The following is a 71,307-nucleotide window of genomic DNA, read 5'->3' on the forward strand; positions in this document are numbered from 1 at the left end:
AGGAATGTAGCAAGACAGACTTAAAAGTAAATATGGCCTTTGCTGCCTTTTTTTTTTTTTTTTTTTTTTTTGCAGTATCAGGGATGGAACCTAGGGCCATTGTACCTCTGAGCTACACCCCCAGCCCTACTTTTTATTTTTTATTTGGAAATGGGGTGTCACTGAGTTGCAAAGGGCCTAAGTAGCTGAAGCTGTCCGTGAATGCTATCCTCAGGTCTCCGCCTCCCGAATTACAAGCGTGCACCACCACGCCCGGCTGCTGCTTTTCCTAATCTCAGCCTCTTCGTTATGTTCCTTTCTATTCTTTTGTCTAAACTACTAAATGCAAAAAGAAACTACCATCATTTTTTTTTTACAGTGCACAGCTAACTGCTGAGTCCCTTCCAGGAAAGAAACAAAACCAAACAATTTGGCTTGTGTATTCGAATAACATTGTGGAAATTGTTATGACTGTTGTTGGATCATTTTGGAAGCAGCAGCAATTGAAGGGAAGAATATTTTAGAGAATCGCTTTGGAAAATGCTTTTCAAAAAAAATTAAATAAGAGCATTTAACCCTTGTTTTCATCATTTCTCTGGTTGAAGTGGGATCTCCAGTTTATTTTCTTGGTTGCTTAGCTATCCGGGAACAGAAAAGTAGAATAGGCATTTCAGGAAAATAAATATGATTTGTTTCCAAAAGGCAAGATGCCAGGCATGTGCTCAGTCTGTGGCTACTGAAGTTTTCAAATCGCACTTGGCAGCTATTTCTTAGGCTGTTTCTTTGCTTAACTCTTTCTCAGACATAGTGCCTTTAAAGTGTCTTGTAGTACTGGGCGTGATGGCGCACACTTGTAATCCTAGTACTTGGGAGGCTGAGGCATGAGGATCCGGGTTCGTGAACAGCCTCAGCTACTTAGTGAGGCCCTCAGCAACTTAGTGAAACCCTGTTTCAAAATAAAGAATAAGCCGGGCGTGGTGGTGCATGCTTGTAATCCCCGCATTTGGGAGGCTAAGACAGGAGGATCGCACAGGTTTGAAGCCAGCCTCAGCTACTTAGTGAGGCTCTCAGCAACTTAGTGAGACCCTGCTTCCAAATAAAATACAAAATAGGTCTGGGAGTATAGCCCGGAGGTAGAAAGCCTCTGGGTTCCACCCCCAGTACCACCAAAAAAAAAAAAAAAGAATAAATAATCATAATGTGTGGTGTAGCTTGGAAGTAGACTATCCCTGGGTTCAATCCCCAGCCCCACAATCAATCAATCAAGTGTCTTGTAGTGGCCAACGTTTCTCCAATTTAGCATGCACACAGTGCATACTCAATACTCTTAGGTCCGTCTGGGTAGTGCCTGAGCTTCTGCATTTCTCACAAGTTCTTGGGTCATTTAGATCTTGCTTGTCCAAGGACCATACTTTGAATAGCAAGCTTACCGACTTCAGAAGTCCACTGCTAAAGGTAATGCCTGCTAACTCCTGCCTGAGCCAGCAAAGGACAGAATGAGCCCAGAGGTGGTGGTGCACACCTGTAATCACAGTACTTAAGAGGCTGGGACAGGAGGATCACAGATTCACCACCAGCCTTAGCAACTTAGTGAGAGCTCATTTCAAAATAAAAAAATAAAATAGGGCTGGAGCTGGAGCTCAGAGGTAGAATGGCGTTGGGTTCAATCCCCAGTACAACAGCAAAAAGACAAAGTGATGCCAGGCATGGTCGCGCAGACTTGTAATCCCAACGCTAGGGAGGCTGAGACAGGAGGATCACACAGGTTCGAGGCCAACCTCAGCTACAGTGAGGCTCTCAGCAACTTAGCAAGACCCTGCTTCCAGAATAAATTATAAAATAGGGCTGGAGTGTAGCCCAGAGGTAGAAAGCTCCTGGGTTCCACCCCCCAGTACCACCAAAAAAAAAAAAAAAAAAAAAGACAAAATGATGAGATATGGGCATGAATTGAGTAGGTTTCACATTTATAATTTATTTGTGTATCTTATCCACTTCTAAAAGTAGGTAACAACAGGATTAAATCACTTATAACACTTTATATTCATTCTCCTAAACTTGGTTTCTCTTTTATAACAGGGAAATCAGACTGAGGTAGAGTCTTTCTTTTTTTTTTTTTTTTTAGCACTACTGTTTGCATAGCAGCCACAGCCCTTCCCCTAAACAATCCATCTGGTAAGAACATTGTCAGGAAGCACCATTCCCCCACCAAGGGCGCACTCCTGCGGCTGCCGGGTCCCTGCAGCCCTTCCTTCTCCAGGAGGACAATGCCTGAGGCCTTGCTGCTGCTGCCAACAGGAAATGCCGATGAGCAGCGAGGCCCACAGCACAGCGGGACAAGTGCTCAGGTCCTCTTGTTAGTTTTTCTTTCTGGAAGATTCCAAACCATGGCCAAAAAACATGATCCTTATCTCCTGGGCAGCTGTGAGACCTCTGAGGAGCCTGGTAAAGGATCCAATCAAGTCCTGAGGGCTGACCATGTGCAGACCCCTGTGGAAGGTTCTGCGAGAATCTGGGAGAGGTCCTACCCGGAGGGAGATGGTTAGAATACATATAATCCTACTGTCCTGCACAAGATGGAGTCCTGATTCCTGCATGGCAGAAGCTGTCTCTCCCCCTCAACTCCTACCCACACTGCAGTCCCTTTGGCCTTTCTCTGTAGAACACCCTCTTCCTGCCTTCAGGGCGGTGCATGACCCTCTGATGAAAGCATGAGCTGGGCTGTCCAAGCTCCTCCACTTGGAGTCTTTGTTACCTAGGCTGAGTCAGTGTCCTGCAGCTTGGAGGAGAAAATGAAGAGTTTGTTTTTTAACAAGTTCAATTAGACATGTCAGTGGAAATGTCCAGTAGGCGGATGCATATGAGAGTCTAAAGTTTGGGAGACTGAAGCCAGGCATGGTGGTGCACATCTGTAATCCTAGGAGAAAGGAGGATTGCGGGTTCAAGGACAGGGCAGCCTCATAAAATAGTGAGACTTTTCTCAATCTAGCAAGACCCTGTTTCAAAATTAAAAGAGGGCTGGGGATATAGCTCAAAGGTAGAAAGCTCCTGGATTCAATCCCTAGTGTCATACACACAAAAAAGAGTTTGGGATTCCTCTAATATGCCCAAACTAGGGAACACAGAGGATACCAGTGGGACTCCAGATAATGGAGGGGGAATCTCAGCAAAGTTTGACTGAAAAGATAGGAGAGGAGGAAGGCTGATCTTGATTAATGAGGGTCTACATCCAAATATGTGTAAAATTATGAATATGACATGGTTACCCTGAACAACCATTGGTGGGAGGGGGGAAGGGAAAATGGGGGCGGGGGGAGAGGGCACCAAATATAGTTTAAATGTATACCATTTATGTTCAATAAAAATTTTGTTTAAATAAAAAAAATTACGTGAAAAAAAAGAGTTTGGGAAGTTGATAACCTAAAAGAAACAAATAAATTATGGAAAAATACATCCTGCCAAGGTTGAATCAGGAAGGAAGAGAAAGCCTGAACAAACCAATAACAAAGAGATTAAGCCAGGCATGGTGGCACACACTTGTAATCCTAGCATTTAGTAGGCTGAAACGGGAGGATAGTGGTTTGTGGACAACCTCAGCTACTTAGTGAGACCCTTTGCAACTCAGTGAGACCCTGTTTCAAAATAAAGAATAAAAAAATAGGGCTGAGGATATAGCTCAGAGGTAGAATGCCCCTGAGTTCCATCCCCAGTACCCCCCTCAAAAAAAACAGGACCAGATGGCTTCACAGCTGAATTCTACCAAACTTAAGAGAAGAATTAACATCAGTAGTTCTTAAACTCTTCCAAAAAATAGAACTGGCAAGCATACATTCTACATTTTATGAGGCCAGCATCGCCTAGATTCTTAAGACAAAGACAAGAAAAGAGCCCAGTGATGCTGATGAACACGCATACAGAAATCCTGAATAAAACACGAGCAAATCAAATGCAACAGCACATCAAAAAGACTATACATTATGACTAATTGGGATTTATCGCTGGCACGGCAAAGCTGGTATAATATATGCAGATCAATCGATCTGCCACATCACACTAACAGCCTGAAAGACAAAAACCACATCCTCATATCAGTTGACACAAAAAGCATTGAAAAAAGTTCAATATCCCTTTCTTGATCACAACTCTTAAAAATTTAGGTATCGCTGGGCGTGGAGGTGCACACTTGTAATCCCACCATTTGGGAAGTTGAAACAGGAGGACCTCAGCTACTTAGTGAGGCCCTTTGCAACTCAGTGAGACCCTGTTTCCAAATAAGAATAAAAAAATAGGGCTGGAGGTGTAGCTCGGAGGCAGAATGCCCCTGGGTTCCATCCCCAGTACCACACACACACACACACACACACACACACACACACACACACACAAAGAAGTTTAGGTATGAAGGAAAGTTCCTAAACAAAATAAAGGGAATTTATGAGAACTCCACCGCAAACATCATAATCAGTGGGAAGGAAACTGAGCGCTTCCTCAAAGATCTGGTGCAAGAGTGGTCACACAAGAGTGGTCACGCTCAACACTTCTGGTTCCACAGCACTAAAAGTACTCTCGAGAGCAGACAGACCGGAAGAAGGAGTTAAAGGCATCCAAATCACAAAGGAAGAGGATTGTTTCTATTCACAGATGACAGGATCCTAGATGTAAAAAACACCAGAATTTTGACCAGTGAACTGTTAGTTCTAATAAGTGACTTCAGTAAAGTTGCAGGACATAAAATCAGTATACAAAAGTCTATGGCAAGCCTGGCATAGTGGCACACACTTATCCCAGCATTTGGGAGGCTGAGACAGGAGGATCTGGTTCACAGACAGCCTCAGTTACTTAATGAGGTCCTTTGCAACTCAGCAAGACCCTGTTTCAAAATAAAGAATAAAAAATAGGGCTGAGAAGCCTGGTGTAGTGACGCACGCTTGTAATCCCAGCATTCGGGAGGCTGAGACCAGAGGATCACGGTTCTTGGACAGCTTCAGCTACTTAGTGAGTCCCTCTGCAACTCAGTGAGACCCGGTTTCAAATTGAAGAATAAAAATTAGGGCAGGGGTTGTAGCTCGGAGGTCGAATGCCCCTGGACTCCATCCCCAGACCCACAAAAAAAAAAAAAAAAAAAAAAAAAAAAAAAAAAAAGGGTTGAGGCGTAGCTCAGAGGTAGGAATGCTCTGGGGTTCCATCCCTAGTAATGAAAAAAAAAAAAGTCTATGGCATATCTATATTCAAATGATGGCTTAGACAAATAAAATCAAGAAAAATCTAAAAAAAAGAAAAATCTCACAACATTAAAAATAAAAAATACTTAGAAACAAGTTTAACTAAGGAAGTGAAACACTTAGGTACTAAAACTAGAAATAATATTAATGAACAAAATTGAAAAAAACACAAATAAATAAAAAGATAGTTCGTGTGCATGGATAGAAACAATATTGGGAAAATGCCCATAGTACCTAAAGCAATATACAGATTAAATGTAATTGCTATCAAAATCTCAATAGAGCTGGGCATGGCGACATACACTTGTAATTCCAGTACTTGGGAGGCTGAAACAGGAGGATCACAGGTTCGTGGCCAGCCTCAGCAATTTAGTAAGGCCCTCTACAGCTTAGTGAGACCCTGTGACCCTGTCTCAAAATAAAGAATAAAAAATAGGACTAGGCATGTAGCTCAGAGGTAGAATGTTCCTGGGCTCAATTCCCAGTACTGCAAAAAAAGAAAAAAAAAAAAAGTAACCCAATGGCATTCTTGTTTTTTCTTTATTTTTTTAGTGGTGCATTGTAATCATACACCATGATGAAGTTCAGAGTGGGGCATACATGCACACAGCATGTAGTGAGTTCTCCCCTAGGTCCTACCCCACTTCTCCCCTCTCCCCACCTCTCCTCTGTATTGAGCCAGAAAAGATCCTGCAATTTGTGTGTGTGTGTGTGTGTGTGTGTGTGTGTGTGTGTGTGTGTGTTACTGGGGATCGAACCCATAGGGCTTCGACCTCTGCGTTACACCCCCAGCCTTTTTTATACTTTTTTTGTTTTGAAACGGGGTCTCTCTAGGTTGCTGAGAGTCTCACTAAGTTGGCTAAGGTTGTTCTCAAACCTGCAGTCCTCCTGTCTCAGCCTCCCAAGTACTGGAATTACAGGTGCCTTACACATTTCTGTTGTTTCAAACCACTATAGGTGTGGTAATTTGTGGAAACTGGTTACAGGAACCACAGGAAGCTAACCCATGCTGACTCCAAGGACATATGCCAGAGAGGACCCATGGGTCAGCTCTGTTGACAGCTGTCAGAGTGCTTCCGATACTGACAATCTCCACTACCCTGGCCCAACTGCTTAGGCAGGGACTCAGGAGAGGACTTAAACCCTTAAAATAGTGGTTAGATTTAGTCTGGGCTCTTTTTGTCCATGGAATCCAGAGGGACCTATACAGTGTGGGAGACTGAGAAGTTGTGTGTGGGTATACACACATGTTCGTGTTTCTCAAGGATGAGGTTTTCTTTAGATTCTCAAAGGGAGAACAGAAAATGTCTCAAAAAGAATTCTTAGCTGGGCGTGGTGGCGCACGCTTGTAATCCCACCAGTTGGGAGACTGAGACAGGAGGATCGAGGTTAATGGATAACCTCAGCTACTTAGTGAGGCCCTCCGCTACTTAATGAAACCTGTTTCAAAATAAAGAATAAAAACTGGGCATGGTGACACACGCTTGTAATCCCTGCTCTTGGGAGGCGGAGACAGGAGGATCGCGCAGGTTCAAAGCCAGCAGCGCTGGCTTAAGAGACCCTTTTTCCAAATAAAAACATTTCAAAAAATAGGTCTGGGAGTGTAGCCCGGAGGTAGAAGGGCTTCCAGGAACCCCAGTACCATAAAAAAAAAGATTTAAAAAAAATAGGGCTTTTCGGGCGTGCTGGCGCATGCTTGTAATCCCCGCGCTTGGGAGGCAGAGACAGGAGGATCGCGCAGGTTCGAAGCCAGCCGCGCGCGCTGGTTTAGGAGACCCTGTTTCCAAATAAAAATGTAAAAATAGGTCTGGGAGTGTAGCCCGGAGGTAGAAGGGCTTCCAGGAACCCCAGTACCACCAAAAAAAAAAAAAAAAAAATTCTTAGATTCTCAAAGGGAGAACAGAAATTGTCACCTGGTCTAAAGTGGGTGGGGCAAAATGAAGCAGTTTTAAAACTCAGCTCAGCCTCTGAGGACTTACACAGAGCCTGAGAGGGAGGGACGCTATAATAGTGAGTCAAACAACTAGTGTTGTCTTCAAGTCTATAAAACTGAGAGCATAAGGACATCCTGCATTTGGGGCTTGGAGAGATGGTGACATGGAAAGGATTCCCGTGCTAGAGAAATAGGAAGAAGAGGCCAGGTGTGGTGGCGCACGCTTGTAATCCCAGTACCTGGGAGGCTGAGACAGGATCACAGATTCACAGCCAGCCTCAGCTACTTAGTGAGGCCCTTAGAAATTTAGTGAGACCCTGTTTCAAAATAAAGAATAAAAAATGGTGAGGCTGTAGCTTGGAGGTAGAATGCCCCTGAGTTCAATCCCTAGTACCACACACACACACAAAAAAGAATGAACGAACAAATGAAAGAAAGAAGAAAAGTGAAGTAGAATATCTTTTGGGAATAGTTAGTAGACCACATCATCAGAGGAGCTGAGGATGTAGGAAATCACAGGTCAGTAACTGAGAGAAATAAGAAAGAAATGACTATTGATACACTTAGACACTTAGAGGGCATATGCAAATCCCTTGAGGAGCCAGGGGCAGAGATTTGAGTGGTGTAGGCAGCTGCTCTGCTGGGAAGACACTGTAGGCACTTATTATTACAGACTATGAGAAACTTGGGTTATATTTTTTTCTTTTTCATTTAATCCCTTAGTCATGCCTTTTTTGGCACTCATTTTTATCATTTCATCTTAATCATGATATTATTTTATTTTGGGCCTGACTTGGTTAATAATTTATTTCCCTTGTTTAATGTCTCTCTGCTCCTGGGCTGTAAGCTCTTTTTCAGCAGTAGGACCCCAGCTCCTAGCAGGATGCTTCCCTCAGTTCATTCAGGCTGCTATAACAAAACAGGCCGGGTGGCTTAGAAACAACGTACATTTATTTCTCACAGTCCTGGAGCCTGGGAAGACCAAAATCAAGACACTAGCAGGACTGGTGTCTGCTAAGGGCTTTCTGAGTCATAAATGGTGACTTCTTGCCATGTCCACACCTAATCACCTGCTAAAGGCGCCACCTCTTTTTTGTTGTTGTTGTGTTGTTGTTGTTGTTGTTGTTGTTTGTTTTTTTCCGTACTGGGGTTCCATGGGCATTCTACCTCTGAGATACACCCCTAGCCCTATTTTTTTATTCTTTATTTTGAAACAGGGTCTCATTAAATTGCAGAGAGCCTCATTAAATAGCTGAAGCTGGCTGCAAACCGTGATCCTCTCTGCCACCATGCCCGGCAGGCGCCACCTCTTTGCACATCAAATTGGTGATTAGGTCTCAACATATGAATATTGAAAGGATCATAACAATGCCTGAAACACTATATGGTATTTCGTTTCTCTTGTGCGAGGCCATAACTTTTAAAAATAAGTGAACTGAAGCCGGGCATGATGGCACACGCTTGTAATCCCAACATTCGGGAGGCTGAGACCGAAGGATGTCAGTTCGCATACAGCCTCAGCTACTTAGTGAGGCCCCCTGCAACTTAGTGAGACCCTGTTTAAGAATAAAGAATAAAAAATAGGGCAGAGGGTGAAGCTCGGAGGTCAAATGCTCCTGGGTTCCATCCCCAAACCCGCTAAGAAAAAAAAAAAAAGAGTGAACTGGTAAAATAGTGTAGCCACTTTGGAAAATATTCTGATAGCTCCTCAAAATATAAAAAATAAGATTATCGCATGAACCAGAAAATTCTACTCCTAGGAATATAAGAGTAGAATTTTGTGCCTCTTGACACAAAAAAAACTTGCCCATACAAAAACTTACACACAAATATTCATAGCAACATTATTCATAATAGCCATAAAAGTGAAAATAACCCAAATGTCCATCAACTGATGAATGAATGATAAAATGTGGTATATCCCTGCAACCTGTTATTATTCAGCAATAAAAAAGAAGGATGTATAGGTTGGGGATGTAGTTCAGTGACAGTGCTTTTCTAGCATGAACAGGGTCCTGGGTTCGATCTTAAGCAACACACATGCGCGCGCGCACACACACACACACACACACACACATACACACACACACACACACACAGAGCAATGAAGCGCTAATACATGCTACAATGCAGATGAACCTCAGAAACATTATGCTAAGGGAAGGAATTCAGTCACAAACAGGTCACACATTGGATGCTTGCATTCGTATGGAATGTCCAGAACAGGCAGTAGCGATAGGAGTGTTGGAGAGAAATGGAGAGTCACTACTAAGGGGGGCTTGAGGGGAGAGTAAGGAAGATCTCTACAAAGTTGGCGGTATCTGAGCCACAGCTCGATAAAGCTGTTAAGTTTAAAAAATGAAATGATAGTCATGTTCTGCTTTAAGCAAATTTACTAAAATCAATAAGGAAAATTTAAAACGACAGGGTTTGTTTTGAAGCAGCGCCGCCGGTCCCCAGGCTGCGGAGGGAGGGCGGCGAGGCGGTCGGGGCAGGCTCCCGCGGCGGGCGGCCCCTGGGTGGTCGGGTCGGGGGAGGGGGGCGCGGGGCGTTGCTGGGCTCGTGGCGGCCTTCCTGCGGGTGTGCCCCCGCCTTCTAACGATGGGCGGGGGCGCTCAGCCGGCCGGGCCCCACGCGCTTCTCGGGAGGCGAGCTGGGGCGCGGGGTGCGGGGTGCAGAGCGCGGGGTGCGGGGCGCGGGGCGCGGGGTGCAGAGCGCGGGGTGCGGGACGCGGGACGCGGGGCGTGGGGCGCGGGGTGCGGGGTGCAGAGCGCCGGCCGCCGCCTTTGTGCGCCGCGGCGCGGGCCGCTCCGGCCGCTGGGGGGCGCTGCGCCGCCGACCCCACAATAGCCGCGGAGGTGGGAGCCGCGGCCGGCGGTCCCGGAAACTTTTCGGGTGTCGCGGCCCCGCGTGGCGGGGCCATGGGGGAGGCGCCCAGCCCCGCGCCCGCGCCCTGGGACTGGGGCTACCTGGACCGCTGCTTCGCCCGCCACCGCGTCTGCATCTCCTTCGGCCTGTGGACCTGCGCCGCCTCCTGCTGGGTCGCCTTCCACGCGCTGTAAGGGGCCCGGGGCTGCGTGGGGGCTGGCGCTACGCCGCTGCGGGTTTCTCTGGGAAAGCTGGAGGAAGGGGCGGAAAGGGCTGGCTGGGTGGGTGGGTGAGTGGAGAAGGCAGCGCAAGTCCTCGATCAAATCTAACATTTCTCTGTGGACCGAAGTCGGATACTTCTTTCCGGGCTCCACGCGCCGGGAGGCTGGGTGGCGCGGTGCGTGGGGCCCCAGCCGGGTTCTATTGTCAGCTGTTTTGACTCGAGGTGTGAACTGAGCAAGTTACAAAGCCTTTGTTCCTCACTTGAATGAGACTAAAGCCTCCAAGGATGAGTAGGAGACTAAATGAAGCAGTCCTGGGGAAATCTCTTAGGAAGCCGCTCTTAAGCATGCTCTAAACGTGCTGTAGCTCTGCCCCCGACCCTGGGGACCTCCGCAAATCCATGGATGTTTCTGGCCTCAATTTACCCAAGCCCTCTTAGCTGGCAGCAGAGTGCTGAGGACCGACTGTAGCCGCAGCTTTTGTGTCTGTCTAGCAACTGCAGCTGTCTGACCAGGCGGTCACTGTAACCGGTAACCTGGCTTCTAAAGATGAAACACTCTGTCCCAAGCACAGAAATCCAGAGACAGTGCCCAGGGTGGTACCCAGGGTGCTAGTATTCCCTGGCAGGGGAGAGTGGACCAGCAACCCTCAGGGGAGAGTGAAACCAGCTCACCCTGTGAGACCCACAGATTGCCCTTGGGCATTTTATAGTGCTGCAGAGATTCTACAGCCAGAATAGGAAGCCACTGTGGGCCCAGGGCTGCATCTGTTCACTCAGCCCGTCCCTGCCACAGCCCATGAGGATGTGGGCACTGTTACCACACTCACAGCTGATTAAATTTGGGTACTGAAAGGTTAAATAGCGTGCCCGAGTGAACCAGAAGAATGGCAACCCCAGAACCTGTTACAAAGCTGCAGACTCGCCAGCCCACATCTGTGATCTTAGTGACTCTGAAGGCTGGGGCAGGAAGATCACAAGTTCAGAGCCAGCCTAGAAAAATTAGCAGTCCCTGTCTCAAAATAAAACAAAGGGACTGGGGATGTAGCTCAGTGGTAGAGTGCCCCTGGGTTCATCCCTAGTGGGTGTTTGTGTTTGTTGGGGGGGGGGCTTGTAAAGATTGAACTCTGGATCAGGGGATGGAAACTAATGAGGCAGTGTGGGTATTATCCCACCCTCTGGGATATCCAAGCCTTTTTTTTTTTTTTTTTTTTTTCCAGTACTAGGGATGGAACCCAGGGGCATTCTACCTCCGGGCTATACCCCCAGCCTTATTTTTTTATTCTTTATTTTGAAACAGGGTCTCACTGAGTTGCAAAGGGCCCCACTATGTAGCTGAGGCTGACCTCAAACCACGATCCTCCTGTCTCAGCCTCCTAAATGCTAGGATTACAAGTGTACACCATGCCCGGCTGCCCCAGCCCTTTTTAAATTTTTGTTTTAAAACAAGATCTCACTAAATTGTCCAGACTGGCCTCAAACCTATGATCCTCCTGTCTCAGCCTCCAGAGTAGCTGATTTTTACAGGCATATACCACCTTGCCCAGAGACTACCTTTTAAATTTAGGCAATTAGCTCTATAGTTAGCAGCAGTGCTTAGGTTCTTTTTTTTCAGGGGCATTCTACCTCTGAGCTACAGTCCCAGCCTGTCTCCGCCTCCCAAATGTTGGGATTACAAGCATGCGCCACCACGCCCAGCAACTTGGGTTATTTTATACTCCTTTTATTTCTCTTTCAGAACATGAAAAGCAAGAGCCATCTTGTTAGGGTAGAGAGGTGGGTTGTTAGACTGAGTTGGCCTGATTTGGAGGAGGACAGTCACCCCCTTCCTTAGAGAGCGATGATGTCCCTATGTGATTGGGTTCTGACTCCTGGCCTGGGCTCCTTAACCAGAGGCTTGGGGCTCTTCTGAGTGTCCTTGTCTGTAAACTGGGTTCAGAAATGCCTGCTACGTACCTGGGAAAGAAAGTTCTTCAGAGGGCTGCAAGGTCACAGTTGCCCTTTTTAGAGATCTGCTTCGGCCTGTCCCCAAGCACAGCTCTTATGTTTTGCCCTCTCCCTCGTCACCCCAGGCTTCTCTACCTGAGATGTACAAAGAAGTCTGGACAGGACCAGTCGGCACTGTGCGCTGCGTGCTGCCTGCTGACCAGCCTGTGTGACACCGTGGGGGCGATTCTGGCCAGACAGCTCACGATCCAGGTACGTGGGTCCTACACAGGCCTGGCTTCCCCTCCTCTGCTGCAGCCATAATGGCTTCTGTCTTGCTTCTTCCACATGCAAGACACAGTTTCCCTCAGGGCCTGTACCCTTCTGTTCCTTTTCCCCCCTTCAAAATCCCTTGTACGCCATAGCCACATGGCTCACCTCCTTCAAGTGTTCACTCAAAGCCACCCTCAAAATAAGGCCTTCCCTGTGTAGAATGGTAGCTTACTTCTCCCACCAGGACTCCAGAGCCCCTCAGCCCACTCTGATTTTTTTCTGCAGCTTCCCCTCACTACAACACTTATTTATTGCTTATTGTATGTTAACCCCACCAGAATGTCAGCTCCCCATAGCAAGGACTTATTCACTGCTCTATCCCACCACTCCAAACAGCTCACAGCTGATGCTCCGTCAATAATCATTGTAGTTACTGTTTTAAGTTCTGAGTCCAGCCCCAGCTCTTTCAAGGGCAGCTAAGTCCTTTTCCAGGTGCCGATATGGGTTTAAGAGGAAGTGAGAAGCAGTTTCTAGTTTCCCCAAAGTCTACACTTTCAATCAAACCTGGGCAGAAGGGTCCTCTTCCTAAACATCTCCCAAGGAAAACTTGTATTTCCTTGGTCCCTCTACTGTAGGGACCTTATGGGGCTGGTCCTGGCCTTGTGTCCACCCAGCTAGATGTGAAGGAGGACAGCCTAGTGGTCAGGACACAGTTTGGAAGAGCTGAGCAGTGTTCTCTTAGAAGCACACCCCCTTTGATTTTGGGTGCTCATTCCCTTCAACTAACTGGATAGAATGAGGCTGCACTCAAGTCCAGTGATAATAGCTAGTGTTTATTAAATACTTAACTACACCCTTGACACTGAGTACACGTATTAACCCACTTAATTCTCAAACTTTCTTGTGCATGGCTCTCATGAACCTTCTTTTATAGATGTGAAAACGGAGGAATAGAAAGGCCAAATAGTAAGCCGGGCGTGGTGGTGCACGCTTGTAATCCCAGCATTCAGGAGGCTGAGACCAGGGGATCGTGGTTCGTGGACAGCCTCAGCTACTTAGTAAGGCTCTCTGAAACTCAGTGAGATCCGGTTTCAAAATAAAAAGAATAAAAAAATAGGGCAGGGGTTGTATCTCAGAGGTCAAATGCCCCTGGGTCCCATCCCCAGACCTGAAGAAAGAAAGAAAGAAAGAAAGAAAGAAAGAAAGAAAGAAAGGCCAAATAGTTTCTCTAAAGTGGCTGTCTAGTAAGTAGAGCCAGGATTCATACTCTACACAAGCACTCTTAACCAGTAACTGTACTGTCCCAGTCTCTGGTGCCTTTGTAAGTTGTTTACTCTCTCCAGGCACTGGTCTAAGCACTTGCCATGAATTCTTTCAAGAAATCTGTTTGACAGTTTTTGAGGGAGGCACTGTTGTTACGCTTTTTATACAGATGGGGAAACTGAGGCCCAGTGAGGTTCAGTGGTTGGGCCGCAGTTACATAGCAAAGTCTTCCTATGCAGTGGAAAGAAATCAAAGGGCCAGGTTCTGGCCCCATCCCTACCCAGGGGCATCTGTGTCATTTGAGCATCCTGTGTCCTTAGCCTTCAAATGGACCTGCCTAGGGACTGATGGGAGGTATTGCTGCACTAATAATATAGATGGCGGCGCTCACCAGAGTAACCCATGTGGGTTACACCCCGAGGGGATCCCGGGATGAGAGCCACCATATTTGCTGGAGAAAGATGCTTAAACACCAGGATTCTGTTTCCATTTACTCCAGGTTTTCACTGGCGCCTACCTGGCAACTGTCGACTTAGTGAACTTTATGTTCATCCTCTTCCCAATCTTTGGGTCTACATTCAAGTCTCATTCGGGTGAGTGCATGACCATCCATCCCTATCTTCGCTCATCGGTTGGTTCATCAGCAAGCTGAGGGCTGATGCCTTTCTGCACCCTGAGCTGAGGCCCTGGCAGGCACAGACCCTAGAGACGGCACCTCAGAGCTGTGCACACCATGGGCAGCCAGAGGGAGGGAACTGGCTGCAGGTGCTAGGGAAGCATACCGGAACTAGGAGCACAGGCAGGGGCATTGCAGGCGAGCGGAACAGTGTGGCCAAGGCCTGGAAGGGGAATGGTGCATGGCTTGGGGGATGAACAGTGTGCGGATCCAGGGTGGCCAAGCAAAGCCCCCAAACTTCTGGAAGTGGATGCCAGAAATAGGCGTGGAGCACCACTGGCAGAGCAGGGGCTAGAAGGGACGGACATGGAAGAGCAGCCAGAGTCTGTGGGTCTGAGGGTCCGGAGAAGGGGCAGCAGTACCTTCAGCCCTCGTGCAGAAGAGGGGTTGCCTGCATGGGCCTGGCATGCCGCCCTGTATCACCAGGAGACAGTGTTCTGAGAGGTGCTCTGAGGACTGTGTCTCAGATTTCAAGGAAACTTTTGAAGATCCCTTTCCCAATTGGGTTGCCTCGGCACAGACACATCCTCTCATCAGTACATTCACCATGGATTAAGGAACCGACCAGGGCCTGGCACCTGTCCTTGGGGCATGTAGTCTAGGACAGGTGCTTCTGTCTGCACATAGATACTTATGGTAAAAGATAAGGTCTGCAAAGACTAACCCAGTGGTAGAGTGTTTGCCTAACATGCAGGAAGCCCTGGGTTCCAGCACCACAAAATTAATAATAATAATAATAATAATAATAATAATAATAAATTGTCTTTCTTGCTTGAGAAAGGAGACCAGCACCAATTGCAATTGCTGGGAGCATTGGGAGTAGGGTAAGGCTTCCCAAGAGGTGGCACAACTCCGAAGACCTTGAAGGGTGGGTGGACCTGGCTGTAGCACCCGTGGGAACCTGTTCTAGCCTCAGGGGTGGCATCAACACCTGCTCTTCCCATGCAGCTGTCAGGCTACTTCTGGATACCAGGAGCCAGATGGGATTTTGGTGTCTCTTGCAGGTCGGGGCTCCCGAGAAAGGCGGAGGAGGCGGCAGCTCACAGCCACCATATTTGCCCTGGCCCTGCCGCTGAGCCTGGGCCCAGCCTGGATGTTCTGGGCTGCTGTCTCGAAGGCTTCAAGCCCGGTCCGAGGCCCACAGCGGAGGCTGCTGGGAAGCCTACTGCGGGTGAGGCTGGGCTGCCTCCGGGAGGGTGCAGGTCACATCCATCCCATGGCCCCTGTGCAGCACTCTGGGTGGGTGGCAAGCCCTGGCGTGGTCAGGAGGGACCCTCAGAAAGCAGAAGGCTTATCAGGCTTTTCTGCTTCTCGGGACACATGGCAGTCCCAGCAGAGCGCTGAGTGTTGTCTCTTCTTGCAGGAGAATACTGAAGTCCTCGGCTACCTGCTGGGTAGCATTGCTGCCCTCGGTTCCTGGGCCTCCCGGATCCCCCCACTCTCCAGAATTGTGAGGCTGGGGTGCGGCTGTGACTGTGGGTCTTGTGGCAGGTCTTAGGTCATGGGGGGCATTTCGAGGCTCTAGTCCTCCTGGAGGTGTGGTATCCCTGTGCATGTGGGCACACACAGGTGCTTAGATTTTTCTCAGGAGCCATAGTGTGTGACAGCAGCGAGGGTACATGTGCAGAGTAGGCAGGTGAGCTTCCTCGGGCCTTTTGTGGAAGGCCTGCTGTGTCCTTTCCCATTTCTTTTTCTTTTCTTTCTTTTTTTGTGTATATGTGTGTGGGTACTGGGGATTGAACCCAGGGGTGCTCTATCACTGAGCTATATCCCTAGCTGTTTTAATATATATATTTTTTTTTTGGTGGTACTGGGGTTCCTGGAAGCCCTTCTACCTCCGGGCTACACTCCCAGACCTATTTTATATTTTTGAAACAGGGTCTCTTACGCCAGCGCGGCTGGCTTCGAACCTGCGCGATCCTCCTGTCTCTGCCTCCCAAGCGCGGGGATTACAAGCGTGCGCCACCACGCCCGGCTGTTTTAATATTTTTATTTTGAGACAGGTCTTAGTAAGTTGCCCAGGAGGGCCTCAAACCCAAGATCTTCTGCCTCCGCCTCCCAAGTTGCTAGGATTATAGGCATGCACCACCGTGCCCAGGCCTTTGTCATTACTTGTAGCCAAGGAAAAGAAGACCAGGAAAAAGCCACTGGGCTATGGCCAACCAGGCTGCCTCTACAGAGCAGAAGGGCTTAGACGCTAGATGCCTTCAGCTGCTGGGCTCTGTGTAGTCCCAGAGCACCTTGGTGGTAGATATTTTGCAGACTTCTGGGGTTAGGAAAGTCCTATGGCTGGTCCTGTTGGGGTACAAATGGGAATTGACCATGGGGAGTTAGTTCATAGTCTCGTGGGAGACAGGATGTGCAGCAAGCCACAGGACTCTAAACAAATGTTTAGAAGAAATGTTTATAGAGCAGAAACAGATGTTTGGGATTTGGAGAGAGGGAGAGAAGGCTCCTTGCCACTCAGGGGTGCAAGGGCAGAAACTATCCCCGCTGTCAGGCCAGCTCAGAAGGGAAGGGGTGTGAGGAGCAGAGGTGTGGCCAGCACCGTCCAGGCAGAGGAGAGGCACCTGAGAAGGGCAGGCTCTGGTGCGTGTACTCTACCGAGGCTCTCAGCGGACAACTGACAAAGCATCCTGTCTCACTGATGGGAACAGCGCCAGCCCTAACACCACGAAGTGTAACAGGCCTCCATGTAGCCTGACAGGGATCAGGTGCCCAGGATTCAGGGATGGCGGGTGGCTGGTGAATGCTAGCCTGAAGCTCCAGCCTGTACTCTGATGGACAGAAATAGCCCGGGGCCTGGGCCTCATCAGCAGGTTTCCTAGCCTCAGACTAAGGAGGGGAGAGCAGGGAGCCCCAGCTCAGCTCAGCAGCCCAGTGGCTGGGTCTCCAGAGGGGCCTGGGCTGGGGAGCCATATTGCAGGAAGACCTTTGAGGGAGCTAGGACCATGTGCTGTCTACCTGTGTTGGTTCCTAGGGATGTGGTGGACTGTGTGCTGGGACCCCCAGGGCCTTGGGCCATAGTTGAGCTGCTTCCTGTGTGGGAAGGAAAACACCCTGGAAAAGGGTGTTGTCTCCACCCCAATCCCCTGGGAACAGGGGCCAAGGCCCACCCCCATTTTGCAGGACAAATGCTTGCTTAGCACCTGACTCTGCTGTTGCTGTGTGCCTGATGGCAGTAATGGTGGTCAGAAACAGGGGCCTGGTAAGAAAACTAGCTGAAATGCAGAAGCATTCCTGAGGATTCTTCTGTGAGTTAAAATGAACATGGAGGGAGCTGGGTGTGGTGGACACACTTGTAATCCCAGCACTCGGGAGGCTGAGACCAGAGGATCACGAACAGCCTCTGCAACTTAGTGAGACCCTGTTTCAAAGTAAAGAATAAAAAAAAAAAAAATAGAGCAGGGGGTATAGCTCGGAGGTCAAATACCTCTGGTTTCCATCCCCAGACAAAGTGGAGGGGACTCTGAACTAAATGTGCTTTTCTCCTGAATTTCTTTCATATCTTAGCCAAGGCCTGTCTATCTCTAAATATGGTCATCTAGTGCAAACTAATATATATTTATATATGTGTGTATGTATATATATATATATTCTATGTAGATTGTTAATTTTAAAATATTATGTAATTTAATCTAATCAATATACAGTTTTGTATAGATGCATATAAGTGTACATGTAAAGTGGTTTTAAGCTGGCATGGTGGTTTACATATACCTGTAATTTCAATACTTGGGAGGCTGAGATAGGAGGATCACAGGTTCAAAGATAGCCTCAGCAATGTAGCAAAAATCTCAGCAACCCAGAGAGACCCTGTTTCAAATAAAGAATAAAAAAGAGGGCTGGGGGGTGTCGCTCAGAGGTAGTAGAATGTCCCTGGGTTCCATCCCCAGTACCACACACACACACAAAAAAAAACTGTAAAGGTCACAGGGTGTAGCTCAGAGGTAGAACACCCTTGGTTCAATCCCTAATACCACAAAAAATTAAAACAAAAAATAAAATTAAGTGGCTCTATACCCATTAAGTCTATTTACATATAAATGTTGTATGTCTGTTTTTTTATGTTGTTGTTTTGCCAGATTTTTAATTTTTGATGTGAAAACAGAGTCCCACTAAGTTGCTGAAGCTGGTCTCAAACCTGTGATTCTTTCTCAGCCTTCCAAGTACTGGGATTATAAGCATGTGCCAACACACCTGGCTTTATTTCTTGTTTTTGAACTAATATGTTCATTACTTGTTTTCCAAAAATGTCTCCTTGGCTGCAAAATTGCCAAACTACTCTCTCTCATTTTCCTGACCTTCCCCATTTGGCCAGATTCAGAGTTGGGGGGTCCCAGCAAGAGAAGGATGAGCATGACGCTTTATCCTTCAGTCTCCCTCCCTTTCCCCAGCCGGCAGCCACCAGCCCCTGCCTGGCATCCAGAGCTGGGGGCTGAGATGGTGAGGACCAGCCCTCTCAACGTGCATCGTAAAGTCACACTCAGCAAAAGCACTGTGCTAGAGGGAGGTGTCAGGTGCGGTAGGGCCCAGAAGAGAGAGCTACTTGTTCTCCCTAGGGTGCAAGTGGTAAAGGAAGATTTCCTAGAGTTAATTTGAGGCCCGGTGCTGCGGGATGAGTCGGAACGGAGCTCGCCAGGTAACGGAAGCAGTTGGAGCAAAAGCTGGAAGCCTAACCGAAGTGGGGCCCTCAGGGAGTGGCTGCGGCCAGAGCTTGCCCTCCATCCTGCTGCCACTGAGGGGCCTGGGTCTCAGAGCTGGTGTTCCTCCTGCTAGCCCCCTCTTCTCTCTGCCCAGTGCCGGGGGAAGGCATTCTCCTGCATCTATCTGTGGACACGGCTCCTGTCGGCCCTGGCTGGCCTCCTCTACGCCTCGGCCATCGTGGCCCATGACCAGCAGCCTGAGTACCTGCTGCGGGCCACGCCCTGGTTCCTGACGTACCTCGGCCGTGCTGCGCTGGACCTTGCTGTATCCACCCCCGGCCCATGGGCTCGAGAGGCCCAGGTCTCCCCCTGCACCTTGCCTTCCTTCCCTCTTGCTCACTCGGACTCTCTTCCAGCGGTTGGGGTGGTTTGAAGCCTGGGGCAGGCAGACACAAAGGCAGCTACTTGCAATTTCCCTTTATTTTTATTTATTTATTTATTTACTTTTTAATTGTTTGTGGTACTGGGAAATTGAACCAGGGGTATTGTACCTCTGAGCTACCCCCCTTCTGCTTTTTATTTTTTGTTTTGAAACGGTCTCGTTCAGTTGCTGAGAGTCCTCACTACCTTGCCGAGGCTCTTCCTGAGCCTGCGAATCTCCTGTCTCAGCCTCCCAAGTACTGGGATTACAAGATGTGCCACATCCAGCTTGCTTTCCTTTTATTGAAAAGGAATTTATTTTTTTCCTGGAGCCCCGTGGAACAGCAAAATGAGGGCGTAAGGTTCCTGGTGGTGGGGCCAGAAGCCCCAGCTTCCAAGCTCGGTTCCACCCCCTGGGGCATCTCCCTTTCCGTAGGCGGCGCCTTCTGGTGAGCCCTGGTTCGTCCTTAGCCTCCCTCCCAGGGCTGGGAGAGGCTGTGCAGGCTGAGCGGCCTCCCTTCTGCTCAGCTCTCCAGTGATGGAGCTTGGGGTAGAGAACCCAAGTTCAAAGCTGTCAGGTTCTGCATCTGCCAGCAACTGTTGAACAGCTTCCTGGCTCCCGGGAGCTGTTGCCTGATTTGCTGACACCCAAGTGACCTTGGCACGATGCTTCAAGGGCCAGCGGAGCTCACACTGGAGGTGCTGGCTGGAGGTGCAGACCGTGGGGAGTGGGCTGCTGTCTTGGTGATGGTGGGCTGCATTCCAGGCAGGCCATGCTCTGGAGGCTCGAGGGGCGCATCTTCCCCTGTCTCCCCCAGCTTCTGACAGCGCCTGGTGTTGCGTGGCTTGTGGCCTGGTGGACCTGGTCTCCGCCTCTTTCTTCACACGGCCTCTTCTTCTGGCTGTGTATCCCCTATCCAACCCACTGCATGTACTGTCGCTGTGAGCTGAGCCCTTCAGGAAAGATGGTTTTCAAAAAAATTTTTTAATAAGTATTTACCAGGGGACAGGAAGACAGAGAGAGAGAGGCAGCCCAGCCCTGTCCTCAGATGATCTCGGGTCTGTCTGGGGGCAGAGAAGGGAAGGGCTCAGAGCTGGAAGACTACGGGGTCTGCTGGGGAGGGCTTCACGTGTAAAGGGCGGCCCGGCTGCTGGGGGCTCCGCTTCTTTGTGCCTTAACATCCACATCACAGATCATTTTCCTTTCGTGTGTGATGAGGAGCAAGGTGAGAAGAGCCTTGGGATTTGCCAGTGACGCCAGAGAGAGCCCCGATACGCAAGCCCTTTTGACCTGTGCAGAAAAAGAGGAGGAGAGCCTGGAGGCCAGGATGGAGGACAAGGTCTGGTCCCACTAACACTACACACGGCGGTGAGCCTTGCCAAAGGCTGGGGCTTGGGGATTCCAGAAGTCTCCCCACGCTTGGCCATGCCTGTAGGCCAGTGCTTGGAAAGCTGAGACAGGAGGATCATAGGTTCAAGGCCAGCCTCAGCAACTACTTAGCGAGGCCCTTAGACACATACTACACAAATTAATACATTAGCTTTAGAATAATGTTATTTCTACTCTTGTTTCCTACAAATGCTGAAGTTATCCTCACTTCCACAAGCCTCTCTGACGTCCACAGCATCACCCCTGTAGCAGTGTCCCTGAGCCCATCATCACGCCTCTGTGAACCTGTGTGCCATACTGTCTCAGGAATCCATCCCAGGCCACAGGACACCTTTGCTATTTATGATCACTACACCATTCCTGTTACTTTGTGATTAGTTGATTTAACTAAAAAGCTGATCCTTAAAAGTGTCACCTACAGGATCCCGCTGAATTGCTGAGGCTGGCATTAAACTGGACATCTCCCTGCCTCAGCTTCTTAAATAGCTGAGATTGCAGGTGTGTGGCATCAGGCCCAGGTGTTTTTGTTTCTTTGTTTGTTTTTTTGTTTTGTTTTGTTTTGTTTTTGGTGGTACTGGGGTTCCTGGAAACCTTTCTACACTCCCAGACCTATTTTTATACTTTTTTAAATTTGGAAACAGGGTCTCTAAAACCAGCGCGGCTGGCTTCAAACCTGAGCGATCCTCCTGTCTCTGCCTCCCAAGTGCGGGGATTACAAGCGTGCGCCACCACGCCTGGCCAGGCCCAGGTTTTTTTGTTTGTTTGGTGTTTGGTTTTTGTGATGCTGGCAATGGAACAGGAAGGCCTGAAGCAGACATTATTTTCATTCTATCCTAGCCACTATTAGGAAATTATATCCCAAAAGGAAATTCAAATATTTGAGCTCTGTGTATCTTAGTATAGAAAGTAGAAGCCTGTGGAATCTGGGGAACAATCCTTTATAGCAGTGCTTCTCGAAGTGTGGTCCCTGAAGCAGCCTCACTTGAGACTGCTAGGAATGCAAATTCCAGGGCTCTAGCCAGATGTCTTTTTTTTTTTTTTTTTTTTTTTTTTTTGGTGGTGGTACTGGGGTTCCTGGAAGCCCTTTTACCTCCGGGCTACACTCCCAGACCAATTTTGTATTTTTATTTGGAACAGGGTCTCTTAAACCAGCGGCTGGCTTCAAACCTGCACGATCCTCCTGTCTCCACCTCCCAAGCGTGGGATTACAAGGGTGCGCCACCATACCCGGTCCTCTAGCCAGATGTCTTGACTCTGAAGCTGAGGGTGGGGCCTAGCAGCCTGTATTGTAACAAGCTCACACTAAAGTTTGAGAACCACTGCTTTATAGAAGCGTTTACTTAACACCCCGTATAGTTGTGCCCACAGTTTGCAACTCTTTAGAATCTCTTGGGGAGCTCTTAAACTCTCCAGCAACCAGGTCCCACCCCATGCCAATGAAATCAGAACGCCTGGGGTGGGAACAAAGCCTCAGCTGTGTTGTTTTTAAGATTCCCCGCTGATTTCCTTGTGCTACAAAGTTTGGGATCATGGTGACCTCAAAAGAGAGCTGGTAAGACACATCTTAGAGGAAGGAGAAAGTAAGATGTACCCCCCAAAAAGATGAAATACCTTAGGGGTTCTTCTAAATAAAATGGGGCCTTGTTTTTAGAAAATGCCTCCCTCCTGACTTTAAAAATTATTTCTATTTCCCCGTTTTCACTTGAAAGAATCCAGATTGGGTGCCACTCACCACCCTTTCACACTGCAAGTCACTGAGGTCAATGGCAGCGATCAGCCGCTATATGGAGTTGACTGTGGAGACCGTGCAGCAGGTGAGCAGCCAGCCGTGGGAAGCCGTCCTGGGAGGCATCTTGGAGGAGGTGGAGCTTTGGCTGATGGGAGCCACAGCAGATGGAACTCCCTGAGGCTGCAGTGGTAGCACAGCTGGAGGGGAATGTAAGGGGGGACCTCTTCCCTCTACCCTTTGAGGCTCAATGCTGACTGATGAAAGACAAGAGAGGAGGGGAAAGCAGCTTCAGTTACTCAGATGGGAAATTCACACATACACCAAATATGGCTCAAGGAGGTGGCCAGATGATGGAGGCCTCTAGACCACCTTAGGCTAACCACAGGAAATGGGCTTGGGGTTTCTGGGGTGGGTGGTGAGTTAGGGAAGGCCAGAGGAGGAGAAGTATGCTAATTCTGGTCTTGTTCGGCAGTAGGAGTCTCGGGTGATAAAAGTTGCCTCTTGCCAGGCATGGTGGCGCACGCTTATAATCCCCGCGCTTGGGAGGCGGAGGCAGGAGGATCGCGCAGGTTCGAAGCCAGCCTCGCTGGCTTAAGAGACCCTGTTTCTAAATAAAAATATAAAAATAGGTCTGGGAGTGTAGCCTGGAGGTAGAAGAGTTTCCAGGAACCCCAGTACCACCACCAAAAAAAAAAAAAAAAATAGTTGCCTCTGGAAGTGGCTCTTTTCTTGGTACACAAATGGAAGTCTCCTTTGCAAACGTAAATTTCCTTTACAAAAGGAAAATTTATATTCATGGGTCTTGCATCCTTGCATTCAGCCAACTGCAGATCAAAAGAATTTCAAAATACTCATTTCTGTGCTGAAAACATGAAGTCGTTTTTACTTGTCCTCATCTCCTAAACAACATAGTAAAACAGCTATTTCCATAGCATTTATATTGACTTATGTATTATAAGTCATCTAGAGATTATTTAAAGAGTATGGGATGGCTGGGCATGGTGTCACATGCCTGTAATCTTAGGACAAGGAAGGCTGAGACAGGAGGATCACAGGTTCCAGGCCAGCTTCAGCAACTTAATAAAAATAAATACATAATATAGGGGTGGAGGTGTAGCTCAGAGATAGAACACCTGGGTTCAATCCTCAGTACCATGAAAAAAAGTATATGAGAGAGTCTGCATAGGTTACATGCAAATTCGCCATTTTATATAAAGGGCTTGAGTATCCAAGGATTTTGATATCCATGGTGGTCCTGAACCAATTCCCCACTGATACCAAGAGATGACTACATTCTCCTTTTAGGCAGTTGAGAAGGTAAATAACTTCTTTCACTTCTGCTGGTTTTCATTTGTGTTTAAAATAATCCATATGCCAAGGAGGCGTATTTGAAGTGGCCTTGTGGCCCTCCCTGGAGTTAGGGAGGGCAAAGGGTGGAGAGGAGGCCAGGGTGAGACCCTCACACCAGAGGGTGGGCTGTCCCTATGGCTCACAGAAGTCAGGAAGGCTTAGTAGTAGACCTCAGGTCAGCTGTGCATTTTAGAGCCTCACTGGGCCTTGTTGGGTGGGCAGGAGAGAGGAGACAGCTTCAAGTGACTCCCAGGGCCAGGAAGAGGCTTGGGCAAGAGGTGAGAGGTTTGGGCGAGAGGTCTGCTAGCCCACTAAGACTGTGCACGTTGCTGAGTCTGCAGTCATTTCTGCTGTGGTTTCCTGGGCCCCAGGCTCTTGGTCTTCCCGCCGCCCTCACCAGCTTTTTTTTCCAACTCCCCCTGCCAAGCGTGGCTTTGAGAGAGATTGCCTCACACCCTGTCTGGAGTGCTCCCCACTCTAGGTGTGCTCCTGGGACCACAGGCCCACAGCTCTTGGTCCCAGCCCTTGCTGGCTTCCCTGGCTTGCATCTCCGTCCTGTTCTCCTCTGTTCAGTTCCAGTCTCAGCTGCCCGATGCCTGTTCAACGGCACCACATGGTGTCTCACACTTACCACGTCCAAAACAGATTTCTGGATTCCCCGCCCAAGCAGGCTCTCCCTCCTGGCAGTAAAATGGCACTCGATCTATGCAGTGATTCAGGTCCAAAACTCTCGCCGTCCCTGTGCTGTACCTCCGTGCCCGTCCAGTCCATTTGTGGGTTCTGCAAATGCTTCCTTTAAAATAGGTCTTCAGCCGGGCGTGGTGGCGCACACTTGTAATCCCTGCGCTTGGGAGGCAGAGACAGGAGGATCGCGCTGGCTTAGGAGACCCTGTTTCCAAATAAAAATGTAAAAATAGGTCTGGGAGTGTAGCCCGGAGGTAGAAGGGCTTCCAGGAACCCCAGTACCACCAAAAAAAAAAAAAAAAAAAAAAGCAAAGCCAGGCATGGTGGTGCACGCTTGTAATCCCCGCGCTTGGGAGGCTGAGACAGGAGGATCGCACAGGTTCGAAGCCAGCCTCAGCTACTTAGTGAGGCTCTCAGCAACTTAGTGAGACCCTGTTTCCGAATAAAATATAAAATAGGTCTGGGAGTATAGCCCGGAGGTAGAGCCTCTGGGTTACACCCCCAGCACCACCAAAAATAAATAAATAAACAAAATAAAATAAAATAGGTCTCCAGGGCAGAGGTGGAGCTCAGTACCACAGCACTTGCCTCGCATCTGCTAGGCCCTGGGCTCCATCCCAGCACCATAAAATACAATAATAAAATAAAATAAAAAGATGTTGAGGCCAGCAGCTTCCTGGCTGTTCTTCCTCTCCACTGCCCCCTCCCATCTGCACCTGCACCAAGAAGGAACTTTTACAAATACAGATTACATCTTCCATTTTGAACTTCTGCTTAAAACACTCCTCTTACCTCCTTTTCCATACTGAGTAAAATCTAACCTCCTCACAGAGACTTCAAGGCCCCCTTCCCCTTGGCTAGGCCCCACTTAGCTCTGCCCCCCCCTCTCCGGCTGCACAGGGCACCCTCTACTCTCCACCACAGCGGCCTCCCGCTCAAACTTCAGATTGCAACCTGAGGGCCCCTTCACCAGAGACATTCCCAAACCCCCAAGCAGAAGGATCCGCCACTGCTGGGTCCTGTTCTGTGAGCTGTGTACCTCCTGCTGGGGGACAAACCGGGCCACTTCAGCCAGGAACCATTCTTCTGAGGGAGGGGGCAGGGGGGGGGAACCCCGGGGAAACCACAGGAACCTCTGACTGCCTTTGGTAGAAGCTTGTACTATACCATTTTAAAGCACGTCTATGAGCCGGGCATGGCAGCGCACGCTTGCAATCCCAGTACTTGGGAGGCTGAGAGGAGAATCACAAGTTCGATGCCAGCCTCAGCAGTTTAGTGAGGCGCCCAGTGAGACCCTGTTTCCAAATAAAATATAAAATAGGTCTGCAGGTATAGGTCGGAAGTAGAATGCCTAGTTCCATCCTCAGTACTGCAATAAATAAATAAATAAATAAATAAATAAATAATATCATGTCTATGCAACAGTTCAAGCCCTAAACTCGCCCCTTCCCCTCACTTCACCCATGCATGTCCAGCCCATTAGTGGGTTCTGTAAATTCTTCGTTTAAATAGGAGGGCTTCTCAAAGCTGGGCATGGAGGCTGAGACAGGAGGATCGCAGGTTCACAGCCAGCCTCAGCAACTTGTGAGGCCCTCTGCAACTTAGACCTTGTTTTAAAATAAAGAATAAAATAGAACCGGGCAAGGTGACGCACACTTATAATCCCAGTGCATGGGAGGCTGAGACAGGAGGATTGCACAGGTTCAAAGCCAGCCTCAGCTACTTAGTGAGGCTCTCAGCAACTTCATGAGACCCTGTTCCCAAATAAAGTATAAAATAGGTCTGAGAGTATAGCCTGGAGGTAGAAAAGCCTCTGGGTTCCACCCCCAGTTTCACTAAATAAATACAGAAAGAATAAAATAAATAGGGCTGGGGTTGTAGCTCAGAGGTAGGATACTCCTGGGTCCAATCCTCAGTACCACCAAAAAAGTAATGTAAGTATGTAAATAGAAGGGCTTCTGAAAGTGAATAGTGTAGCTCAGTGGCATAGCTCTTGCCTAGCATGCAACAGGCGTTGGGTTCCATCCCCAAAGGAAAAAAAAAAAGGCAAAATATGTATTCACTCTCACCCGTCCTGTAACCCAGTGTTCATGAGTCCCTGCAGGGAAAGAGGCTCCAAAAGGAGTGTGTGTTCCTTCATCTCACAGTGAAACCCTGTCTGGTCTGAGTTTCCACCCCGCCTCTTCCTTCTTTGTCCACCAGAGGGCGAGAGACAGTCCTTCCCCCCACACGCACACAGTCCCTCCAGCCTAGGCAGGAAGTCCCGCCCTCAGCTCCACCACAAGCTCCCAAGGCAGCCCACTCACTGAGGGCTGCTTGCCAGGCTCTGAGTGAACAGTAACAGCCAACACACTTTTTATGGGCTAGAGTACTGGCCTAAACCCTTTACAGAGATGTGTGTGTGTGTGTGTGTGTGTGTGTGTGTGTGTGTGTGTGTGTGTGTGTGTACTTGGGATTTTGAGATTGAACCCAGGGGTTTTCTACCTCCAAGCTACAAACTTTTTTTTTTTTTTTTTAATTTTGAATCAGGGTCTCACTAAGTTGCTTAGGGAATCTCCCAAAGTTGCCAAGGGTCTCGCTAAATTGCAGAACCAGGCCTCAAACCTGTGATCCTCCTGTCTCAACCTCCCAAGTACTGGAATTACAGGTGTGCACCACCGCACCAAGCAAGAGATTAGCTCTTTGCTCATTGCCAACCTTTGAGGTGTTATTCTCATTTTATAGACAGGAAACTAGGGTACAGAGAGGTCAAGCAACTTGTTCAAGGTCGCACAGCTTGACAGTGGTAGAGCCGAGATTGAGAGCTGGCTCTCCCTTAGTTTGTGCCCTTCTCCACTTTGCCCGCAGCCTCTAACTTGGCTTCGTAACTAACTCCAAGTAAGCGCTTGTAAGTGGTTGGTGATTATTATTAATACATATTCTCATGACAACCCCTAAAGTGGGTACTATTATTACTTTTATTATTATTATTATTTTTTTTTTTGCGGGTCCGGGGATGGAACCCAGGGGCATTCGACCTCCGAGCTACACCCCCTTGTTAGATGAATTAAGTTCTTACCTCAGGAGCCCTCCACAAACACACACAATGAGTTGAGTTTCCCAGAAATAGGCCCTGGGCTGACCGATTAAGCTACCATCCCCCTCAGATGCACCTGGTCACTTACCTGTGACCTGCCCCCTTCTGGTGCCCATTGGCCAATCAGTGAAAGGGATATCCCCCACCGACCTCAGGCCAATTACCTGGCCACACGACCCCCTCTTATGGGAAACTAGCCAATTAGGTCAAGGGCATTTCCCTAGCCTATTAGCCCCAAATACGTAACCCCAATCCCCTATATAACCCAGACTCCAGCACGCGCTCTCTCTCTTTTCCTTCGCTCCCCTCATCCATACCAGCTCCCTCCTTAATAAATCTCTTGGCTATAAGGCAGTCTCTGGTGTGGTCAAACTTTTTCCTTTCACCCCTGCCCTATTTTTTTTTCTGTAAAAAAGGTTTTTTTTTTTTAATTGGTGCATTGTAATCATTTATCACATTGGAATACAAGACTTGAGAGGATATACAAGCACACATTATCCATTTAGCCCTCATCCAGTCCCCATCCCATTCCCTCCCCCTCCCTCGATCCCATGCTTGTTTGGTGATTAACTTTGATACATTTGTTTATGTACCTTCTGCATTTTAAAGAGGCTCCATCCTCCCCTATTCCATACCCTCTGATTGGTCACCTTAATTGCTTCACTATAGGGCCCTTTCTATAGCTCGACCTCTTCCTGTTGCCCCTTTCCTCCTAGTTTTTGCTGATTAGGGGAAGCATCTGGTTTTTATTTTCTTCAGTATTTCTCTGTGCATGCGGCATTGCAATTACCCATCCCACTCTTGACGGCCCCAGTTGTGGCCTTGCTACCCGGTGGACTGATCCAGACCTCGCTGGCTCAAGCAGCCGCCTTGCCTCATGGGAAGCCCCGATTCTGGTCTCGCCGGCCCTGACACCGGCCTAACCCCTCAGCTGGCTCTGATCCCGGCCTCGGTGGCCCCAGCACTGGCCTAGCCTAAAGGCGGGCTCCGATCCCTGCCTCAGAGGCCTCAGTAGCAGCCTTGCCTCACGGCAGGCTCTCATGTCGGCCACTGGCCCCGGCACCGGCCTAACCCCTCAGCAGCTTCCAATCCCAGCCTCGGAGGCCCCAGCTCCGGCCTTGCCTCATGGCTGGCTCCGATCCCGGCCTCGCTGGCCCCGGCACCGGCCTAACCCCTTGGCAGGCTCTTATCCTGGCCTCGGAGGTCCCAGCACCACTCTTGCCTCATGGCAGGCTCCGAGGCTGGCTGCTGGCCCCGGCATCAGCCTAACCTCTTGGCAAGCTCCAGTCCTGGCCTCAGAGGCCCTAGTAGCGGCCTTGCCTTACAGCAGGCTCCAATACCGGCCATTGGCCCCGGCATGGGCCTAACCCCTTGGCAAGCTCCGATCCTGGCCTGGGAGGCCCCGGCACCAGCCTTGGCTCGCGCACCCCTGCCCTATTTTTTTATTCTTTTTTTTTTTTTTGTGGTGGTACTGGGGTTTCTGGAAGCCCTTCTACCTCCGGGCTACACTCCCAGACCTATTTTTACATTTTTATTTGGAAACAGGGTCTCCTAAGCCAGCGCGCACGGCTGGCTTCAAACCTGCGCGATCCTCCTGTTTCTGCCTCCCAAGCGCGGGGATTACAAGCGTGCGCCACCACGCCCGGCCTTATTCTTTATTTTGAAACCAGGTCTCACTGAGTTACAGAGGGCTTCACTAAGTATGTGAACCGTGATCTTCGGGTCTCAGCCTCCCGAATGGTGGGATTACAAGCGTACGCCACCACGCCCGGCTTTACTTTTATTATTTTTATCTTGTTGACAACAATCATTTTAAGTCATGGAGTAAGGCATGGTAGTGCTCACCTGTAGTCCTGAATATTAGGGAGGCTGAAGTAGGAGAGCCTGTGTGTGTATGTGTGGGGGTTACTGGAGATGGAACCCAGGGGCAGTTTGTTATGCCAGTCCGTTATCCATCAGTGATCACTGTTACGGATTGGGAGAGTATGGTTGTGGGGAAACTGTTCCCGGGAACTCCTGCTAGGGTCCTGAACACACTTTCCCTCAAGCCACAACAAAACTCAAAACAACCAAAAACAAAAAAAACCGTGGATTCTTGTCCTAAGCTAAATATAAATATGCATAGCTTGGACAGTTGCTGAGGATTTAAAGAAGTTTATTAAAAAGATAGAAATACAGGAGATAGTTACAGCCCTGTGCCCAAGAGTGGCACAAGGGGGCAATTCGAATATTCAAATGAATATACCAAAGAACTCCAGTTTACTGAGTGTTTTTATCCAGACCAAGTGAGGCCCTTTGCAACTCAGTGAGACCCTGTTTCAAAATAAAGAATAAAAAGTAGGGCTGGGGGTGTCGCACGGAGGTAGAATACCCCTGGGTTCCTTCCCCAGTACCGAAAACAAAAACACAAACAGTCAGGAGGCTGTTGCAAGAGTCCAGCCCACCACGGGGGCGGCAGTGGAGATGGAGGAAGCAGAGGGATGAGGGATGAGCCGCAGGACTGCGGTGGATCGGGACGGGCTGTGAGGCGCTGCCTTGAGCCCCCGGTGGGAGCGGTGCTACTCACTAACATGGAGCAGGCTGAGGAGGAGAGAGGGGGCGCAGGAAGGAGCAGGGAGAGTGGACGAGAAGGTGGGAACCCCAACACTGACATCAGGGAAGAGGGGACACAGGCCTGCAGTCCCAGTACTTGGGAGGCTTAGACAGGAGGATCACAGGTTTGAGGTCAGCCTCAACAATTCAGAGAGACCCTTAGCAACTTAGCAAGTTCCTGTTTCAAATTAAATAAAAAGGGCTGGGGGGTTGTTCAAAGGTAGAGTGCCCTGGTTCAATCCTCAGCACAAAAGAAAAAGTGTGTGTCGGGGAGATTTTTTTTTCTTATTTTTTTCTTATTCGTCAGTTGCCCTGTGGAGTAGGGAAGGAGATTTTCACTGGCTATCATTGGCTTAGCTTTCGTGCCTTGGGAAGCTTATCTCAGGAATGTTCAGGATGGGTGCGGGTCTCTAACTCTAGACAGAGTGACCTTGCCTGGGATACCTGAGAATGATCAGATTAGCGCAGTTAGCAGCTTCTTTCCAGGGGATAGGGCAAAGGTTATGGGGGAACAGGAACTTAATTTTGGACAGAAACTTAGGCCTACTCAAAGCTTTAACTGAAGCCTGTCATGGAGTCACTGTTGTGCCTTACTTGAAGTGTTTTGTTTTAAGTTAGGTATTAAGGCTTAGTTTAAGTTTTAACAATCGCCAGTGTCTGGACTGTATACCTCAGATAAGGGATCCTCTACCTCAGGCCCCTGTTATCTTAAAAATTGTCGGTACAAGTTGCTCTTAAGTAAAGAGATGTTATGATATGCTTTTAATCAACTGCTTAGGTTTTAGTCTGAATTAATAGTATAGAAGTGTTAAGATGGGACCAATGAATTAGTATACCTTCAATAGAGTTTTTAGCCCAATAATGTTGACTCTATCTTAAAGCCTGTCTTCCTCGTAACAATTTTAAGAAAAGAATTGGGCACTGTATGGGAGTAAGGAAGCGCCAGCCCTGAGCCAGCTCCACTACCCTTATGTCTGAACAAACATTCCATAGATAAGAAAAGACCCTCTTCTGTGAGCCCCTGCAAACCCCTAAACATCTATGGCTCGTCAGGCAATTTAAACATAGAGGTTATAAAATTCAATGATGTCTAGGATATTATAGCTTAGTTTAAAATACCGTTCCCAAGCCTGCTCTCCCACATTTCCTCTGTTTAATTAACAGTTGAAAGACAGCTCTAGCGAGAAACCCCGGCTGTCCTTGGGAGAGATGAGATGCTAGCAGCAGCCCGACTCACACATCCCCACTATCTCAATCCTCAACATCTGGGTAAACATACCATAGAGGTGGGACCCCGTGCCCATGTCAGTTGTATGCTTTATGGTTGCTTTTAAGTATACAAGTTGTAAATATCAAGAATGTCCAGGCTGATAAAAGACAATGACCTTGCAACATGATGCTATATAAGGAGGCTGTTAACTAAAAACTGGGCCCTTGCCGCTGATGTGGAGACACGTGCGCTTGGGTCCAGGTTCGAACCTGTTAATAAAGTGTGGTTTGTCGGACAGTTATTCTCGCCTGGCTACCGTACAACAGTCACTGGTTCTTCAATTCTACCTCCAAGCTACACGCCCCAGCCCAATCTTTTTAATTTTGAAACAGGGTCTCACTAAGTTGCAGAAAGCCTCACTAAGGAGCTGAGGCTGTCTGCAAACCAATATTCTCCTGTCTCAGCCTCCCAAATGCTGGGATTACAATCATGCACCACCATGCCCGCTGGGGAGAATCATTTGAGTCCAAGAGGTCAAGGCCAACCTGGAAAGCCTAGCGAGACCTCGCTTCAAAATAAAAAAAAACAAATAACAGCTGGGCATGGTAGCGCAAGCTTGTAATCCCAGCATTTGGGAGGCTGAGACAGGAGGATCCCAGTTCACGGACAGCCTTAGCTCCTTAGTGAGGCCCTCTGCAACTTAGTGAGACCCTGTTTTAAAATAAAGAATAAAAAACAGGGCCAGGGGTATAGCTCAAAGATAGAATGCCCCAGGGTTCCATCCCCAGTACTGCAAAAAAAAAAAATTAATATGCACAAAGATTGAGTAATTTGCTCCCTATCCCATAGAAAATCATAGAACTAGGCTTTAAACTAAGCCTGTCTGGTTCTGGGTCTGAGTTTTCATTGAGAACATGGTCCCTGTGCTGCCTGATTGTACCTGCTAAGCTCTTTTTCTTTTGTTCTTTCTTCAATGAAAAAGTCCCAGTGGGCAAAGTTGTGGTGTGACAGGTGCCCCATTGGCCACGGATCCTGCCAGGACGGCCATCTGGAAATGGGTAAAGAGAGCCAAGAGCCACGCGGCCTGGCCCTCCTGGCTTTCTCAGCCACCCCTCATGCCCTCGGGTGGAAGGGGCTGGGCCTGTAGAGGGTGGAGGGCATCTGGAGGAACATTTGAAAACTCCACCTTTAAAGGCATGGCTGGCCCTGGGAGATTATAGGATTTACCCTGCTGTTGCCTGGGAGCTGCCTGTGCCCCGCCCTGCCCCCAGTTCCTGTTTGCACCCTCCTCTCAGGAGGCAGCAGGGCGGCACCTCACCTGTGTCTGGGGCGACCTCTGGACGCCTGTCTTTGTTTCTCCCTGGGCTTTCTCTGCCTGTCCAGCTGCCTCACGCGGAGCCGCGTGCTCAGCCTGTCGAGGGCTGGGCCCCGATGCATGTGGGAACAGGCACTCGTGGCCATTCTTCTGGTACCCAGGGCGTTTCCATAGGAGCCCACGACACCCTTCCATCAGAGGCAGGCAGGGATCACCACCCCTTTGGCAGATTAGGAAACAGACTCAGGACAGTTTCCTGGTGAGGTTACATGGTTAAGTAGAAGAAATGCCTGTCCAGAGACAGGTGTTAGCCTGTGTGTGTGTGTGTGTGTGTGTGTGTGTGTGTGTGTGTGTGATGTCTGGAATCCTGCAGGACTTGGATCCATCACTTAGAGCTTCACTGATCTCCAGAGAAGCCCCTGTGTGTTCTGCAGGAGAACAGATAGAAGATAGATATATACATACCAAATCGTACAATGTCTTCCTCCCTTACCTCCCATCTCTCCAGGCATTCTTTCCGTGCTGCCATGGGTATGAGTAGGTAAAGCCTGGATGGAGTGATGTTTTGGCAGTAGCCACCGAAATTACAGATGTGTGCACCCTCTCATCTGCTATTCTGCCACTGGTAATTTATCATCTAAATACCTTAGAATCTCAGATGTCTAATGTAATTTCCTGCAGTCAGCAGTGATTGTAAATGCAAGAGATTAGAAGCACCATAAGCATCCATCCACAGGGGACTGATTAATAGGACATGAACGTCTACACGGTACCCCTGAGCCCCAAAGCTTCCAGTATAGAACTCTTTCTAAGGAATATTACTAAGTGAAAAGAATTAAAGTGAGCTGGGCGTGGTGGCGCACGCTTATAATCCCAGCTTTCGGGAGGCTGAAACAGGAGGGTCGTGGTTTGAGGACAGCCTCAGCTACTTAGTGAGGCCCTTTGCAACTCAGTGAGACCCTGTTTCAAAATAAAGAATAGAAAATAGGGTTGAGGGTGTCATTCGGAGGTAGAATGCCCCTGGGTTCCATCCCCAGTACCACACACAAAAAAACTTTAAAGTGTGTTAGAGAATGTAAAGTGTACTACCATTTGTGGAAATGGGGAAACATATATACCTGCATTTGAGTGTGTGTGTGTGTATGTGTGTGTGTGTGTGTGTGTGTGTGTGTGTGAGTATGTAGACTATCTGGAAGGATACCCAGGAGCCAGAGCACCAGCCTCCTGTGGATGGCCAAGGAACAAGGTGTGGGGAGAGTGCAGTGCACACCCTTTCCTACTTTGCCAACACCAGAGTGCGGGAGTGCTTCGACAACTCCAACGTGGACTAAACTGTCCCTCTGCCTTTTCCCACACTATTCGCAGGCAGGCTGCAGTGCCACAAGACTGCCCGGCGATGGACAGACCAGCACAGGAGATGCGTCCCTGCAGGAGCCCCCCTCATACCCTCCTGTTCAGGTCATCCGTGCCCGAGTGTCTTCTGGAAGCTCCTCCGAGGTCTCCTCCATCAACTCGGACCTGGAGGTACAGGGCCTGCTCCAGGCAGGTGCATGGGCGTGTCGTGCATCACCCCCCCCCCCAGGCACCTCTTCTCACCTGCACTGCTCTTGCCCTGATCTAACCTCATGCCTGCTGTTAATGAGTGCACCTCTGGGTGGCTCTCACCAGGGAGCTTCCCAGACTCGCTCAGTACTGAGACGAGGCTCCCATGGTCAGGGGACACTGTATATTGGAGTCCAGCCATCAAGGATCACTTGCATGCTTTTGAGTCCTACAGAAGTAAATACATGACTAATAAACTGCTCAGAAGTCTCAGTGCTGTGGGGGGAGCAGGTCAGTGGTAGAGCGCTGGCCAAGCATGTAACTTGCCCTGGGTTCCAAACCCCAGGATTGGGGGGAAAAGTCTCAGTGTTCCCAAACCCTCTTGACCATGGGAGCTTTTTTCCTCCTGGAGGAACATCCACGCTGCCTGCCCTGCTAATGGTGCCTGCACAGCGGGTCTGCGATGGGCTCTGTGCCCAGCACTTTCATGGCCTTTGCCTCATTGTCTATGTGTGAACCAATGCATTGTGGTGTCTTGGACGCACAAGCAGGTGCAGCTCTCAGGGCGGCTGTCCTGGCACTGTGGTCTCTTAGCTGTGGTCCTCAGCCCCAGTCAGTGAGGGAGTTTTCATTTGTCTAAAGAAAAATGTGAACAGGACAGTGTGATGATGGTGTGTGTGCTGGCAGAAGTCCTTTTTGGAGTAGAGAGATTGTCTGAGTTTGTGTCCTTCCGACTTTTTTAGGGCTAAATGCCCATTTGAAATGCTGGTGATAAGAGCTGCTAGTTGATGTTAACTTTCTGGACTTGGTTTTGTTTGTTTGTGGTCCTGGCGATTGAACCCAGGGACTTTCTACCGCGGAGTTATCTCACCATCCCTTCCTATTTTATTTTGAGCCCGGGTCTCACTAAGTTGCCTCAAACCCACAATCCTCCTTGTCTCGACCTCCTGCATCATCTGTTACATCTCCTGAATCTGAGATGACAGCTGTGCGCCACCACACCTGGTTTCTAATGATCTTATTTGGCAAACTAATCAAGTATTCATCCTGAGTCCCCAGATATGTTCAATTTACAAGGAGCCTGAAATCCAGAACTTAGTCACTGACTCTGGGGTAAAGTCCATGTTCCTTAGTATGATGTTCTCCGCCTTTCTCGACCTGTTCAGCCTGATGCTTTCTCTTGGCCTCACCTAGCTCTCTGCCCTGGCCATGGACTCTTCTCTGTCCCCAGGCATCTGGGCCTTCCCTCCTGGGCTTCCCTTCAGCTCCATTCCCATGGGTCTGAATCCTACCCAGATGCCACCTCCTGTGTAAAATCACACACACACACACACACACACACACACACACACACACACACACATTGTATACATACCTGTATGTATGCAGGAGGTCATGTAGCCTCTTTCAGGTGTGCCGATCCATTAGACCTGCTTAGAGCTCACCTGTAGTCCCAGATACTCAGGAGACTGAGGCAGGAGGGTCACTTGAGCTCACAAGTTTGAGACCAGCCTGACCAGTGAGACGGTCTCTAAATAGACACATGCATACAGAGTGATCTGTTTGTGGTAGAAAAGTTGGGAAAAAATAAAAACATACAAATTAATCCACACACACACACTGTGGCCTCCTCTGTGGTGGGACAGGCATGCTGGACACACTGCCCTGGGTGCGGAAGCCATATTCCATGAAAGATCCCAGTTTGTAGCTGAATGTGAACACAGAGATGTCTTTTAGCAGTCAGGGATGACGGCATGTCACCTAGCCATCCGGCCACTCACCCAGCAAGCTTTTTCTGAGGGTCGGAATGGAAAAGCAGAATGCCTGAGGACGGAGGCCTGGCTGGCTATACTGCCCACAGGCCAGTAGGGACAGTACTGGGTAAACCGGCCATGCCTGCATGGCCCACTCCTAAAAGACGGAAGCCTGGACATCAGCGTTGGGCCTTTGGTATCACTTTCTGTGACTTATGACCTCTCGTGATACTAGAATTCATATGATTCAAGCCTAGCATGGTAGAAGTTGGGAGGCTGAGACAGGAGGATCATAGATTTGAGGCTAGCCTCAGCAACTTAGACCCTCAGCAACTTAGTGAGAGTCTAGTTCAAAATAAAAAATAAAAGGTATTTGGGGTATAGCTTAGAGGTAGTATACTCCTGGATTCAATTCCTATACCAAAACAAAACAAAAAAGCTCCTAAAAGGGTTTGCACTGCTCACAGATTTCTTGGCCCTGGACTTAGACAACTCAGGATGAGCCCCCCACTCCTGGGCCACCCTGGCCCTCTGCCCTGAGCTCCGCGAGGTGGGCTTTTATTCTCTCAGCCCCTCCCCACAGTCTCTATCTGTGTGACCCCTGGGCTGACAAGCTAACGCTTCCTGACTCGCCGTCCGTCCAGGCCTGAGGCCACTGGCCTTTCAGGTGGTGTGTTTCTCTCTTCCATCGCCCTGTATTGTTTCAAAACTGAACTCTGACGTGGTGGTTTTATGCCCATGTTTTTGAGGTGTGTACAAACTGTTCCCAGCACCCACATTCTGCAGTGCTCGAGGGAAAGTGGGGATGAGTGAGGCCTTAGCAGTGCATGGTATCCACAACAGTAGTGCACAGAGCATTTCCACCTCCGTTTACACGAACTAAGGCACTCACGGCTGACAGCGTGCATGTCCTGAGTTAGGAATGCTATGGTCTAGCGAATACTAAAACTGTCCGAGGCAGGTGACTGGAGCTAGATGAGGTTTTGTGATGTTGTTGTTTTTTGTTTTTGTTGTTATTCTGGAGCTAGATGAGGTTTTGTGATGTTGTTGTTTTTTGTTTTTGTTGTTATTTTGTACTGGGGATTAAACCCAGAGAGGTATTCTTCCTCTGAGCTATGTCCCCAGCCCTTTAAAAATACATGTTTTATTTTGTAACAGGGTCTTGCTAAGTTACTAAGGGCCTTCCCAAGTTGCCGAGGCTGTCCTCAAACTTGGGGTCCTCCTGACTCAGCCCTCCCAAATACTGGGATTACGAGTGTGTGCCACCATCCCTGGCTAGCTAGATGAGTTTAATTTGCCAAAGGAATGAGAAGGAAGAGGAGAAAGAGAAAGAAAAGAGGAGGCATACCTGGGATTTGAGCTCTGTCTGTTCTGAAACTCCCTTGTTAGCCCCCTGCACTCGCCCGCCTTGGCAGAGGCCAGCACGCACCGGTATGCAGGCTTGTTTATGGCCTGCTGTCCACGTGGTACAGGTGAGAAAGCTGACTGCCCAGGAGGCTTCCCACTCACCTGAGTGATGCCTCTCGGGTCTCAGGGAATGTCCTGAGCCATGCAGGATAAAAGTTGCTGTAGGGCTCATGCCTGTAATCCCAGTACTGAGAAAGGAGGACAGCCTCAGGACTTAGTAAGGCCCTCAGCAACTTAGTGCGACCATGTTTCAAACTAAAAAAATTAAATAGGGCTGGGGGCGTAGCTCAGAGATAGGCTCCCCCTGGCTTCAATCCCCATTATCACCAGAAGAACAAAACAAAAAACAGGATAAGTATTTGGGATTTATAAAATTATTTCAATGATGCAGAGCCTGAAAAAGGATAAGACAGATAGGACCATGGGTGCATGGGAGCTGCCGTGGGAGAGAACTTGGGTTCTTTTCACCTTTTTCCAGGTGTCCCACTGGCAGGAGCAGTTTGAGAGCCTCAGTGTGACTGCTGGCCACATGGAGAGCTGCTTGCTTGGGCTGTACATTTCCACACATCTCCCCGGGAAGCGCCACTTCCGATCAGCACCCACCCGTCAGCATGGTGGCAGAGCCATCCGGGGGCGTGTTGAGCCAGTGTTGAGTAAGGGTCACTGAGCTCAGGAATCCTGGGCTGCAGGTGGGGACAGAGTCCAGAGGGATCAGGGCTTACAGGAGTGGCCTCTCCCTGTATTCTGAGTGCAGGGCTGCCTTTTCCCCAGTGCTGGAACTGCTGCAGAGGCCATGTGCACCCTTGTTCTTATCTGGAGCAGACGAGGGTGTGGGTGCAAGGCGAGGCTTGGACACTGGCAGAGGACCAACACTCAGGGAAAGCTGGAGGTCGCTCACTGCCCCTGTGCCTGCCAGAGGCTTCTTTTTTTTCTTTTCTTTTCTTTTTTTTTTTCTTTTCTTCTTTCAGCTGCTGGGATTCAAGAAAAGATTTGAGTCCAGCTTTGTGACAAAAGAGCCCTTAGAGCAGCTAGCCAGCTCTTTCCTTCTGGGTTCCCAGCCATAACGTGGACCTGGCATAAACTGGAAGGGGGCTGTTTCTGTCATTGGAACAACGTGTGCATACTGACGAATGCCTGTGACGGGCGCTGGAGGTCATGTGTGCATGCAGGCACCTGTGCACGGCGAGTGCTTGTGGCATGTGTGAGTATGAATATGGGGCGGCATGCCAGACCGCTCTGTTGGACGAGGGTCAAGCCCCAGCCGGTGTGTCCCTGCAAATTCTGTACCCAAGGCTCTTGATAACCAATACCGCTTGTTCTGCCCAAACCATATCAAGCACCTGCCAACCAGGACCTGTCAAGCTTGAACATTTGCCATTCTTAAAGCCAAATCACTCTTTTAGGAGAGAGAGAGAGAGAGAGAGAGAGAGAGAGAGAGAGAGAGAGAGAGAGAGAGAGAGGGAGAAAAGAAGAAGAAGAAGAAGAAGAAGAAGAAGAAGAAGAAGAAGAAGAAGAAGGAGGAGGAGGAGGAGGAGGAGGAGGAGGAGGAGGAGGAGGAGGAAGAGGAGGAGGAGGGAGGGAGGGGAAGAGAGAGAGAGAGAGAGAGAGAGAGAGAGAGAGAGAGAGAGAGAGAAAGAAAGGAACACATGTGGTGATGCTTGTAATCCCAGTACTTGGGAGACTGAGACAGGAGGATCACAGGTTCATGGCCAGCCTCAGTAGCTTCGTGAGATCCTCTACAATTTAATGAGACTCTGTTTCCAAATTTTAAAAAAAATATAGGACTAAGGGTGTAGCCCAGAGGTAGAATGCCCCTTGGGTTTAATCCCCAAATCCCCAGTAACCCCCCCCCCCAAATGCTAGTTTTAGAAAATAATCCATACAAGTAAGCACCAAAGGTCAGAATCAAGTTCAGGATGTGGCCTCTGCTCCCCACAGATCTGCTCCCTCCATGGGGAGGTGGCAACATCTGCCACAGACCACAAGAGCCAGCACAACACAGTCCACCCAGGAACATATCCCTGGGTGCGAGGAGATGCCAGGGGAAAGACAGTGGCCCCGGCGTGAGGTGCAGAAAGGGGCTGTGCTGGGTCCAGGGCTGCACTGGACTTCTCAGCCTTCAGTTTGTCCCTCTGCATACGGGAATACGAGACCTATGACAGAGTGACTGGAAGGGCCGTGGGGTCGCTGGGGCTCTTTGCAAGATTGCCAAAGGCGCAACCCCGGTGTAGTGGAAAGTGAGCTGGGCGCAGGCCCACGTTCAAATATCTAGCAATGGAATTGGGCATGGCCCATTCAGTTCTCTGCACCTGAAGGTGATACAAGTAGCTACCCAAGTAGCTCAGATGTAGCAGAGCACTGTCCACATTGTAGTCTCTGTGAAACTTCAGCTTTGGACTGGGCCATCTTTAGATCCTGCCTAGCAACAGGGCCCTAAGTGTAGAGGTGTGCTGTTGGGAGAGGCAGGCAGAGGGTAATTATACTAAATTGGTTCTTAGAAACAGAAAGGCTTCCCTCAGTCTACCAACAAAACATGTGAGCATCCTCCACAGCCTGGCTGCTGGGTCTGCCTAGATACCCTCTGCCCTCAGCTATCTCCTCTGCCTACAGAGTCCCTGGAGCATTTCCAGTCCCCAAATCCAAGAAAGTCCTCCCACCTGGACCCCTGCAGGACCTCCCGACAGAGCTCCTGCCTCCTTTAATTTCTGTCCTACACAGAATATGGGGTAGGATCTTCCGACCACCTCACCCCGGCCCGATGGCCATGCTGCTCGAGGCCTCCAGCGGTCCTCACTTACAGGTTATATTAGTCCACTGTCTTTGTTGCTGCGACCAAAGTACTTGACAAGAACAACATAGACAAGGAAAGGGTTATTTGACTCACAGTCTCAGAGGTTCAGTCCATGGTCAGCCAGCTCCAAGGCAGAAACATCATGGCAGAGGAAAGCTGTTCAGCTCATGGCAGCCGGGAAGCAGAGAGAACTAAAGAAGAGGAGACAGGGACAGATATAGTCCCCAGGGTCATGCTTCCAGTGACCCTCCTACAGGCCCCACCTGCCTATACTTATCACCCAGTAATCCATTCAATGGGTGAATCTGCAGAAAAAGTTAGAGCCCTTGTAATTAAATTATTCCACCTCTGAACATTGCTGCACTGCCAATACATGAGCTTTCAGGTGAGGTTCCAGATCTAAATTATAGTACTGGTCAATCTAGACTCTTAGTCTGACCTCAGGACTCTGGTCTGCCTGCACCAAACCCTCCAGGTCCAACACACGCCCAGCCAGCACTCCTCTCCTGGGCTTCCTTAGCTTTTATCCGTCTTTTCCAATCCTTCAAGGCCCTGACAAAATCCTCCTTCCTACAGGAAGCTGCCTCTGATTTCTTGAGTAGGGTTGCCAGATTTAGCAGGTAAAACATAGAGGACACCCAATTAAATCTGAATTTCATATGGACTCACATTTCACTGGGCGTCCAGTGTTTTACCTGGTGCCCCTACAGCTGAGTCAGACTCTCTCATGCCCACTCTTGGCCTTCTGGAAGCCATGTCCTCAGGTCTTCTTCAGAACTGCATTTGGACAGCAAAGTGTCTTCCAGACAGTCAGGCCCAGTGAGCTGTGGTTGCCCAGGACCTATGACTGCCATCCCTGGATCTGGCCTAGACACAGCCCTTGTGTCTCCTGGGACCTGGAGTCCAGAGAGGCCGATTCCGCCCACATCTCACACACAGCAAGCAGCCTCTCGCTGGTGACACTTTCCTCCCAACCTTGAGAAGTTTCCAAGGAAGCTGTGTCACCTTTATAAATGAAGTCCATCCACTGTGGTTCAGAACTTTGCTCTAGCTGATCCAGCTCATGAGAGGCCTGTCTGGACCTAAATAGAGAGGTTTGCGTCAAACCATCCAGAGCCACCAGAAATGGGTGCGTGATTTGCTATGGAAGCCTTGCTCTTGTAGAGCACTTCCAGCCTGGGCACGTTTCCCGTCTCTCGTCCCATCCTTCCCTCCACTTCAGCCCTGGAAGGAAGAGCCTGCAGCAAATGTGGGCTGTCAGGAACACAGCCTGTGGGGTGATGCTATGGGCCATCAAGTAAACGCTGTGTAATTAAGTAGCTATTCATAGCCTACAGGTTTAAGAGAGAAGTACTGCCCGGGGTGCAGAGCACTCACCTAGGTTGGTCAAGGCCTAGGGTTCAATCTCCAGCACCAGAAAAATTAAAGAAATGGAAAAGATGAGATTTTTGAAGCATATGGAATAATGCTTTAAAATTTGCAAAGGACCAGGTCAAAAGGAAATTGATTTAATGAAATCTAGGAGAGTTGAAACCTGTGTGTATCAGGCCAACCTGGAAACGTGAGGCCCACTCCCGAGTCCAGCACCGTTTCACCTCCCCAGTCTTGGGGAAGGTAACTTCTCTCCAGGTGCAGGAGGAAGGAGCTGGACACATGGTCTCCGAGGACCCACCCAGCTTGCATCATCTAAAATCTAAGCCTAGAAAGTGATCCTGTTTCCTCAACTTAGCCATACCCCAGATTCCTCAGGAGTGAAAGAAATGTTTCCACATGCTGTATAGACAAGAGCTGTAGGGGGGATGCTTCTTGATTTCATAATCCTAAAAAAGTGTGCTTTTAAAATGGAGTGAAGCCGGGCGTGGTGGCGCATGCTTGTAATCCCAGCATTCGGGAGGCTGAGACCGGAGGATCGCGGTTTGCAGACAGCCTCAGCTACTTAGTGAGGCCCTCTGCAACTCAGTGAGACCCGGTTTCAAAATAAAAAATAAAAAATAGGGTAGGGGGTGTAGCTTAGAGGTCAAATGCCCCTGGGTTCCATCCCCAGACCCACCAAAAAAAAAAAAAAGAAGTGAATTGAAGCCAGGTGTGGTGGCACACACCTGTAATTTTAGTACTTTTGAGGCTTAAACAGAAAGATTACCGGCTCAAGGCCAACCTGAGCAATTTAGTGAGACCCTCAAAAACTTAGCAAGACCCTGTTTCAAAAGAAAAGGGGCTGAGGATATACCTTGGAGGTCGAATGCCCCTACATCCTAGGTTCAATCCCCAGTACCAAAAAAATTAAAACTAAAAAAAAATGAACTGAATTGAAATATTATATGCTGTGGTTCATAGTGGTTAATAGATTCATGGTCCTAATGATAGCTTAAGAATATTTGGAGCTCGGTACAATGGTGCCACTTGTAGTTCCAACTCTTAGGAGTCTGAGGCTGGAGCCCAGGAGTTCAGGGTCAGCCTAGGAAAGACCTCACCTTAAAAAAAAAATGCTGGAGCCGGGCGTGGTGGCGCACGCTTGTAATCCCCGCGCTTGGGAGGCTGAGACAGGAGGATCGCACAGGTTTGAAGCCAGCCTCCGCTACTTAGTGAGGCTCTCAGCAACTAAGTGAGACCCTGTTTCCAAATAAAATATAAAAAAAGGTCTGGGAGTTTAGCCTGGAGGAAGAAAGCCTCTGGGTTCCACCCCCAGTACCACAAAAAAAAAAAAAAAAAAAAAAAATGCTGGGCATGATTGCGCGTTCCTGTGATCCCAGTACTAGGGAGGCTGAGACAGGAGGATCGCAGGTTAGAGATTAAGCTCAGCAATTTAGCAAGACCCTGTTTTAAAATTTAAAAAAGGGCTGGGAAGCTGGGCATGGTGGCGGACGCTTGTAATCCCCGCGCTTGGGAGGCTAAGACAGGAGGATCGCACGGGTTCGAAGCCAGCCTCAGCTACTTAGTGAGGCTCTCAGCAACTTAGTGAGACCCTGTTTCCAAATAAAATATAAAAAAGGTCTGGGAGTATAGCCTGGAGGTAGAAAGCCTATGGGTTCCACCCCCAGTACCACCAAATAAATAAATAAATAAAATTTAAAAAGTATAAAAATATAAAAATTAGGTCTGGGAGTGTAGCCCAGAGGTAGAAGGGCTTCCAGAAACCCCAGTACCAACCAACAAACAAACAAACAAACAACCAGTAACTTTTAATGCCAGGAGTGGTGGTGCACACTTGTAATCCCAGTACTTGGGAGGCTGAGACAGGATTGCAGGTTCATGGCCAGCCCCAGCTACTTAGGGAGGCTCTCCACAACTTAGTAAGACCTTGTTTCAAAATAAAGAATAAAAAATAGGGCAGAGGGTGTAGCTCAGAGGTCAAATGCCCTTGGGTTCCATCCACAGACCTGCAAAAAAATAAAAATAAAAAAATAGTCTGGGGTGTAGTTTAGAGTTAGAATGCCCCTGGGATCCATGCCCAGTACTAAAAAAAAAAAAAAAAAAAAAAAAAAAGTAACTTTTAAAATCTTGACTCTCTCCACTAGAGGGCACTCTTCTTAAATCTTAGACTGTCTTACACTCCCTGTCTCAATGCCGGAGTTTTGGAAACCAAGTTTACAATTTCATTTCAGTCCAATCAGGTAACCCAAACCCATTTATTTGTTTGTTTGTTTGTTTTATTTTGTAATAACTTTAGATCTATAGAAAAGTTACAAAAGTAATGCAAAATTCCTGTATGTCTTTTGTTCAGTTGTCCTATTTACATCTCACATAATCATGCCATATTTACCAAAACGAAGGAACAAACATTGGTGCATTACTATTAACCAAACTACATTTTTTTATTTGGGCTTTACCATTTTTTCATTAATGTCCATTTTCTGCTGTAGGATACAATCCAGGAATCCACATTATACTTAGTAACTTTTGGGGGGGCAGTATTAAGGATTGAATTCAGGGGCATTTTACCTCCAAGCTACACTCCAGCCCTGTTTTATTTATTTATTATTTATTTATTTATTTATTTATTTATTTATTTATTTATTTATTTATTTGTGGGGGATACTGAGGGTGGAACCCAGGGGCTATATTCCCAGACCTATATTATACTTTATTTGGAAGCAGGGTCTCACTAAGTTGCTGAGAGCCTCACTAAGTAGCTGAGGCCGGCTTCAAACCTATGCAATCCTTCTGTCTCAGCCTCCCAAGCAGTGGGATTACAAGCGTGCGCCACCATGCCCAGCTTTAGTTTTTATTCTGAAACAGGGTCCCACTAAGTTGCTGAGGGTCTTGCTAAATTGACAAGGCTGCCTTTGAGCCTGTGAACCTCCTGTTTCAGTCTTCCAAGTACTAGGATTTCAGATGCATGCCACCATGCTCAGCCTTAGTAACATTTTTTAAGTTACTATAGTAACAGCAAATTACCATTTATATTTTACATGAATATGCATATTTTTAGGAATAGTGAAAATTACATTTGTATTTCTACTTCCATTACATTTGTAAGTTATTAAACTTTTCAGCCCCTACTTTATATTATCTGCATCTGTTTTTTGCTTTGTATGTGTAACCATCATTTTAGCAATTTGTATCTCCAATTAATTTTTTTAAAATTTCCCCAGTTTGTGTTCCCCCAGTAGATGTCACTGAAAGACAAATGCTAGCTTGAGGTGTAGCTCAGTGGTAGTGCATGTGATTAGCATGTGTGAGATCCTGGGTACCATCCCCAGAACCCCCAGCCCCAAAAGATGAATGCTAAGGAATTGCCACTTTTTTTTTTTTAGGTATAAGGACTTTTTTTTGTGTGTGTATGGTACTGGAGATGAAACCCAGGAGCTTTCGATCTCCTGGCTATACTCCCAGATCTATTTGTTATATTTTATTTGGAAACAGGGTCTCACTGAGTTACAAAGGGCCTCACCAAGTAGCTGAGGCTGGCTTCAAACTTGCACCATCCTCCTGTCTCAGCCTCCCAAGTACTGGGATTACAAGTGTGCACCACCACACCCAGCCACTTAGGACATTGTTAAAAGCCTTTATCTACAAGAAACATTTAAAAATAAAATTATAGCCGGTGCACGTGTGTAATCCTGGTACTTGGGAGGCTGAGACAGGAGGATGGAAGGTTTCCAGCCAGCCTCCACATCTTAGTGAGACCCTGTTTCAAAATAAAAGAATAAAATAGATCTGGGGGTGTAGCTCAGAGTACAGTATCCCTGGGTTCAATCCTCAGTCACACACACACACACACACACACACACACACACACACACACACACAATTTACTTTAAAATACTTCACCAAATAGCTGAGTGTGGTGGAGTACACCTGTAATCCTAGTACTTGGGAGGCTGAGACAGGAGGATTACAGGTTTGAAGCTAGCCTCAGCAATTAGTGAGACCCTTGACAACTTAGTGAAACCCTATTTAAAAATAATAATAAGACTGTGAGTGTAGCTCAGAGGTAGAATGCCCTTGAGTTCTACCCCCCATATTGTGTGTGTAAGATATGTGTGTGTATGTGTGATAAATATCTCACACACATACACAGTACTGTAGCAAATAAAAAGATTTAAGAGCTAGATCAAATAAAATGTATATATTGGTATTCATTAAATTTTTATTTTTATTTTGTGTGATTGAAAGTTCTATAATTAAAAAGCTGCTTAAAGCCAGGCATGGTGGCCCACACTTGTAGTCCCAGAACTTTGGAGGCTGAAACAGGTGGATTCGTGGCAATAGTGAGACCCTGTTTCAAAATTAAATAAATAAATAAATAAATAAATAAATAGAGCTGGGGGTGGGGCTTGGAGATAGCATGCCCCTGGGTTCAACCTCTGGTGCCGAAAAAACAAGTAAATAGTTGTTTAAAATGAAAACTTAGAAGAGTTGGACAGTAGATGCTTTATTTTCATGTGATAATAACCCCAAACATTGTGCACTAGTCAGTTTAACAGACACTCACAGATCAACCTACCAGACTTAATCTGAAGGTCCGTAGCTCTGTGTCAGACCCCTGGCCCCCCGGGTCCCCTCGCAGCGCCAGAGGAACGCGAGCAAACCGTGGCGCCCGTCCTCCACGAGCCTGAGTCAGACATACTTGAGGCTTGGAGTGGAACCAACCATGCAGTTAATGCTGATGATAAAAATAAATCTTGGCTGGTAGCAAACTCCCCATATTTCCAGGTGGAGATTTTATTTGCATCTCTCTTAATTTCATGGGATTGTGTTGAATCATCTCAGCCATGTGGTTAGCAAATGGAGGGTTTATTATTATTACCGCTATTACCCCTAATGATAATAATTTCTAGTAACAGTAATTTTTAAATCTCTATAGCCATTTTCTCAGGACCCACAATCCTTCGTAATTATCACCATTTCCTTTTGATTATTTAACTAAATTGTCACTGCTAATAACTGCTGCCTTCCTGCTCGCTGCTTGCTGAAATCAGCTGTCCCTCTGCCCCTGACCATCTCTCTGGGGTCTGTCCCCTGGCTCACTGAGCGGATGGGCTGGCACTCAGCTCTGTTCTGCTCTCTGTTGGTGGCAAAATCAGTCCAACACTTTCTCTCTTTTTATCCTGCAGCAAAAGTATTGGGATGCCCTAAACTCGGAGCAGGTATGGACGACCATGCGTCTCTCTTCCTGGAGGGACTTCTAAGGCTTAATTTCAGTTTCTGTTTTTGTTAGAACTCCCTTCCCCATGGTGGACCCATTGACGAATTTCTTAAGGGGAAAAAAAAAAAAAAAAAGACATAAAACAAGCCTGAGGACCTGACCAGGGCTTTCTCAGTTCAGCGTTTTTTATGCTTAGGGACTCAGAAAAGATGTGTAGCCCAGTGAAGAACTTTGGTGACCAGTGGTGGTGCTGAGTGTGGCTGCAGCAGCAGATCAATAAAAACAGCCCCATGTGTCGTCTTTCTGAGACCTGGGCAGCAGGCTGCTGTCCCTGCGCCACCACTGCCTCCCGGCAACAGATGAGCACGTGTTTCATGACCATCTCTCAAGATGGTTTCTGATAGGAACGTAAGTCATCTTTTGCTCAGATTGTGTTTAGTGCCTGGCTTCTTGCAGTCTTTTTATTACTTAAAATGAAGTTTTAGCCATGTGTGGTGACACACATCTATAACGTCAGCTGTTCGAGAGGCTGAGGCTCAAGAAAGCACAGGTTTGAGGGCAGCCAGAGCAATTTAGCAAGACCCTGTTTCAAAATAAAATATAAAGGGCAGGAGGTGTGGCTTAGCAGTACAATGCTTGCCTAGTCTGAGTGAGGCCCTGACGTCAATTCCCAATACCAAGAAAAACTGAAGCTTTAAAACATATTATTCTGCCAAGCATAGTGGCATACGTTTGTAATCCCAGTACTTGGGAGGCTGAGACAGAAGAATGGATCACAGGTTCACAGCCAGCCTCAACGACTTGTGAGGCCCTCCACAACTCAGTGAGACCCAGTTTCAAAATAACAAAATAGGGCTGGGGTGTAGCTTCGAGCTAAGATAAGCTAAAATTCAATCCCCAGTGCCACACACACACAAAAAAAAAAAAAAAAAAAAAAAAAATCTGAGGATTTAGAAGACTGATTTCAAGTATTTTCTAAGATTTAATTTATTTAAAGAGTTCACTTGATCAAAGCGGTAGGTTGTTTCTGTTTGCAGACAGCTAAATTGGTCAGGATTAGCATGTATAACACTCAGGAAGTCATTTGAGCACCTGGCATAGTGATGCATGGCTGTAGTCCCAATACCAGGAGGCTGATACTGAAGCATCACAGGTTTGAAGCCAACCTCAGCAATGTAGCAAGATTCCCAGCAACATAGCAAAATCCTTTTTTTTTTTTTTTTTGTGGTACTGAGGATGGAACCCAGAAACATTATACCTCCGAGCTACACGCCGAGCCCTATCTTTTTTTTTTTATTATTCTTTATTTTGAAACCGGGTCTCACTGAGTTGCAAAGGGCCTCCCTAAGTAACTGAGGCTGTCTTCAAACCGCAATCCTCAGTCTCAGCCTCCCAAATGCTGGGATTACAAGTGTGCGCCACCACGCCTAACAAAATCCTTTTTCAAAATAAAAAATAAATCTGGGCCGGGCATGGTGGCACATGCTTGTAATCCCAGTCTCGGGAGGCTGAGATAGAAGGATTGCACAGGTTCAAAGCCAGCCTCAGCCACTTAGTGAGGCTCTCAGCAACTCGATGAGACCCTGTCTCCAAATAAAGTATAAAATAGGTCTGGGAGTATGATCCGGAGATAGGAAGGCCCTAGGTTCCACCCTCAGTACCACCAAAATAAAATAAAATAATAAAAATAAATAAATCTGGGCTTGGTGGTGCACACCTGTAATCCCAGTACTTGGGAGGCTGAGATGGGAGATCACAGGTTCCAGGCCAACCTTGGCACCTTAGCAAGACCCTGTTTCAAAATAACAAAGAGGGCTGAGGGTGTAGCTTGAAGGTAGACTGCCTCTGGGTTCAAGCACCAAAAAAATAAATAAAAAGTAAAAAGTGCTGGGAGTGTAGCTCAGAGGTAGAATGTCCCTGGGTTCCGTTCTCAGTACAAAACAAAACAAAAAAGTCAGCTGGGCATAGTGGCACATGCTTATAATCGTAGTATATGGGAGGCTGAGACAGGATCGCAGGTTCATGGCCAGCTTCAGTTACTTAGGCCCTTCACAACTTAGACCCTGTTTCAAAATAAAGAGTAGGGCTGGGGGTATAGCTTGGAGGTAGAATGCCCCTGAGTTCAATCCCCAGTACCACAAATAAGTAAGTAAATAAATAAATAGGTAAGTAAGTTAAGTCATCTAAGGTACTGGAGTAGTGGTTCTAAAACATCAGAGAATCTAAGAAGCACCGTAGGCATTTGCCAAACCTTAGGTCTCGACCAACAGGTAGGAGGTAGGGTGGCCCCAACATCAGCCTTTTTTACAGGAGCTTGCTGTGGTAGGTCCAGAGCATGCCCTGAGAGCTCTCATCTAGGCGCCAGACCTCAGCTCGAAAACACCATTCGTGAAAGCACAAAACGCCCATCCTCTGAGAACAGAGCAGGCCTCGACTTGCACCACTGGGCAAGTGGGTCACGGAGCCCGAGGGACCAGTGAGCTCTTTTACTTGGAATCTTTGATAAAGTCAGGAAACAACTTGCTTAACAGTGTCCAGCCAAGTCTACAACCACAAGTAAATAAGTAGTTCGCCCTGGGAGCGGCTGGCACAGCTCCAGACAGGTACCAGGGGGGCAGAGCTGCATGAACCAAATCAGCTTAGCCCCAGGTCTGCAGGTCACTGGGGGTGCGCTGATCTTTTTTACCATGATTCTGCCTCTGAGCTACAACCCCAGCCCATTTTATTTTTATTTTTTAATTTTGAAACAAATGTCAAAACTACACTACCGAAGCTAGCCTCAAACCTGTGGTCCTTCTGTCTCAGCCTCCCAAGTACTGGGGTTACATGTATGCACCACTGCACCCAGCTCTGTGGGCTTTTTAATCACTAGTTAGTACAGTTTAGTTCAGTTATTGTCAGTAGATCACTAATTGAATTAGGCTCTTTTCAGAACAGAGCCACACTTTGTGTTTTATAATGGGTGTGACATGGACATTATCTGGGAACACTGAAAACCTTCTCTGGGATCTCTAAGGACTGAATTATTGGTTCAACTTAAGTCTGAACAGCTGGTAGAACATCTTTCTCAAGAGCACATGACCATGCCTGGGTCTGTGATTTTGCCCAAGTGGATCACCCAGGCCAGACTGACACATCCTTTGTCCCGTGGCTTATTGTTTCTGGGTATCCTGATGCTGCCAAAAACGATCTCATAATTCAGCATCACCAGTGCTAGTGCTCAGAAATGGGAGCGATTTTACTACCTAGTTGCTGACCCAACCCCACAGTTTATACATGGGGAAACTGAGGCCTAAAGAAGAGAACACAAGTCAGTGGCGGGAGGAGGACCTGGCCCAGGCCCCACTCGCATCTGTAGCTGGAACGTCAAAGGTAGCAGCACCAAGGACCCCTTGGTCTGCCCATGTGCACAGCTCTCACTTTAATCCATCGTCTGAGAACGAGAGGCTTTTGCAAACAGCTCCGTGTGCCCACTGTTTTGTTTACCAAACTTACCTGAGGATGAAATACTCACTTGCGGTGCTCGCTTTTCTGAATTGGGTTTTAAGTTTGTTTTCAACAAGTCTGCTGGGCTTGAGTTGAGAGGAAATGCTATGCGGGATCTGGGGTGGACCTGTGCTCTGCTCTTCAGGATCTTCGCCTCCCTGAGAGGACAAGCAGAAGTCCAGAGAGAGGCCAGGGCCACCCTCGTGCATGTGCAAATGAGCACCAGAAGCAATGCAGATAGAGAAGGGATGAGACCCAGAGGGCTCACGGCATCAAGGCAGATTTCCTGGGGAGGAGGTCTTTCCCTGGGGCATAAAGGCTGGGTGCAGGGGGCATATCTGTAATCCCAGCTACTCCGGAGGCTGAGGCAAGAGCATCACAAACTGGAGGCCAGCCTGGATATTTTAGCAAGATCCTGCCTCAAAATAACTTAGACCTACTTCCAAATAAAGTATAAAAAATAGGGCTGGGGGTTTAGCTCAGAGGTAGAATGCCCCTGGGTTCAATCCCTAGTACCTCAAAAAAAAAAAAAAAAAAAAAAAAAAGAATAAAAGAAGGCTGGAGCTGAGCTGGGTATGGTGATACACCCCTGTAATCCCAGTCCCTAGGAGACTGAGGCAGGAGGATTGCAGGTTCAAGGCCAGCCTCAGCAAATTAATGAGACTCTTAGCAACCTAGCCAGACCCTGTTTCAAAATAAAAAATAAATAAGGCAAGCTGGGCGTGGCGGCGCACGCTTGTAATCCCCGCGCTTGGGAGGCAGAGACAGGAGGATTGCGCAGGTTCGAAGCCAGCCGCGCGCGCTGGTTTAGGAGACCCTGTTTTCAAATAAAAATGTAAAAATAGGTCTGGAGGTAGAAGGGCTTCCAGGAACCCCAGTACCACCAAAAATAAATAAATAAATAAATAAATAAATAAATAAATAAATAAATAAAGTCCGGCGTGGTGGTGCATGCTTGTAATCCCAGCTTTTGGGAGGCGGAGACTGGAGGGTCACGGTTCACAGACAGCCTCAGCTATTTAGTGAGGCCCTTTACAACTCAGTAAGATCCTGTTTCAAAAATAAAGATTAAAAAATAGGGCTGGGGTGGGGTAGCTTGGAGGTAGGATGCCCCTGGGTTCCCTCCCCAGTACTACAAAAAATAAAAAGGGCTAAGGCTATAAGCTCATGGCAGAAAATTTGCCTAACATGGCCAAGGCTCTGTTTAATCCCCAGCCCAGCATAAATAAATAAATAAATACTTGGTTGACCTTACCTGGTATTTTCCAGGAATACTTAGGCATGAAGGTAGAAATGTTTAGTATAATGGGAACATGATTCAATCTCTCACTAGATCAGAATTTGCTGAAGGCAGGGAGAGATCAGTAGAAAAGGGGTGGGAAGAGAAGGGAAGTGGGCAGATCCACTCAGAGTAGCTATATAGTTGTCCCCCGAGGTCCAGGAAACACAGGCCTGGTTAGCTTATCCTTACCTATTTGTCCTCATCTTTGGCTGAGTCGTGAGAACCAGACTGAGTTGATTGGGGTGGGGATTATAATAGATGGGAAGGATCATTTCACCAAGTGTCCTTTGTGTCTTCTCCCCACAGTGGGACCCTGAAGATGTCAACTTTGACAGGAACAAAGACAGTGTGGAGATCTTCAGATCCCAGGTGTGCAGGGACTCTTTGAGGCCAGTGGACTTGACCTCTGATGATTGAGACTTTCAGGAGAGCCCAAGGTCAGGCGTTTAGCAGTAACTGAGCCAAGATCAATGCACAAGGACACTCAGCTGAGCACGGCTGGGCTCCTCCTTGGTGGAGAATGGAGCTGACTCGGGGCCCCATGGACAGACCTGGATATGTCCAGCTTGTTCTGAAGATTAGAAGTTCACAGAAGGCACCTGCTTTGTAAAGATAAACCTTCATCCAAAGGGCATGGGACCCTCTTATCCTATCTTTCCTTTCCCTCTATTCCCATGAGCTTCTACCATAAACTGAAAATCGGCCGGATGCCAGGAATGAGTTCACCTAACAAACAGCTAATGTGCTTGGTTCTCAGCAGAGTCCATTCTGCAAGACCTGGCTTCTGCCCTCCGGTCACTCACTTGAGTTTTTCCACTGGAAGTTATGCATAGGACTGCTGAGTCAGCAAAGTGCTTGTGAGGTCACTGGCATTGCACAGACAAGTGAAGCCAGCTACTCTAAGTCAGAGGACTTCCTCCTGCCTGGCAGAGTGTGTGCTGAGGCAGGGTTTGCAGGAGAGGGGGACCAGGCATCAGAAGGTAACTGCAGGTATCCAGAGGGTAAGAGGCAGGGTAGGAAGTGTTTACTTCAAGCACACCTGTAATCCCAGTACTTGGGAGGCTGAGACAGGGGGATCTCAGGTTTGAGGACAGCTTCAGCAATGTAGTTAAATTCTCAGCAAACTAATGAGACCCTGTTTTGAAACACGAAAGGGCTAGGGAATGTATCTCAGAGGCAGAATGTCTCTGAGTTCAATCCCCACTATGAAGAAAAGAAGAAGAAGACAACGAAGAAGCACAGCAATCTCATTTTAAGATTATTTTGGAAGCCACGCATGATGGCACACACTTATCATTCCAGCATTTGGAAGGTTGAGACAAGAGGACCATGGTTCGCAGACAGCCTCAGCTACTTAGTGAGGCCCTCCACAACTCAGTGAGGCCCTGACTCAAACTAAAAAATAAAAAATAGGGCTTGGGGTATAGCTAGGAGGTAGAATGCCCCTGGGTTCCATTCCCAGTACTGAAAAAAAAATTATTTTGGTAGTCTAATCATGAGTGAGGAGAAAGGGGAACAGAATGGAGATAAGGTGGGAGCAACACTGGAGTGAATAAATTTTAATTGAATGAATTAAAGATCTTACTGTGAGCTGCAGTGGTAAATTTGAATCCTGGCAGAGTCATAGTCTGCCATGAGGAGAATTGGGAGAAATGCCAAGAAACACAGCACCACCTCAGGCTGGCCCACAGCCTGTGACTCAGCTGCAGCTGTCCAGTTTCTCCTAAGAGCTGGTGCAGCTCCCCACAGCATACAGAAGAGGTGCTGGGGAGCCGGGCGTGGGGATGCACACTTGTAATCCCAGTACTTGGGAGGCTGAGACAGGAGGATTGTGCAGCTTTGAAACCAGCCTCAGCTACTTAGTGAGGCTCTCGGCAACCTAATAAGACCCTATTTCCAAAATATAAAAATAGCCCTGGGAGTGTAGCCCAGAGGTATAAAGACCCTGGGTTCCATCCCCAGTACCACACACAAAAAAGGGATTGCTGGAGAAGCAGGTTGGTTCTGCAGGTCTTTACATAGATCCTAACCCCCCTGGATGACCTGTGAACTAGAAGTGAACTTAGAAGCCACCTTCTTCCCTTTATCTGCTTGGGGTCCCTGGTTGTCTTATGAGGGAAAGCTTGCTAAAGTCAGCTTTGCTTTGTGGACTTGACCCCTGCAGCTACTTGAGGGAAGATTTGAATGGAGGCCCAGGGTGGAGAGAGGAGAGGGGAGAATTCAAACAGATGAAATGCTACATAGGATTGAAGGCAAGGAAGGGTGGGGCCTGGTCAAGAAAGGAGAAATCTGATGTGGCCAGAATGGATAACGTAGTAGGGGTTGTAAAGGGTGGAAGCACCTGGACAGGAACCAGAGTGTGAAGGCACTTGATTCCATGGCCCCTCGGCAGCCATGGGAGACAGTGGGGTAGGAAGGTAAGTGACTCACTCAGGTGGGCCATGGCCGATTGGTCCTGTTCATCCCTGGAGCCACAGCTGTCCAAGAAGCAGCAATGGACAGTCATGGGTACAGAGTGAAAACGGGGAACATATTTAAAGTAACAAAAAGGCAGAGGGCTCATCTCTAGAAAAGCAGAAGGCATGAGGACAGGATGGCATTTGTGGAGTTTACCTTTCGCTCATCTCTCCTCTTTCTCAAGAGGAGCTTGAGTACCAGAAATGGGTTGGGTTCTGTGGAAGTGGCTGTTTTCCTCAAAAACATCGAATGATCTTACTGCCTTTTAGAAGCACAAACTACTTGGGCTCCAAATGTTATCCATCTCCTTAGATGCCATCATCCCAGCCACCTCTCTTGCCCAACCAGTTCCTATCATCATGGTCCCAGCTTGTCTTAAAACTGAGTCTTGCGTTTGTTCATCCACAGTGAATCTCCAAAGTGGGAATTTTGAAAGGAAAATATGACTTGTTTAATGAGAATTTGCCTGTATGCAAAACTCGAGAAACCTAGAGTCTTTGTAAAGAGGTGCCAACCAAAATGCTTTTCTCCAAGTAGAAGTGGGCCTGTTGCAGCTCCATTTTTAGACACTGGTCAGCCAGGAAGGCAATGGGAGTTGCTTGTCCTGAGAATCTACCAAGCAGCGCAAGGGATTACCTGCGGCGCGGAGGAGCAGGGACAAGCTCTGCACTCATCCTCGTCTGTCCACTCGTCCAATGAGAGGGTGTAATGCAGTCTCTGTTGTGCTATTATCTCCATAGTTTGGAGTACATTACCTAACCTTTGTGAACTCCTGATGTAGACTGAGAATAATGCCGACCTAGAACACTTGTGGTAAGGACTAAGTACATGAATTAATGTACATGAAAGTGCATATCTGACTAAAAGTATTTTGCAGAGGGATTAGTTTCCTTCTTCCCTATACTTCTGTGCTGAAAGACAGTAATCAAAGAATCAGATCCACTGATGGGTTTCAGAGGTTTAGATCCCCTTAACAACCACAGTAAGTGATTATCCAGTCCCTACTTAAGTTCCTCTAAAAAAAGATCTCATCTGCCAAAGAGGTATGTATCAGAGTATCATTTAGGGAGAGCTCTGACCACTAAAACTTCCTTAAAAGTATTTCTAGATCCTGAAAAATCCCATTATTTCCCTTCAGTAATTCAATATGATAAAATTATGAGCATCACCTGAGATATTCACTAATCCTGGTTGTTACAATAAGGTACGGGCTACTCGTGTAAGGGAAAGGCATTCGACCAAGGAGCATGACTGGGCTCCATTTCCGAGGTCTGATTCAGTGTGATATTTATTAAGTCATTTCCCTTTCTGGGTCACAATTTCCTCATCTGTGAAATGAAAGTTAGGTTAGATTTCTTTCCTTTTTCTCTTTTATGAATATGCCAGTCAATATGTTTCTCACAGACTACTGATGTCTTTATAAACACTCAGGAAACAGACATTACAATATTAAGACAAATTTCAGATATACCTTGGGAAAGGCATTATTATGTAATATATAGTCCTTTGAATTTTATTGTTCATTTAAGATTAATTTATTTAAGATAAATACGGGCGCTGGGGTGTGGCTCAGTGGTAAAATCCGTGCTTGGAATGCACAAATCCCCAGCAGCAGCCCCCCCCCCCATCGCAATACTTCCAAGACTCTTTACATTTCTTTTTCTGCCCCTTCGTTATCGTTTCTCCTTCACATTTCACATTTTCCAGTTATGCAGGCATTGATCTCTCTTCGACTGTTTTTTTCTGAAGTTAAGGTCGATCCTCTGGCAGAAGTGGTTCTACCTTAAATGAACCCACGATGTACTGCATTGTTGAAGATCTCAAGCAGTTTACACCTGCCTGAGTGGTCAGTGGTCACCAGCAGGTGAGCCGACAACCTCAGAATAGAGAAAAGTTCAAGACTGGTGCAAGATCTAACGACTTAGAGAATTTCTAGCGCGTTTTTTTCCCCAACTCTGAAGGTCAAACAAGGCCCCGAGCTTCCGAGCAGAGCACGTCATTCAACAGCTAACTTCTTCTGGAGCCTCGGTTAATCTGAGCGCAGCACAGCCTCCCAGCTGGGTCAGGCTCTTCCCCAGCCGCGGTCCGGGCAGGGAGCCCCGGTCTTTGGCGGGTCTGTAGCTGGGGGTGGGGGATTGGTCCCTCTCCGCAGGGCGCTTGTCCACGATCACAGAGGTATAGTCAGTGGCCTCCTCGAGCGGAGGCAGGCGGGGCCCATGGCCGGCCCAGGTCAGGTGCTTAGCGCCTGGAGAAGCTGCCATCCCCAGAGGTGTTGCAGACAGATGCCACTGCCCCTGCACTTCCGGGAAGCAAACCCTGGGTCTAAGCGCAGGCGCACTTCGCGCCTGCGCGCCTACAAGAGCATCCCTGCTGCGGGGTGGCCATCCTCTCCCCGCTGGGTTTTTAAAGATAGCTACAAGGAGCCAGGCATGGTGCCGCGCGCTTGTAATCCCAGCATTCTGGAGGCTGAGACTTGAGGATTATGGTTCGCGGACAGACTCAGCTACTTAGTGAGGCCCTCTGCAACTCAGTGAGACCTAGTTTCAAAATAAAGAATGAAAAAATAGGGCAGGGGATGTAGCTCGGAGGCCAAATGCCCCTGGGTTCCATCCCCAGACCCGCAAAAAAAAAAAAAAAAAAAAAAAAAAAAAAGCTACATGGTTTTTTTATGGTTTCTAGAGCACTGGGGACCAATCAATAGTCATTAAACTTTAAAAAAAGATACAGTGCATGTACATGGTGTAAAAAGAAAATCAAGCCGGGTGTGGTGGCGCACACCTGTAACAGGAGGATCACCGGTTCAAGCCTAGCCTTAGCGACTTAGTGAGACCTTATTTTAAAATGAAAATAACAAAGACTGGGGGTGTAGCTTGAAGGTAGAATGCCCTTAGGTTTTATCCGCGGTAACACACACACACACACACACACACACACACACACACACACACTGGATTGTATCAAAAGTTTTATAAAGAACAGTGCCCTGTCCCTCTGCCCCAACAGTCCTGCTTCCTGCATCTCTGAAAACTGTCCTTACATTTGAAAGGGCAAAGTTTGACCACACCTTGTAGCCAAGAGATTTATTGGAGGGGCTGGTATGAAAGGAAGAGAGAGAGAGAGAGAGAGAGAGAGAGAGAGAGAGAGAGAGAAGAAAGAGAAGAATCTTATGGATTGGGGGTTTATAGGCTAGGAGAAATGCCCTTTGAACTAATTGGCTAGAGTCCCATGGGAGGGGTCGTGTGGCCAGGTAATTGGTTCCGGGTCAGGAGGGGGCAGGTCTCCCAGGTAAGTGACCAGGTGTGGTCAGAGGGGAATGGTAGCCTAACTGGTCAGACCAGGGCCTTTCAGGAAACTTAGCTTATGGGTGAGGGGGGCTCTGAAGTAAGAACTCAATTCATCTAACAACATTCTCTCACAGTTTTGTTTCAGTGGTTTTTTTCCCCTTAGTTTTGTGTTGCTTTGTTTTATTTATGTAAGATGATCGGCTGAGACCCAAGAGACTAGAGACCCCAGAAGCCTGTTCAATTAAGGAAATTTTATTGCAGGCAAGATTATGCTGCCAGGCTGTCTTGCCCAGGACAGCAGTAGCAATAAGGGAAAGCGAGAAAATGTTTATATCAGGGGAGCAAGGGAGCCGGTGGTGCTTGGTTTTGAGAGCAAGGAAGGGGGTGGTGCCTGGTCCCAGGAACTGCTGGACTCAGTTGCTCACAGGTGGTGGGGGCTGGCCTCCGTGGTCAGGGTTGGAGTGTTCCCCTCTGTGACTGTTTTCTTGTTTTTGGTAACTGCTCCTTAGACTGGGTCAGACTGCCCTGTGTTAGCATGGCGCAGCCATGCTTGTGAGACCCACATAGCTGTGAACCCACCAGGCCCCATGCACTCCCTGTCCTAACAGTTTATTGCAATGCTGGGTATGGCATCTAGGGCCTCATGAACAAGCATTCTGTCACCCCCAGGCCTCTATTTGTTTTAATTTTGAAGCCACATTTCTGCTACAAGGTTCTAAGATTATAGTTTCTTAGATTATCTTTAATTTTCATTCAGCACAGGGGTACTAGGTACAGTGGCTTGGACAGGGCCACTGGCTGTTGACAGTGGCATTAGGACTACCAACACATCTGCAGATTTCTGGGGAGTCCTCCTACCAGGGCCTACCTGGTTATTCCCCCACTAGAACCCAGCTTCTGAGTCCCATGTGACGTGGACCTGAGCCCTCCCCCGTTGACATCTGCCTCAGGACAGCCGGTGAGTTCCACTCTTCTGCTCTGGGCTTGAGCTTCCCCTTCATTCTTCTACCTATTTTCCTGCTTGTTTCTTAACATTTAGAGTCTCCAGTGTAGGCCTAGGGTGGAGAGTGGTGGTGGTTCTAACCCCACAACTAGAACAAAGGTCTTCTAACACTGTGCCCACCATAATTTTTCCCAAAGACAACTTGGCCACAGATAAAAGAGCTTTTACACAGGTAACTTTTTGACAGCCATCATACTTTGGGGAGTATTTATTCTAAAGCTCTGATAGTCAAAACAGACTCTTAAGCTCCAGCCCTGATGGTTTCCTAGGTATGGACAGGGCCTAAGAATCTTCAGCTCCTCTGTGATTTGTGACAGGCCATCTAGGACCACTCTCTGAAAAACACCATCCTCAGGAAATGATGTTTAAAACATCAATTGTATGGGAAGATGTTCTCATGACACTACTTAGAAACAGTACTGAAAATTGAACCCAGGGCTTACTCATGCTAGGCAATTTCTGTACCACTGAGCTACATCCCTAGCCCTTTTCATTATTTATTTTGAGACAGGGTCTCACTAAGTTGTCCAGGCCCTCCGTGGACTTATGACCCTCTTGCCTCAGCACCTGAAGCAGATTTTTTTCTGAAAAATAAATATATAAATATATGATAGCTTTACCTTAAAAAAATAGAAAAAAATATTCTCTGGTAAGAAAGAAAGCAAAAAGAAATATTGAAATGTTATCTTTAAGTCATCAAAAGCTTGGTATCAGACAAATGAAACTGTTATGTAAGATTATCATCGTTAATATTGGATAAATGGCTATAAAACTAGATGTCAACCACTAAGCCAAGCATGGGAAGGAGGCATGGGGAGGGAACAGGGTGGGGATCAATTAGGGGCTAACTGGGCGATGTGTGCATGTATGTCTACAAAAGTATTTTCTTTATACCATTATGATGTATGAATACATTGCACCAATAAAAAAAATAAAAAAACAAAAAAACATAAAAACAAAAATTAAAATGGGCTGGGGAGATAGCTCAGAGGTAGAATGCCCCTGGGCTCAATCCCCAGTACCCCCCCCCCAACACTCACAGAGAAAGAAAGAAGAAAAAGAAAAAGAAAAAAAACAACAATAAAAAAATACCTCTTTTTATTTAAGTTTGCAGTATAAACATCTTTTATTCTAGTGGGTTTAAGGAGCTGCTGTATTTCAGTTCATTCGCAGTCATGTTCCACAAAATCCAAGAAGGGTATAATGGGAGGTCAGATAAGAACTATTAAATTGGAGAAAAGCAGGAGAGAGTTCTTGGGGAAATATGACAGCCAAGTTGCTAGTTAAAAACAGGGCAGGAAGCCAGGCGTGGTAGCCCAAGCTTGTAATCCCAGCATTTGGGAGGCTGAGTCTGGAGGATCACAGTTCGCGGACAGCCTCAGCCACTTGGTGAGGCCCTTTGCAACTTAGTGAGACCCTGTTTCAAAATAAAGAAAAAAATAGGGCAGGGGGTGTAGCTCAGAGGTCGAATGCCCTTGGGTTCCATCCCCAGACAGGGCAGAAGGGAAAGGAGGCAGAATTTTTCCAGAGGCTTTACTCTTTTTTTTTTTTTTTTTTAATAAAGACAGACTAAAAGCTGGGCGTGGTGGTGCACTCTTGTAATCTTAGAGCTTGGGAGGCTGAGGACAAGAGGATCACACAGGTTTGAAGCCAGCCTCACCTACTGAGCGAGGCTCTCGGCAATAGTGAGACCCTATTTCCAAATAAAGTATAAAAGAATAGATCTGGGAGTATAGCCCGGAGGTAGAAAAAACCCTGGGTTCCACCCCCAGTACCACAATAAACAAACAAACAAACAAACAAACAAATAAAGACTGCCGCGTGCAGTGCCTCATTTGGCTGTGTCTGGAGTTTTAGAAGCTTGACTATCTACATTCTCCTACAAATGGACCTTTAGAGATTGTTTGGAGGTTCTAACAGGGAAATGCAGCTACTCGTATACCCTTGACCAGTCCTCCTCTATTTGGGGAAGGCCGTCCTCTTCGACTGAGCATGCAGCTTTGAGAATGACGCACATGGAGCGGTGAGGGAGGAAGGGGACGCCCAGCTAGCCAGCCAGATCAGCCGAATCAACCCTGGTGATCAATGGGTGACAGATGTCACAGCCAGATCACCCTCACATCCTAGAGACCTTCTCTTTTTTTTTCTTCTACTTTTTTTCTTCCTTTTTCCCCCCTCCTTCTTCTTCTTCTTCTTCTTCTTCTTCTTCTTCTTCTTCTTCTTCTTCTTCTTCTTCTTCTTCTTCTTCTTCTTCTTCTTTTTTTTTTTCAGTACTGGGGATGGAACTCAGGGGCATTCTACCTCTGATTTACACCCCAGCCCTTTTTTTATTCTTTATTTTGAAACAGGGTATCACTGAGTTGCAAAGGGTGTCACTAAGTAGCTGAGGCTGTCCTCGAACAGCCTCAGGCTGTCCTCCTGTCTCAGCCTCTCAAATGCTGGGGTTACAAGCATGTTCCACCACACCCAGCTTATTCTTTATTTTGAGACAAGCTCTCTCTGAATTGCAAGGGCCTCACTAAGTAGCTGAGGCTGTCAGCGAACCTTGGTCCTCCTGTCTCAGTCTTCCAAATGCTAGGATTACAAGAATGTGCCACCACTACAACCAGCTCTAGATACCTTATTCTACGTAAGGAAAGTGTCATATGAAAAACAGCCAGGGGCTTGGAAGAGCACTAGCCAAGCACACCGAAGGCTCTGGATTCAATCCTTGGCAAAAAGAAGGCAAGACGGGCAGGCCCACTGGTCATGTCCACAGTCCCCGCTACTGGGCATACTAGGGCAGGAGGATTGCTTGAGCCCAAGAGTTTGAGCCCAGCTTGAACCACAGAGCCAGACCCTGTCCCTTTAAAAAGAAAAAAGAAAAACAGTGTATATATTTTCAGGTTTATAGGTACTTGGGGAAAGAGCTGTAAAGCAAATGTGAGGAAATGGAAACAATTGGGGAATTGTATAAACACATTCATAGTGTTATTCTTGCATCCTTTCTGCAGGTTTGAAGTGTTTCAAAGAAAGTTGTTGGAGAAAGTACAGGAGGAAACTAAGACCCCCAGGATAAGCCCATCATGAGGTGGCTCTCTGTGGGCTGCTGCCACAGTGGCCAGCAGAGGACCCTGAATCCTGGGGCTTTGGGAAGGAAAGAGCTAGTCTACCAGGGACTGCTCTTCCGGCAGCTTTTCAAGAGTGGCTGGATCCTGAGCCGGCTAATTATGGTGTCAGGCCACAAAGGGTGGATGGATTCCAGTTTGTCTGGTACTGAGAAAAAAATAGACCTGTATCTTAGACAGCCCTGATAAGGTGCCTCCGTGGATATGAGTAATGGACAGACCCAGGGGATGAACTGGGCTAGGAAAGCTGAACAGCGGAAAGCCTGGAGCTCCACGACAAGGAAATTCTTCCCCTGAATTGCCTTTTCCTATTGAGATAAGATAGTGCACAATAAAGCACAGGGCTCTGAAGTGCTGCCACCAATCCCTGCCAAGCAGCCTGTATGCAGGCCCAGCGATGCACGTAACCACGAGCTGATCAGACCTGGTGGTCTCCAGAGAGCTGACCTGTGGGGCAGAGCCACTGACCTTCCACCCAGAAGGCCTGGGGGAAGTCCTGCCCCCACTGCTCACCAGCTGTGGGACTCAGATTCCCATTTCTTTTTTTCTTTTCTCTTTTTCTTTCTCCCTTTCTTTTTTGTGGTACTGGAGATAGAACCCAGTGGCCTTCTATCTCAGGGCTACACCCCCAGCCCTATTCTATTTTTTTTTTCAGTACTGGGGACGGAACCCAGGGGCATTCTACCTCTGAGCTACACCCCTAGCCCTATTTTTTATTCTTTATTTTGAAACAGGGTCTCACTGTGTTGCAAAGGGCCTCACTAAGTAGTAGCTGAGGCTGTCCTCAAACTGCGATCCTCCTATCTCAACCTCCCAAATGCTGGGATTACAAGCATGTGCCACCATGCCCAACTTCTATTTTTTATTTGAAAACAGGGCCTAACTAAGTTGCTGAGGTTGGCTTTGAACCTGCAATCCTCCTGTCTCAGCCTCCCAAGCACTGAGATCATACGTATGTGCCACTGTACCAGCTTCTTTTTTTTTTTTCCCTCCCTATTTTTTGGTGCTGGAGAAAGAACCTAGGATCACATGCATGCTAAGCTCATGTTCTACCACTCCCCCAGCCCCTTAACCCCATGATATTTAAGCAAGACGTATACACTCTCTTCTTCCTGCTTTACTAGTTTACTAGATGTCTACAAAAACTGAAGAAACCACAGGGCATGGTGGCACACATCTATGCTACTTAGGAAGCTACTTAGGAAGCTGGGGCAGGAGGATTACAAGTTTGAGGCCAGCCTCAGCAACTTAGTGAGACCCTGTCTCAAAATCAAAAGGGCTGGGAATATAGCTCAGTGGTAGAGTGCCCTGAGTTCAGTCCCCAGTACTGCAAAGAAAAAAAAAAAAAGAGGAAGAGGAGGAGGATGAGAAGGAGATGCTAAAGAAAAAGAAGAAAAGAAATACCAGCTGGGCACACCTTTAATCCCAGTACTTGGGAGACTGAGACAGAAGATCACAGGTTCAAGACAACTTAGCAAGACTCTCAACCATCTAGTGATACTATTTTAAAACAAAAATAAAAAGGGCTGGAGGGATAGCTGGGAGATAGAATGCTTCTGGGTGGGTTCAATCCCCAGTTATCACAAAAAAGAAGAAGAAGAAGAAGAAGAAGAAGAAGAAGAAGAAGAAGAAGAAGGAGGAGGAGGAGGAGGAGGAGGAGGAGGAGGAGGAGGAGGAGGAGGAGGAGATCATTATTTCCTCAGCATGAAGCAATTATTTTGTAGGTCTCCCCATTTTTATGTCTCTAGGGCTTGGGCACATTTTTATTATGAAGTTGAATGTACACTCAAACTTTAGAGGTGGCAGGATGGAAACACTGAAAGATTCTGCTGTCTCCTGAACGAGCAGAAAGTAGTACCGGACTTTACCTCTTTGACAGCACTCTAACCAGGAAACAGAGCCCTGCCGGCTCGCAGCGACTCACCCACTGTCCCTTCCCCAGTGAGTCAGTGCCCCAGGGGAGCCAGTGCCAGTGGCCCTTTGCTGTGAGGGATGGGAGCAGGGCCTAGATTCAGTCCAGGATGTCTGCCTCCACAGGCCAGGGGTGGCATCGTAGTACCTACAGTGGAAATGGAGCCGACGCCTTTGGGTGGATCTCCAGGCGGAGAGGACTAAGCTAATGGACATGTGATGTAAAGAAAGAGTTTAACTCAGCCTAGTTTTCATCTAGCCCTGGGAGGTCCCCATTACTAGAGTCACTCCCACACTAGCCCTTCCTCTAAGATGTTTGGGGGAGGTACACCATTAACCAGACAGTTGGATCAGATGATGTTAGAGCTCTTCCAACCCTAAGAATCTGAGCAATGAGCTGGGTATGGTAGTACACGCTTGTAATCCCAGCAGTTGGGAGACTGAGACAGGAGAATCGAGGTTCATGGATAACCTCAGCTACTTAGTGAGGCCCTCCGCTACTTAATGAAACCTGTTTCAAAATAAAGAATAAAAGCTGGGCATGGTGACACACGCTTGTAATCCCTGCTCTTGGGAGGCAGAGACAGGAGGATCGCGCAGGTTCGAAGCCAGCAGCGCTTGCTTAAGAGACCCTTTTTCCAAATAAAAACATTAAAAAAAATAGGTCTGGAAGTGTAGCCCGGAGGTAGAAGGGCTTCCAGGAACCCCAGTACCATAAAAAAAAAGATTTAAAAAAAATAGGGCTTGCCAGGCTGGTGGCGCATGCTTGTAATCCCCGCGCTTGGGAGGCAGAGACAGGAGGATCGCGCAGGTTCGAAGCCAGCTGAGCGCGCTGGCTTAGGAGACCCTGTTTCCAAATAAAAATGTAAAAATAGGTCTGGGAGTGTAGCCCGGAGGTAGAAGGGCTTCCAGGAACCCCAGTACCACCAAAAACAAACAAAAAAAAATAGGGCTGGGGATGTAGCTCAGAGGTAGAATGCCCCTGGGTTCCATCCCCAGCACCCCAAAAGAAGAAGGAGGAGGAGGAGGAGAAGGAGAAGGAGGAGAAACAGTATCTGAGCAATGGATGAATTTGCATTAACCCTTCTCTGCTTGATACCTAGTAATTGGACATGTTTATTAAAAGAGCACAGAGAACCTAATAACATAGAAAGTGACCAAGAACGATGGCCGCTGCCAGGAAGGCACCAAAGCTCAGTGGCTAGGAATGTGACCCCCTGGGTTCATAACCTAGAAGTTGCTCTCATAGTGTGGTGTCTTTGGGTATGGTGGTGCATGCTTGTAATCCCAGCATTTGAGAGGCTGAGACAGGAGGATCGTGGTTTGCAGACAGCCTCAGCTACTTAGTGAGCCCCTTTGCAACTCAGTGAGACCCTGTTTCCAAATAAAGAATAATAAATAGGGCTGGGGGGTATAGCTCAGAGGTAGAATGCCCCTTCATTCCATCCCCAGTACCGGAAAAAAAAAATTGTGTAGTCTCCATGCCTCAATTTTGTTTTCTGTACAAGGAGGGGGGGTGACAATGACTCCCTCACAAAACCATTTTCAATGTCATTAAATGAATAAGTAAAGGCACAGGAATCTGCTTTGCAAGTGACATCAAAGAAATAATAGCAGGTATGACTATCTCTGCTGTGACTTCTCACTGCCTCATGGTGTCACCGCCAGATGATGGTTCGACTCTGTTTTCAGCTGGGCCCACCTGGCTCCCTGAAGTAGTGTCAGCTGTGGCCCTTGGAGGAGAAGCCACTCTCCCCTCCTTGCTAACCATAGCTAAGGGAACCCCCGCTTGGGCTCCTAATGCTGCAGTCCACCTGCAGATCCTCCTCCCAGGATGCCCACTGGCCACCTCCAGACCCACTCACTTACTCTGTAGCCTTCTCTCCATAGATCCGCCCAGGGGGCTGCAGCTTATCTTTGACAACCCTGATCGTAAGGAAGGGTCGGGATACATCCCTTTCCCCGGGACAGCAAAGCTATTCTTTTAAAGGAGATGACCATGGTGAGTGCTGGGACCCCCACACCCCAGTCTTTTCCGAAAACTAATGATAGTGGGATTCCTGCTTTGAACATTCATTTTCTTCTATCTAAAAATATGTCCCTATAGGCAGACAGGGGATATTATTTGACAAGAGATTTGAGATTTAACTTTGAGAACTGCAATTTGTGTTCAGTCTCTAATGACAGTCCCCCACCCCATTCGATCCTGTGATGCCTCTAGAAACTCACTGCCTGCACGGTTGCTAGGTACAAGCCACACTCTTTGACCACGCCCTGTCCTCTTAGGCTCCCTCACCAGGCATCCATTAAGATTTGGGGTTCTTTCCATCCCTCCATTTATTAGAACTTGGGGGTCCCTTCCCATTCTTCATCCATTAGGACTTGGGTTACTCCCTACACCTGTACCCATTAGGAGTTGTGTTCCTCCTCCTCCTCCTCCATACCCTCATTATGAGGGTAATTAATGGTTCACTGCTGTTATTCTCACAAGGGAGACTTGGCATGTGATTAGCAGGCGCCCGCACCCATGCTTCTTTCTGCTGGAGCTGCTGCCGGGGATTCCAAGGCAAGTTTTCACTTCCTTCAAGAAGAGAGAGAAAGCAGGGCATGGTGGCCCATGCTTGCAATCCCAGTACTTGGGAGACTGAGACAAGAAGATACAGGTTTGTGGTCAGTCTCAGCTACTTAGTGAAGCTTTCCAAAATTTAATGTGACCCTCTTTTAAAAATAAAGAATAAAAAATAGGGCTGGGGGTGTAGAATGCTCCTGAGTTTCATTCCCAGTACCGCCAAAAAAAAAAAAAAAAAAGAAAAAGAAGAAGAAGAAGAAGAAGAAGAAGAAGAAGAAGAAGAAGAAGAAGAAGAAGAAGAAGAAGAAAGAGAAATCCCATTTGTCAGATCTCTGCTCAGAAGCTTTTTTTTTTTTTTTGCACTGAGGATTGAACCCAGGGCATTCTACCTCTGAGCTTTTCTTTTTAAATTTTGAAACAGGGCCTTACTAAGTTGCTGAGGCTGGTCATGAACTTGTGATCCTCCTGTTTCAGCCTCCCAAGTACTGGGACTACAACTGTGTGCCACCATGCCCTGTATAGAAACCATATTATGTGTAATTTTGTTTATTTATCTTAATAATACTTTTATAAGGTAGGACTTATTTTATATACATTTGAGAGACAAGGAAACTAGGTTATATAGATACTGAGTAACCTATCCAAGATCACAGTTTCATTCCTTCACAATATTTTTCTGACAAATGAATATACTGAGTGGTGCTTTCTTTCTCCAGTGTGCAATTTTTTAAAACCCCAGATGAAGCTGGACATGGTGATATATGCCTGTGATCTCAGATCTTGGGAGGTTAAAACAGGAGGATTGCAGATTCAAGGACAATGTCAGCAGGTAGTGAGACCCTGGTCAACCCAGGGGGATTTAAAACAACTAAATAAACAGAGCTGGAGAGCTGGCCATGGTGGCACATGAGTGTAATCCCAGTACTTGGGAAACTAAGAGAGGAGAATCACAGGTTTGCAGCTAGCCTCAGAAACTTAGGCCCTCTGCAACTTAGTCGGACCCTATTTTCAAATAAAAGAATAAAATATGCTGGGTGTGGTGGCGCACGCTTGTAATCCCAGCACTTGGGAGGCTGAGACAGGAGGATCGCGCAGGTTCAAAAACAGCCTCAGCTACTTAAGTGAGGCTCTCAGCAACTTAGTGAGACCCTGTTTCCAAATAAAATATAAAATAGGTCTGGGAGTATAGGCCGGAGGTAGAAAGCCTCTGGGTTCCACCTCCAGTACCACAAAAAAATAAATAAATAAATAAAATGAAGGTAGAATGTCCCTAGGTTCTATCCCTAATACTACCCCCAAAAAAAGAGAGAAAGGGAGAAAGAAAGAAAGAAAGAAAGAAAGAAAGAAAGAAAGAAAGAAAGAGCGAGCGAGCTGGGGGTATAGTTTGGAGGTAGAATGGTAGAATGCCCCTAGGGTCAATCCTCAGGATGATAAATAAATAAATAAATAAATAAATAAATAAACAAACAAACAAACAAACAAACAAACAAACAAACATTTTAAGCCAGGTGTGGTGGCCCACGCTTATAATCCCAGCATTTGGGAGGCTGAGACCAAAGGATCACAGTTCAAGGACAGCCTCAGCTACTTAATGAGGCCCTTTGCAACTCAGTAAGACCCGATTTCAAAATAAAGAATAAAAAATAGGGCAGGGGTGTAGCTTGGAGGTAAAATGTCCCTGGGATCCATCCTCAGACCTAGGAGGTGGAGGAGTGGGGAGAAACCCCAAGCCCTAATGAGGTGCCTTGGTGTGGGAGCCTAGGAGGGCAGGGCGTGGTCAAGGAGTGTGGCTGGTGCCTAGCAGTCATGCAGCAAGCTACTAGAGGCAGAGGAGCATCACAGCAGCAGCATCTGGGGCTGGGGGGACCATCATCACCAACTGCACACAAATCACAGTTCTCAAAGTTAAATCTCAAATCTCTTGTCAAATAATATCCCCCGTCTGCCTATAGGAACATATTTCTAGGTGGAAGAAAATGAATGTTCAAAACAGGAAGTTATGACAGGCAGAGGGCACCTCAGGATCCCGGGAGGGAGCTGCCATCAGAAGCTGGAAACAAATTGCAACTCTCAAGTTTTAATCTTAAATTTCTTGCCAAATAATATATTCCCTGTCTGCCTATCAGGGCACATTTTCAGATGGAAGAAGATGTATGTCCAAAGCAGGACTCCCAATATCAGCACGGTCTGTGGGAGCGGAGGTAAGCCCCTGGGAACGCAAGCCAGGAAGACAATTGCTGCCAGTGGTCAGCGAGGGAAGCCTTGTGCTCCGATGACCTCATGGCTCTTTCTGTCGCCGGTGACTGGACACTCCCTTCCCCTCTGCCCACCTCCACCCACACGCATATCAGACAGATGACCACATGAGCCAGCGCAGGGGAAAAGTGTTCCCCATCGATAACACACTTTCTCACGTGCCGCCACCCCCCCCCCCCAGGCTCTGACCCCCAAATGTCCCGTGATGGGTGAGGCTGGGCGAGGTCAGCTAGGAGCTGCTACTCTCCCTCCCTGGAGACCCAGGAATTTGTTTTTAACTTTTTTATTGGTGCTTTGCACTTGTACAGGCCAGCAAAATTCATAGTGATATATTCAAAGAGCTACAACAATATTGAGTCTGTCTCCTTCCCCATCCCTCCCCATCTCCTTCCACTACCCTACTGCATCTCCTACTTTCATGAGGCTGCTTTTCTTCCCTTTTTTTTCTCTCCGGCTCCCACATATGAAAGAAGACCTATGACCTTTCACCTTCTGGGTCTGGCTGACCTCACGTAGCAGGATCTCCAGTTTCATCCATTTTCCCCGCAAATGACTTTACCTTCCTTCTGCTTTGTGGCTGAGTAAAACCCCACTGTGTAGCTACCCCACGTTTTCCTTATCCCTTCATCTGCTAACAGATACCTAGGTTGGTTCCATAATGTGGCTGTTGTGAACTGTGCTGCTATAAACATGGGTGTGCCTGTGTCGCTGTACTATTCTGACTTTAATTCTTTTGTCTCTCTACCTCTGGGCTATACTCCCAGACCTATTTTATATTTTCTTTGGAAGTAGGTCTCACTAAGTTGCTGAGAGCCTCACTAAGTAGCTGAGGCTGGCTTCGAACCTGTGCGATCCTCCTGTCTCAGCCTCCCAAGTGCTGGGATTACAAGCGTGTGCCACCACGCCAAGCTTAGTCCTTTTAGTTTTGAAACAGGGTCTCACTGAGTTGCAAAGTGCCTTGCTGAGTAGCTGAGGCTGCCTGTGAACTGTGATGCTTCAGTCTTTGCTTCCCAAATGCTGGGATTACAAGCATATGCTACCAAACCTGGCCCAACCCAGGAACTTTTGATGTGCTGTATAGAGGCAAATGCATGTTCATATCTTTTTTTTTCTTTTTTTTTGGCGGTTCTGGGGATGGAACTGAGGGACATTCTACCTCTGAGCTACACTCCAGCCCTATTTTTTTTTTATTCTTTATTTTGAAGCAGCATCTCCTTGAGTTGCAAAGGGCCTCAAGACTGTCCTCAAACCTAAATCCTCCTGTCTCAGCCTCCTAAATGCTGGGATTACAAGCATGTGCCACTACACCCGGCATCCTAGAATATTTTTGTGAAGCCTTTCACTCCAACAGCTCAGGTCACATGCGTCCCTGGGCTCACTGTGTGCATTTGTTTTTTTTGAGCTGTTTCACCATGAAAATGTTTCCATATCTTCTTGGAGGGGTGAGGAAGACCACCTAGCCAGCTATGGCCTGGAAAAGGGCTAAAGCAGAGGCAGCTCAAACACTGCCACCTCCAAAACCCACTCTTCAGGTGGAAATTCCACTGCTGCTGAGCATTAAGGCAGTGGGTAAGTGGCCCTGAAACATTCCCCACCCCCAAAGAGGTCTCAGTCCCTCAAAGGCAGTGATAAAGAATGCAAGAGGCGTTTCCCATCATTTTGTAACCATCTATTAACAGACACATAAGTTAGTTCCATAGTTTGGCTATTGTGAATTGTGATAAAAAATACTATCATCAGCTATGTGTACCCATGTGAATATACCATTGTCAATCTGAGTGCTTAGTATTGGGTGGGGGACCAAGTACTGTGTGCATGCATGTCATTACATGATTTACATTATGATGTAAGACTATAATGCACCAATAAAAGCAAAAAATAAAAAATAAAAATAAAAAGAATCAAGAGGCAGAGGCAGGACCTCCTGGGCGTCACCATTGCCAGCAAAGGGCAAAGAGATCAACCAAAGTCCTTTCCTCTCAGTGTGGCGCTCCCGGGTCTGACAGTCCCCAGCCCTCTCAGGCTCCTACTTGGCTAAATATTTGGAGCTGAAACAATAGCGTCACTAAAGCAGTGGTGGGCAGTTACTGGAAAGTCACGTGATTGTCCGAATTGAACCAATTTGTCAAAGACCATTTTCCTTTCACTCGTCGCCTCCCCCTACCCCACGATAAGATAGGGTCCCCAGAGCACAATAATCCTTTCCTGAGATAGAATTTAGAGGCTCCTGAGAAAAGAAACAACAGTAGGGCTAATTTTGGCTTTTCTGAGACTAAAGAAAAGCAGATAGGCAGGCCCTGTCCTGCTCAAGGAAGCCAGGGTGGGCCTGGCTTCGTCCCTCCAGGGTATCTGCTCAGATCACCAGGGACTCTGGAGAACAATTGGAGGAGAACAGAGTCTTGGCCCTGGCTGCAGTGACCCCAGCTTTGCCTGGGCTCTGGGATGATTATAAAACAACAGCCCTTGACTTCAGACTTTAAATTTTTTCTGCCAACCCGTTACCATCCTAACAACTAAATTATTAATAAATTAGGAGCTAGGAATTCCTTACAGACACATCAGTGGTCTGATGCTCTGTGAATTTTCTAGAGTTTTGGGTAATGTTGGCATACATCTGCACTTCCCCCCCCCCTGGGGCATTCTGTAGCTTTCATTTGATTCTCAAAGGAATCTGTGATTCCCCCCCCCCCGCAAAAAAAAAAGGATATGCTCTAGGAGAAGAGCTTCCTATCCAGACCCCCTTCACCCCCTGCAGAGCTCCCATCCTTTCTGTCAGTGCTGGCCAGATTTTGATGTGCTTTAGAGTCACCTGAGTATCATATTGAAATGTCGACTCTGATTCAGTAGGTCCAGGTGAATCTCTCAAGTCTGCATTTCTGAGGAGCTTGAGGTCTACGGATCACACTTTGAGTAGCAAGGCTTGAAGAAACTGAACCTGGACCAAGGCTGCAGCCTCCTAACTGATCTCTCTATTGCCACCAGAGTGATCCTGGGGCACAATCCCAATAATGTTCTTTCCCCCTGTTAAAACTTTGTGTGACCCCCAACCTATATGTTAACCAATGACCTACAGAATCCATAAATAAAAGGTTCTGTAACT

At 47.6% G+C, this 71,307-nt stretch overlaps 1 protein-coding gene across 2 annotated transcripts; it reads left to right on the forward strand.

Annotated features, from left to right (window-relative positions):
• Window positions 1–10,052: 10,052 nt before the first annotated feature.
• Window positions 10,053–52,037, forward strand: TMEM44 (transmembrane protein 44; the record flags this gene model as incomplete). Of its 2 annotated transcripts, XM_080695724.1 has the most annotated exons (11): window positions 10,053–10,189; window positions 12,292–12,418; window positions 14,181–14,274; window positions 15,362–15,528; window positions 15,721–15,807; window positions 19,158–19,328; window positions 20,617–20,763; window positions 22,523–22,627; window positions 34,135–34,293; window positions 46,821–46,853; window positions 51,927–52,037. In XM_080695724.1, the coding sequence occupies 11 exons, from the start codon at window positions 10,053–10,055 to the stop codon at window positions 52,035–52,037; spliced, it is 1,338 nt and encodes a 445-aa protein (XP_080551850.1). The 2 variants fall into 2 exon arrangements, with proteins under 2 accessions (XP_080551850.1, XP_080551851.1); XM_080695725.1 differs by lacking the exon at window positions 46,821–46,853.
• Between the last annotated feature and the right edge of the window lie 19,270 nt (window positions 52,038–71,307).

The sequence above is a fragment of the Muscardinus avellanarius genome (genome assembly GCF_963383645.1).
Source record: "Muscardinus avellanarius genome assembly, chromosome: 5".
Taxonomy (NCBI): domain Eukaryota; kingdom Metazoa; phylum Chordata; class Mammalia; order Rodentia; family Gliridae; genus Muscardinus; species Muscardinus avellanarius.